At 41.1% G+C, this 67735-nt stretch overlaps 2 protein-coding genes across 6 annotated transcripts; one reads left to right on the top strand and one right to left on the bottom strand.

Moving 5' to 3' along the window:
- Positions 1-28001: 28001 nt before the first annotated feature.
- On the top strand, positions 28002-45691 carry si:dkey-72l14.3 (Glyco_hydro_56 domain-containing protein). 3 transcript variants are annotated; one of them, XM_063465113.1, is made up of 8 exons: positions 28002-28090; positions 28457-28710; positions 38188-38821; positions 40544-40792; positions 41371-41517; positions 41831-41917; positions 42937-43119; positions 44826-45691. In XM_063465113.1, exons 3-8 carry the CDS (start codon positions 38246-38248, stop codon positions 45213-45215), a joined length of 1632 nt encoding a protein of 543 aa, XP_063321183.1. In that variant the 5' UTR covers positions 28002-28090; positions 28457-28710; positions 38188-38245; the 3' UTR covers positions 45216-45691. The 3 variants fall into 3 exon arrangements, with proteins under 3 accessions (XP_063321183.1, XP_063321184.1, XP_063321182.1); XM_063465114.1 differs by lacking the exon at positions 28002-28090 and having other exon boundaries at positions 28270-28723; XM_063465112.1 differs by lacking the exon at positions 28002-28090 and having other exon boundaries at positions 28270-28710.
- A 1527-nt stretch (positions 45692-47218) lies between these two features.
- On the bottom strand, positions 47219-57475 carry borcs6 (BLOC-1 related complex subunit 6). 3 transcript variants are annotated; one of them, XM_063464091.2, is made up of 7 exons: positions 56747-57394; positions 55114-55742; positions 54534-54720; positions 54147-54329; positions 51385-51548; positions 50737-50820; positions 47219-50338 (listed from the first exon to the last, which is right to left on the bottom strand). In XM_063464091.2, exons 2-7 carry the CDS (start codon positions 55729-55731, stop codon positions 50213-50215), a joined length of 1362 nt encoding a protein of 453 aa, XP_063320161.1. In that variant the 5' UTR covers positions 55732-55742; positions 56747-57394; the 3' UTR covers positions 47219-50212. The 3 variants fall into 3 exon arrangements, with proteins under 3 accessions (XP_063320161.1, XP_063320164.1, XP_063320162.1); XM_063464094.1 differs by lacking the exon at positions 56747-57394 and adding an exon at positions 57427-57475 and having other exon boundaries at positions 47220-50338; positions 55114-55739; XM_063464092.1 differs by lacking the exon at positions 56747-57394 and adding an exon at positions 57427-57475 and having other exon boundaries at positions 47220-50338.
- Positions 57476-67735: the final 10260 nt, after the last annotated feature.

Below are 67735 nucleotides of genomic sequence, written 5' to 3' on the forward strand. Positions count from 1 at the left end.
CCAGATGAGGGGTCACTCAGCAGCCGCGGAGCAGAAGCCAGGGGGGGTTGCAGTGACGTGCCCGTGAGCTCCGCCGGCAGCCAGCTGTGCCTGAGTGGCCGAGCCCCGGGCCGTGAGGCCGAGGGCACCCCATCCCCAAGGTGGCCCGAGCGAGCCCCAGGCTCCAGGCCCCAATAAGCAGCCGCCAAGGAGTGAGCCGGTGGGTACCTGGGCGCCCACCCCCGGAGACAGAGAACCACCAACGCACCGATGTCTGAGGGCGTCCGCCACCGGCAGGGGAAGTGGTGGGGGGAGATGGGCCTCCAAACCTTGGAGGGCCTGAGATGTCCTCAGAGAGGTGGCGTCTGATACCCAACCTGACATATAGACACAGACAAACAGGCACACACAGATACAAACATCTATTCCCACCCTCATGCTCTCATATACAATTGCTCAACACTCACCCAACGTGGAGACAGACATAGAGAGACGCTGTACACACAATCACACTCCCCAAGCGTACTCTAAGCCCCGAGTCTAGGTACCCTTGCCCCTGGAGGGGGAAACTGCACCCAGACTCAGGTGGTGTAACCCTTTTCCCTGCGGTGGGGAGAAGCAGACCGCCCCGACTCCGCAGCAGCAGGGAGGCCCCATACACCAGACCCCAGTCGGACGGCCAACTCCTCCTCCTAGCCCCCCTGCTCCAGCAGGCCGCAGAGAACGGGGGTGTAGGAAGACTCCAAACCTCCCTCCACCCGCTCATATGTACTGTTGATGTATGTGTGTTCTAAGGTGCATTTAAAACCCAGGAGGGCATGGAGCCACCTGCCAGAGCAGCAGGTAAGCATATAGCCCCTCCTGCTAGCCCTCAATGTCTACATGTATTTAAAATTGAGAGGTGGGCAACGACGCCAGGGGTGAGGTGTACACCCTGATGGTAGTTTGGAATCCGTGTAGCGTGCCCACCTCCAAGATCCTATATGTATGTGTAATGAGAGTGTGAGTAATGTGAATGTCTAAGTTGTGGGATAAAATTGAGGCAGAGGCAGCCAGAAGGGGACAGAGGGGGGGGATGTCTCCTCTGCACCCTGGTGACACACCCCTACCCCAAGGCCCTGCATGTGTGGGTGATTGTGGTGGAGCGGGAAGAGGGAGGCCGCTGGAGATGGGGAGGGAAGGAAGGGAGGGGCAAGTGACCCCTCCCTGGGGCCAGCTCCCCCGCTGACCCCAGTAGGCACCCCCATGCTGTGCAACCCGCCAGGGAAAGGGGGCCCAGGCCCATCCGGACCGGGGCCCAGTGCAGCAGCGCCCCCCGGCCCCACAGAGCCCGGGACAATTCACCTGACCCCACCACAGAGAAAACTGCACCCACCCCATCATCCACTCATCTTCCAGACTACACAAGACAATAGACGCCCAGGCTGAGATCTTCCTCCACCACTCCTGTATCTCCCCCTCCTGCAGAGAGAGTTCCTGAAGAGAGGAAAGCTCCTGCAAGATGTGACAACCTCCCCCACCAGTTGAAGAGCCCCCCAGGTGGCTCGATGCACCGGCGGCACCCCGCGCCAGGGCCGGGCCCCCATACACCCACCCGCCCACAACCTCGGCAACACACCAACCAGGACCCAAGCCCCTGAGGCCCGGCCAGGGCCCCAGCCCAGAGACGGAGCGCCCCCAGAACCTCACGCCCATCCCGGACCCAGGCGACCTTCTTAACTTCTTATCACGTGTACGCCTCTTTTCTCTCTGTCTTTTCCCTGACTTCTTTGAAGCCCTACATCTCGACTGCTTGCTGAGTCTTCTGTTTTCACACGTGCTCTGAAAAAATGATTTGATTGGCAAAGTACAGTCACATGGGATGAATTACAATGCAATGAGTGTTTCCTGTGGTCTGGGTCCGGATCCAGACCATGATCTGATGACTGAGGATCTACAGCAGGGATGTTTGCTTAAATGGAATAGACACGAATAAATAAAATTAGAAGTAACATTTTGGCACAATGATTACAAAATGTGACAAATATCTGCTGTTACTGCCTATTTTGTCAGAAATCTAATGTTTATTTGGTCCTGTAGATAATGGATAACAATTAGTTTTACACTATTTAGCGTTCCATACTCTTTAACATATAGTAACTTGACTTAGGAATGCATGTACTCTGTGCATAATTTTGATTTTTTGGAGAAGAAAAAATGTAACAAAGTAAGTCAGCTGGAATTACATATGCTGCGTTGACGTGGCAGTGGCCGAGTCTTTGACACATTCCTTTCACACCATCGTGAAGGTGTGAAGAATATGCCAATACCAGCAGATATCAACACGTGTTTGCAAAAGCTGAAGAGCCCAGGCAAAATGGATATTCATCTTTATTAGGGAGCATAAATCCTCTGTGGTTCAGATCTGGCTTCTGTTAACGGCAGCATTTTATACAAAAACATAAACAACAGGAAGTTTAGTGCTGATTAGTTTGTCTGCCTTCAGAGGAAAAAAGGGTTTCCTGCTATAAAACGTACAATTTGAGATTTTTCTGGATTTTCTTCGATCCAGAGGTTTTTCTTTTTTATGTGGTGTTTTATAGGAGGCAAGTTTTCTGACCCGGAGGCCTGCAAAATCCATTCAGTATCCTTAATAAGATTTCAAAGATCCATGGTCATCAATCTTAAAATGAGCCTGCCTTTATAAATTTTAGAAAAATTGACTTTTTGAAAGTGCAGCGAACAGCAGGTGAAGAGAGAAGGTGTTCACCTCTGCAGACACACAAAGGAGTGGTTCATCACTCTTCTTGCAGATTCAATTTAGAGGACAGCTGAGGAAAGACTTCTCTTACTTCCCATTTATTTAACATTTGCTGAGGACGATTTCTGCTGATAACTATATGATTATGAGCCACTCCTGACAGTCTGGCCTGTCTGCGCAGTAACAGACCTCCAGGACATCCTGTCTGAAGGTACTGAGTGAAGGTCACATATTACAACCCACAAAACTCGGCTCAGTCACATTAATGTGTTGAAGCCAGGAAGTAGTGACTCAAGAAGTGGTGACAGCTGTGTGGGCGGAAGAGCTGTGTACGAGCTCAGGCAAAATAGTAACATAAATCCCCAAAATGCCCTTTAGCAGCGTGTCTGATATTTGCCGCTGACATCGAGTTAATGTTTACAGTGTTGTTTGCCTGTCAGTTATAAGGACATCTCAAAAACTTGTTTATAGATTACTGCTGGGAACTCTGGGAATGTGCCACACAACAGTTTGTTAAGATGAAGGAATAGTTGAAGGGATTTTGTTGAGTTTTCTCATTATCTCACGAACAGCTGGATTACACAAAAATGAGCCTGTTCCTAAATAATAAAAACAAATATTGTAAAATTAGTCGTGTTACTTTAACCTCCTAAGACCCGAACTCTACCACGGCATGCATTTTTATTTTCTCTTTGATATTTGGGCTGATTGGGACCTGATGAATGTAAAAACAAAGAATTACCAGATTTTTTTTTTTACCTTATTTTTGTTTTTAAGAAAAATAAGAGCCACATATGAGGATATTCATTTAAAATTCCGATCGAACAGTAGCAGACCCTTGTAGAGCAAAGGGTCTGATATCCCTTTGGGTTATTTGATCTAAATAACCCAAATTGTGATGTCCACATATGTGGACGCCAGGTCCTAGGAGGTTAAGTAGCAGATTAAGCTCATTAAGCACCCTTGGAAGTGGTTCGGGTTAACTTTCAAATCCATTTTAACATCCAGTAACTATTTTTCAACTACTGCTAATCGCTTCATCTGCTACAGCAGTTTATCTACTATTTCTCAAACATCCTCACTGCCTTGTCTAGCTTCAAGTCCCACGTACAAGGTGAAGTACAAAACAGGTCTGTTATTGTGCCTTTAAAATGAAAAACTGATTTAAATGTGCCCCCTATTGAGATTATATCCATAGGTCTTGGTCACAGGGGCCTAGAGACCAGTTGGTGAGTGCCTGGCAACCAGCAGTCACGGCAGAAAAATGAGCTTTCCCAAATCAATGTCAAGCAGTTTTTAGTGGTTGTTGGCAGCTGTTAAATCAGTTATTAAAGCCCCAATCACACAGGCCTCGAGACGGGTCTGTGAGCTGCTAGTAACCACCAGTCACTAGGGAAAAATGTCTTTCCCACCTGGTTGGCAAGCGGTTGTGGCAGGTTTTTTGCTGTCTCTTGCTGAAGGTGGTTGCAAAGATGAGGATAAAGCAGCACCAAAATCTTCCGTGAGATGATGCCCATGCTTTGGTTGCTCATAGTTGTAAGACCCAGCTAGTCTACAAACACTTTCTAAGTGGTGGAGAAACTGTTTAAACTGCAAATAGAGACTGGTCGCCTCTGAAGTAAAAGCCCCATAGTTTGAATCGCACTGTTTTCAGTGGTAAAGGCTTTTACTTCAAAGGTAAATGTTTTTCATTTTTGGTTTGTGTTGCATGTTTTCAACATTCAGATGACTCTGTGGTTAGCTAGTGAGTGTTTGCACGCAACTTGGCATCTTCCATGCAAACTACCGCCGCACCCGGCAACTCCCTCCTTAAGACTTTTACCTAGCGACAGTCAGCAACTGTCTTCAACCCGCAGGGTAGTATACATTTTTCCCTGGTGACCAAGGGTTGCCAGGTGGTCACCAGCTGATTTCTACACCTGTGTGCTATAACGCTTTGTGGCTCCTGCTATGTTTGGATCACTCCCAGTGGATCTCCGATCCTTTCCTTCAACTTGAGCTACATTTTTAGGGACGACAACAAAGTCACGAGGCAATGAGCAGCGTTTATGTTAGTGTGGACAAAAAACACAGAAACCTTTCTATGTTGTCAGTGTGCTTTGATAGTGTGCACAGCAGCATGTGCCACAGTTGTTATTTGCGCAAGATACCTTTCCTCAGATATCTGAAGATTGTGTTACTTGGGAGGAGGTGGTATTAAAATATGTAACCCAGCCTTTAATGCTGTCCTCTTATTAGTCAGTCAGTTTATCCCACTCTGTAGAGAAAATTGTTTCTGCAGTCCATTGCAGCCGGTGCGGCTACTTGCAAGCCATGATTTTTTAAAAAAATCTTTCTTTGGTATTTTTTTACACTTCTTCTACTTTGCGATGAACTCCAAAGTGGTTCAGTTTCCCATTCAAGCCAACTTTTAAGCCAATCAGCTTATTGTACGTGAAGGATTCTCTGTCACCTCCACACTGTTTGAATGCCTATAATCCTTCAGCATAGCCAAAGAGCAACAGGACCAGAAAAAAATGCATAAGCATGAATTCGACTTATTCTGGAGAAAAAACTCGTCATGTAAAGCCCAGTAAATGTCTCACAAAAAAATAAAAACATGATGAGCATGCTTCTGATCAGTTTGTGCCTCCTCCACATTGCAACGGTACACACATTTCACTGCCTGTATCAAGAACTGCAGCTGCAAAACAGAACAGCCTGCTCACATTAATTGTCATTAAGAAGCTGTAATCTAAATGCCGTCTATGATCGGTAGCGGCGAAATGTGTTGACTCACATAAAGTGACAAAGCAGTGTTCTTAACGAAAAAGGAAGCTGCACTCATGTCAGTCTCTTTCCTTAAAGGGAGTCCCTTTGTTTCCTTTATAGCAAAGAATCGCAGACCAGCCACACAGATTAACATCAAGGTGTTGTTGTGGTTTAAAAATGTCACCTCCAGCTGTTATCTAATGCTGCCCTTTGGCGCTGCCAATGCTCAGAACCCACTTTAAATTTGAACAAACTATGCAGACCTCTTCCACTCATTAAAGTTCGCCAGTTTTTTCGATAACAGTGAGAAACCTGGTGGTGTGGGTGGGACTAAGATAGATCATCTTTTCCTGTAATGACAAAACACAGCACCTATTTCCGCTGTGCATTTTTAGCAATTTACCTTTTGCTAGGTGGATGAATTAATTTTAGGTGGAAGTCGGATCCCTGAAAACAAACTATTATAGTCTCAGAGTGAACTAAGCACACAAGACTCAAAGAAAAGAAGTGGAGGGACGCAGATAGGAAGCAGAATGGAAGAGAGACAGAGGAAGAGAAGAAGAAAGGAGGAGAAGTGAGTGAAAGTGAGTGCTGCACAGTGTTAAAGAGCACACCTGGTTTGTGTTTTGGTGATCGACTCGTATCATTGGTGTGTGGGAACAGAAAAAAAATGAGGAAGGAGAGCACGTCGGGGTGGGGGTGTAGGGACCGAGGGTGGAGGGGGGGAAGCAAGGGAGGAGGGCGAGTAAAGGGAGTAACGGTCGTCTCCATGGTGAAGTACTGGTCACCATGGTTACCCACAGAGCCCGGGTCAGCGGCTCCAGGAATGTGCATGCTGTTTGCACACACACACACACACACACACACACACACACACACACACACACACACACACACACACACACACACCATTATTTTCTCCCCTTATGTCTTCTGTGTGACTTATATGTTTGCGCGTGTTTGTGTGTGTGTGCATTAGTGTGTGTGTGTGTGTGTGTGATGACGGATGAGTCCTGTTGTCAGAGTCACAGAGGGGTGTGAATGTCTACACTTCAGGGGGTAGGAGAGGAGGTGTGTGTTTTCAGTGTGTGCTAAAATGAGACAGGGGCGCCGAGTGTGTGTGATATTTTATCTGTTTAGCTTCCTGTTGGGGATACTGATACATGTTTGCATCTTATGTGTTGTCGTGCGTGTGGTTTGTTTGTGTAGGTGTGTGTGGCTGGGTCAGATAAGTTCATAGCAAGGAGGGGTGACGAGACATCTTTGACTCAACTGATGCTGCCACATGCAGATGCCTGGCTATGTGTGTGTGTGTATCACAGCAAGGAGCGTGAGTTAACCAACGTGCACTGCTGGGCTGCCATTTCTGTATCAAAAAACATCCCCATCTTCTTGCAAGCAGAGGTTTAGCACACACAGAAACACACACATACACACACGCACAAATGTTTCCGCCTCCAGACACGCTCACCCGAGCACAAAATCAGAAGTTCAAGCAAGAAATTCACTCACTATTTTCCCAGCGTCCTTCCACTACATTTAGGCAATGCACGTGGTTACCACGACACGCAGGCATGCCACAAACATGCTCTTACATGCTTTAATGTATTTAGATGCATGGGGCTGTTTCTGTGTCTCCTATTGGAACCAGTGTGCCACCAGTTTTAGGAAAACTAAAATATCTTCCAGCAGACTGAGTATTTGTACCTTACTTGTGGCTGCTAGCTCACTTGTTCTTAGGTAGGCTAGCAGCCAATGTAGCAGAAGAGCTAAACAAATGGACCTCTTTCTTCTCAGTTACAGTATTTTAATGTGAGCTTGCTTGGGTTTGAGATCAAATCTTTTGATTTTCCACATTTTCTTCTTCTCTTGTTTTAGAACATGCTGCTTTTACTTCTTTTACATATAGCATGAATGATACTTTTAGGATTCATTACACAGAGTCTTTCAAAAATGCTGAGTTTTAGTTTGAAAACTGCAGGATTGTGTTTAAATTTGGAGAGACAGAAACTGAGACTTTCATGCACAGTGATGTATCAGCCTTTTGTGATTTTTCTATCTCGTTATGTAGTTATTCCCTTCCCATTGCCATGGTTTTCTTTTGTCAGTTCCCCTATAGATTAATATATTGCTGCTTTTTCTTTGTGACAACCTTGAACTCCTTTGTGGTACTGTCTTGCTGTTTGCCATTGTTCTTTTTGTAGTACTGTTGCAAGCAACATCTTCCTCTTTGTTATGGCACATTCATGAATCTGTTTACCAGCGTGTTGGCGGCCTATAGATGGAGATTATTTCTGAAAATGTGCTAAAACACTTGTCTCTTGCAATGACAACAATCTTGCGAAATTGTTTTCATCTTGGATGTGACATTAGGTAAGAACATGGCCTTTCCTCTAACACTCAGGCCAAACCATTTTAATGATCTATAAGACTAAATTTACCATCCATGCAGCTGTTTTGTATTGTAAGTAAGGTTCATTTATAAGGTGCTATTCAGAGACATACAGCTACAAAGCGCTGTACAAGCAAAATAACAAAAGCCAGGAATAATTTCAAGGAAATATCTGTATTTGTACTGATTTATTGTGTCCTAAAAGCCGATGCAAGTTATCTGTGGCTAGAAGTTCTATGTATCACCCTGTTGTACAAATAAATAAAATACAATATAACAGATAATTAAGATATCGTTAATAGCGTTACAAAACCCAGTTAAAACACATAAAAATAGAATAAAATAAAACATAATTGTTTATCCTCCTGAAAACTGAGGGGGGAAAGGATTTTTTCAGTTTAACTTTTTTTGTCTGGGACACAATGAATAGTTTCAGGAGGATATAATAGTAATTGTATAATTAGCTAGCCAAGAGCTAACAATTTTAGACCATTAGTCTTAGTTTTATATGACTGTCATGGTGGCAAATTAGCAGCAGTTGATAATTTTTGTAATTTCCACTCATTACATTGAATGTTTAGCATGCATTGAGAATTAATTGCTCAGCTTAAGCATGTATGGTAAAGGATTATCAGTTGAGTGGTCAATGGACAATAGAACCGCTGGTGGAGACCCAGGGGAATCAATCAAATGATTGCAGTGTGATGTTTTTCATGGGAACATCACTGGAACCACATTTTCTGGACAACAGTGTCCATTAAGATTTTTTTTTTTTGATGTGAGCATTGAAAGGAAATATTTCTTTATAAAAAGTTTTGTATTTCCATAATCTGTTTCTGTGGCCTGAATATAACCTGCTAGCTGTGGAGTTTTCTCCGTCACTGCTGTTGCTGATTGAATTCTGTCTGAATTCAGTTTGAATGAATCAGCACACTGTGTGGATTTCTCTATCAGCTGACACAGAGGTCACACAGAGTTGACTTTGGATAACAAACGGATAACACTTCTGCTTCACTTGCTGGATGGCCAGTGGAATACTTTAACTAACTACTGGTTCAGCTCTGCTGCCACGAGGACAAATACAGGAAATCTTTCCTTCCTCGTGTGAGAATGCTTGTATTTATATGAGATTTTCACTTATTAATCGCCTCTAAACATTCTGTCTTTCCACCCTACTTCAGTGAAACTATTTTGTTTTAGGTCCTAACTTTCAGAATGAGTACATCGCATCTTTAGCAGTTTTTAAACAATGTAAAGGCACATGGTGCTCATGTGGTGTTAAAATTCACCATATGAAGGTAAAAAGTTGCATTTTGTAGGTCTGAAAAGAAGCAATGATAAGCAGTAGGACGTAGTAAGCATGCAAAAATGTTACAAAGACATCCACCCAGCTGAAGAGTGCCTGATGAGCACTTTACTGCCTCACAGAGGAGACTGTCCCTTTAATAAATGATCTTGCTATGTTCTGTCCATGCACTGAAAACTAACAAGTTTCATGACCTGGGGGGAAAGCAGACCTATTGAAAACGCTCTTTAAAAGGTCATACATTTACAAACATCAGCAGAGGGAGTGGGGCAGGTTCCCTAGTTCTGCAATAGTCTTATGTGGGTCTGAGGTATTTTGAAGGTCATTGACAATGCACAGCATGCCTCGTTGAGCCAGCCAGAGTAGTACGAGTTCTCAACCCGCTACCCTTTACCACTCTGACAGAAGATTCAGGAGGGATTTCGACTCCAGTAAGTGTTGCATTGTTCAGGCACTTTCACCCCCATTTTCACACATCAAAACCTCAGATTTATTTGAGCACTAAAAATGTTTCAAAAGAAACCAAAGATAGAAAACAAATGTGTTCCCGGTGAACAATTTAACTCCCGTTGCTTGTTTGAGGAAGATTTTTTTTCTGTTCCTGTATCTTTTCCACTTTATGTGTAGTAATAACTCTGGCTTCCATTTTGCCATTTTATTATTCAATTCATATGTTAGCTTTTCACTGTGTAAAGTCCTATATGCAGGTACCACATTGCAGAAAGGCACAGAAAACAAGAAATTGTGGACAAAAAATAGGTGGACTTAGATTCTTCAAATTACATTTAAGCCCATAATTATTCATACCCCTGGCAAATTTTGACTTAAAGTTACTTTTATTCAATCAGCAAGTTGTTGTTTTTTTTTGACTGGAAATGACATAAGTGCTATAGGTGTCTCATAAAAGATAATAAGATGATGTACAAGAGACATTATTGTTATTATTGGCATTATTCACATTTGAGCAAAAACTGTCACGTCCAGAATTATTCATACCCTTCACAAACTGTCACAATCTCTGGGAAAATCCAAAGTTCTATATCATTCCAAATAGTCCAAGCTTTTCTAAAGCATCCTAATTACCCTGATTAATTGGGAAAAGCTGTTTTAATCAACTCAACAGGTGAAAAACAGCAGCTCTCTGCAGTTGGTTTGTGGACAGTCATGGCTAAGACAAAGGAGCTCAGTGAGGACCTGCGGCTGCACGTTGTGGCTGCTCACAAGACAGGAAAGGCCCTATGTAAATGTTTTCAAGTTCCAGTGGCTACAGTGCAAAGTATTATTCAAAAATACAAGATGTTCTGCACTGTGGAAAATCTCAGAGGACGTGGTCGAAAGCCAAAAGTGACACCTGTGCTGGCCAGGAGGATAGTGAGAGAGGTGAAAAAGAATCCAAGGATCACCACCAAGGCCATCCTGGTGAATCAATGTCTCAAGGCAGACAGTCCAATGGACACTGCACACTGCTGGGTTCCACGGATGCAGACCAAGGAGGATGCCACTTCTCGAGATAAGGCACACAAAAGCTCGCTTGGCCTTTGCAAATGCTCATCTGGACAAAGAAGAAGACTTCTGGTCCTCTGTGTTATGGTCAGATGAAACAAAAATTGAATTGTTTGGTCACAATGACGTTTCCTTCATTTGGCGTTTAAAAAAAAGGAGAAGCCTTCAACCCAAAGAACACCATCCCCACTGTCAAACACGGTGGTGGGAACCTAATGCTTTGGGGGTGTTTTTCAGCCAATGGACCAGGGAATCTAATCACAGTAAATGGCACCATGAAAAAAGAGCAACACATGAAGATTCTCAACACCAACATCAGGCAGTCTGCAGAGAAACTTGGCCTTGTGCACCAGTGGACATTTCAGCACGACAATGAGCCAAAACACACAGCAAAAGTGGTGAAGAAATGGTTAGCAGACAAAAACATTAGCATTTTGCAGTGGCCCAGCCAGAGTACTGACTTGAATCCAATTCAGAATCTGTGGAGGGAGCTAAAGATCAGGGTGATGGCAAGAAGATCCTCCAACCTGAAAGATTTGGAGCTCATTGCTAAAGATGAATGGGCAAAAATGCCCGTGGAGACATGCAAAAAGCTCTTCTCCAATTATAGGAAGCTTTGACTGCTGTAATAGCCAATAGAGGCTTTTCTATTGATTATGGAGAAGGGTATGAATATCTCTGGACATGACACTTTTTGCTCAAATGTACATAAAAGCTGAGAAATATTTTTTTTCCACAATGATGCCTCTTTGGGGAGATGCCTGTGTCATTTCCAGTCAAAAAAAACTTGCTGGTTGAATAAAAATAACTTTAAGTCAAAATTTTTCACTCGAATTCTTAGATCTGTTATTGTTTTATACTTAAAAAAAATTATATTTGACAAAATAGTTTGATCAGTTGAAAGTCAGTAAGTCCCATGAGCTACCTCAATTAATGTTGACCACAGCTCCATTAAAACATCTGAATCCTTGATTGGAAAGTTAGTGTAACTTCAGATGAGATCAATATTTGTTCGGGTTTTTATGGAAATATACAGGGTGTACAAAAAAGAAATGTTTGATTTCAAAAGGCTATATATTTCTAAAGTAGAAGGTTGTGGTAAATTTTAAAATACGTGACTGAATATGGGTTTTTACATACAAAACTTACAATTTTCACAAGTGCTCGTTGTGTCCTCCTCTGGATGCATGGCGTATGTACATACCATAGACAAAATCATCCCATACTTCTGTGAGTATTTCTGGAGTCACTGCAGCCACGGCTTTTGTTATGCTACCTACTGGCAACCAAGTGAAACTCAGAAATTAGCTCTTTCTAACTGCATGTGTTTCGATCATAAACGGCTGCAGAATTAAAGCACATTTAATCACATCATCCTTTTTGACACACCCTTTATTTCACATTTACCTGAAATTGCTCAATCCTATTTCTGTTTATGTATTAAATGCATTATTAGGTACTCTGACAGCAATGCACATGGCACACTTTACCTCGCTGATTATCATTTCAAACAGTAAATCTGCATCTAATTAGTTACTGTTCAGATTTACAGCACAGGGTTGCTGCTACACAAAAAAATTTAACCCCCCCCAGCTTGTCTTGATCTTGACCTTGGCCCAGCTGTGACACGCGACTCTGTGGCCCTGCGAATGACCTTTGACCTTTTTGACATCATTCATTATAAGACTCTACCCGTTGTGCGTTTTGTGAAAGGCCTTTGAAAAGGATCTGAATGGACCTCCTACTTCACCTTTATTGTCACTCTATTCAGTCTTGATGTGGGCTCTCAATGGTGCATCGGGCGCCATCTGTGAATACAGTAGCTCACTCTGCGTGATAGACACTGGAAAGCGTTAAATACATCAACGTGGACAACAACAGTATTCCCGAAAAAGCTTCGGTGAGGGTACAATGCCACTTGAGGCCCCTTCAATTAAATCTCAGACAAGAAACTGAAATATAATGTCTCTTGTGGCGCCAAGATGGCCCCTCTGTCAGTATTTTTTTGTTCGTGTGTGCGTGTGGGGGGGTCACATTGCCTGCCTTTAACGACAGATCGTGTAAAGTGTTCAACAAAATTCTTTAATACCACAGAAAAGTCAGGAATTTAAGTAGCATTTCACTGATGGCCATTACCTTTTCTCAAAGAAAGAAAGAAAAAATCTCACGATTAGTTTCAGTCGATCAAAAGTTTTAACATTTACGCCGCTCGAGGTGTCACCGTCATCTGGATTGTTTGCCTTCATGGGGGTGACGCTTTTAGCTGTATGCACAGTGGTACAAAAGAGCAAAATGGCCGTGTTAATTTAGTCTATTTATTCTCACGGTGTTTGGCTGAGCTGATGATGACAACGCTGAGTGCCCAGAGTTAGCTCTTTTCTGTTTCTGTCACACTTGGTTTGCCTTTGTTTTGACTGTAAAAAGCTGGTACAGAGTGATATATTTGATCAATGAGATTGCTTTACTTCAGCGTGTCTCACCTTTCTAAAAAAATTATACTTCAGACGAAAGAGTGTGTATTTTGATCTTTTTTTCCCCTGTGCAGCAGCCTGCTGTGTTTGAGGTAAACAACATTCCAGTCCATTTTCAGCCCTGGGAGGAGGGCATGAACCATTAGCTTCCAGAAGCCAGCCCGTTCCCTACTGTCTGTTGTCCTGAGAGGAGAGAGCTGGCTGGCAGGCAGGCAGGCAGGATAGCTGGCTTCCTGGTTCATTGGCTGGATGGCTGGCTGTTACACTCTGATGGGCAAAGATGCCAAAAAAGTGGGCATGAAAAAGCCTGCAGGGGCTTGAGAATAACAGATCATACAAAACAGATACAAAAAAAGAGAGAGAGAGAGACTACTAATTTAGATGCAATTGTGAGTTTTAGGTTTTGTGTGAAATTTAAAGCTGCATACATAAACAAGACAGAGTGAAGAGTGTCTTCAGGAAGCAATGACTCATGAATCTGAGCTCCACAAATCAACCCAAGATGCAAAGACGGTCTGAAAGCTGTGATATATGCTTTGAAAATAGCAGTGTCATTTGTATCTGCGCCTTAATGAAAACAAGATTGCGCTGTATTACAAGGCCATTTTGTTTTCTTTTTGTCACACATCACTTGTCCTTGGCTGCATTAATGTAGAGTCTCATAAATTGCACTTTTTAAACAACTGGCAGAGGAAGCTTAAGATTTCAAGGTAATGCGTTAGAGAGAGGTGGGGATGAGCTGAATTTAAGCAGGCAAAGCAAGCATGATTTTGGAGCCCGTTTATCACAGATCCGAACGTTTCATCTTGGTTTTAATTCCAATCAGAATCTTTTTCTATATATTTTGACATTCAGCTCTACTGTTTGTTTCCCTGCTAACACAGTCACACTTTGTGAGTCGGTGATCTAATTTTTTTGGTCTCTTATTTGGAGGAATCGTGCCAGAGCACCTCTGATATTTCCAATACAACTGCAAGAGCCATTTCAGCTAAAGTACCGGGAGAATTACACCGTAGCGGAAGCACAGAGACCAATTAGCCCCTTGACCACACACAACAAACACACACTTCTGGAGTCAGCCAGGTCTGATGCAGCGTCCTCTCTGGACCCCGCTAGGTTTGGCTGCAGACACGCAGTATTTTGCTCCTTACTGTCTCCATTGTGTTGTTCCAGCCAGCTGGCACTGAGACGCAAGTTACCGAGCAACATGCGGGGCATAACTCGGGAGCTAAAATGGCTGCAGTGTAATGCTATAAAGGCCAAAGTGTGGGTAAATGAGTGCCACTCTGCATTCTGGCATGAAACTGCTCTGTTTGTAATTACAGAATTGTGGGACTTTGTGTGCTCTGGTCTAACCAGTAAAGAGCAACAAAGCATTTGAACACTGCCAAAGTCCCAGGCAGACGTTTGCTGCTTGTGCACCCCAGTGGAACTGACTCTTCTTCATGTCTGCAGTTTTTATGTTTACGTGCCAATTAAACCCATTCCAGCTGAATACGACTCCATATCTTTCCAAGTTGTTCATAAAGGGTTCTGTTTCTTAAACTTAACATTAAAATTGCCTCTCTGATATTACAAGCATCCCCTCGCTCCTGTTAAACAGCTCTGACCTGTCAGCATGGGGACACGGGACCTGTGTGGTTGAGGAGATCTAATGCGAGTTGTTCCTGTGGATGCTTGATTAGACTGGAATACGGTTAGTTTGATGTGACATATCACATCAAGGATATGTAAGGATTTAATGTTTTGTAAGATGTTTCTAAGTAGTTTTTGCTGTGTGGCACGGCACATACTGTCTTTTCCCATGGGAGGCTGCAGCTGCCGGGGAGTGAAGTTCTACATCGATGTTAAATTCTCTGTTACACATGCCATGTGTGTGAATGCCTGGACTCAAGGTTTCCCAGCAAAATGTTGCATTACAGCATGTTGATCAGTTATGCGCTTAATCTGTGATTTTTAATATTGTGGCTGGCTGTCCACGACGGGTGAGAGTGCATCCAGGATGTATCAGTGATTTTTGGAATAACTGCAGCAGGTGATAGTACAAAACGCTTCCCTTGTGTGACCTATTGGGTACTTTAAACCGAATAAAACACTGTTGTATTGTTCACAGATAAGTGCTTCCTGTCTGACAACAGAGATGGGCACTGTGGCCAAAATAGCAGATAGCAGCAGGGTAAGGTAAAGTGGCCAAACAGGCACTTTGGAGTTGAGTGCTGCTCGGGCTTACTACTCACTGTAAGTGGAGCTTAAGATTGTTTATTCCACTGCAGAGGGAAAGACTTTCTGCTGAATATGATTACCTGCTCAAAATCACAAATTTACTGAGGCTGCCTTTAATGAAAACTCTTATCTTTAAGTTATAAGACCTACAGGAATCCACCATGCTACTTGGTATTCCTTATTATAAATTAGCTAGCAAGACAGAGAGACACAGACAGTCCCCGCTACCTTTCTTTTTAAATTTGTCATCCACTCAGCATACATCAGTGTAAGAACACTTCAGCAAATTACTTAAAACTGCTGCCAGCACGCAGCATCTGTCAGAAAGTTGCGTCGTGTCTGGTTTCAGTGTGCTGCTGCTGAGCCTTCTCCATCAAACACACAGATGGGGCATCACTCGCCTCCTTCTTCAAGTGCTGCTTTCTCAAAAGCTGAACTGCCTCTCTAAAGTCCCAAGGATGAGCTTCTATCGAAACTGATGTTGCTCTCTTCAGAGCGTCTCATCTTCTCTCATCAAATAGCTTTTTGTGTTTGCTGTGAATAAATGACTAAGCACGGTTAATCTCACCCCAAAGTATAGATTGGACCTGCGACGTTAACGCGGGATGTTCGATCTAAAAAGTAAAAAAAAAAAAAATAGTTGAAGAGTGGATTTCTTTGTTTTTTGCTCTTCTTGCAGTGCAATCACAACACAGCCAGAGAGTTTGTCTTGTTTGGTCACTACAGCAACGGGTCGGGTTACTTTATTGCATTTGCCTTTGTTTATGCCCAGTTACACAATTACCAGCCAGCCAGTGTGTATTCACTGTGAAAATATTTTTCCAGTGGAGTGCTTTTCCCTCAGTGGTACACACCATTTTGCAGCAGTTTATTTGCTCCCATTCAATGGGAATGTCAAACTAACACAGCCCATGTGAAACCCAAATGAGCAGTGGAGTATGGAAACACTACAAAGTTCCCAGCAGCAACTTAAACACCAGAGACTGACCTCCGCCACCAAATGACGCCATAGGTCACTAATGCAACCTACTACTACAACGTTTTAAGCAACCTCTAGTTGCCTTGTGGATTATATGATCAGTGCTGAACGTGTGTCTGTGTGTTACCTTTAAATAGGCTGACTTGGAAAATGGAGCTTTCTAATGCATTTCTGTGCAAAAATGCTAGACCTATACCCCCATTTCTTTATGTTTTGAAATAGCTGCTGTTATTTACTGAAATGTGCAAACTTACATGCAAGTATATAAGGGAGAAAAAACGAGTTTGTACAATTCTAACCATCTTGAAAGTCAATATGTGGTAGGACCACCTTTATTTTTCATCACGGTCTGAACTCTTATGCAGCTTTCCTGTCGTTTCTTTAAGTAGTCTTCAGGAATAGTTCTCCAGGCTTCTTGAAAGATATTCAAAGCTCTTCTTTGGATGTTTGCTCCTTTTGTTCTGTTCTCTCTTGAGATGATCACATACTGGTTCAATAATGTTGAGGTCCAGGCTCTGGGGAGGCCAATCCATGACTGATAGTGCCACAAGTATGCTTTTACTGCATTGGCAGAGTTTGGGATCATTGTCATGCTGAAAAATGAAGCTGTAGTACAATCAATTAGACTTTCTATAGAGTTTTGGATGGTGAACCAAAATCTGATCCTATTTTTCTGCGTTTGGTAATAGTAACGGAAACCATGACCAGTGTTGGGTAACGCGTTACTGTAATTAAATTACTTTTCCACTGAAAAAGTAGAGTAACTGATTACTGTTCATTTTTAGGTATTTTAATTATAGTTACTTACAATGTACTTGCGTTACATTGTAAAATAATTAAACTCGCCGAATATCATTATTTAATTTCAATTATTTATCTTCTAAAGGTAAAAGTAAACTCTGCCGCTTTAACATCGTTGTAGAGCAGCTGCACGTCATTTCGCGCCAGTTTGCTGCATAGTCGTATTCTAAAGCGGAAGATGTCGGAATCAGCTGAAGCGAGTGGCTGTTTAATGAAATGGACATATTCCCGTCTCTTTACTTTTCTGAAACAAGCAGACAAGAACATTACAGTAATATGTAAAAACTATCGGCCGCTGTTAATAGCACGAGTAATTTACTGAAGCGCCTGACACGAGAGCACAGACGAACACTTCTTAGTGATCCTTGTTCATCATCCATGGATAACACCGCGGCAACTCCTGCTAAGCAGGCAAACCTTCTGTTTACTTCAGCACCACAGAAAGCGTCTGAAGGTGAACTTAAAAAAATTATTGCAGGCTACATTGTGGAAGAGATGCTACCGCTGCGTACTGTAGAGTCTCCGTCTTTTTAAAAAAAATTATTTGTTGTTTAAAGAGTTTAATTTCTATTGTTTGTCCACTCAAGGTTTATGGGGATTTTAAGAAGTATTTAGTTAAATTACTTATTGAGTAATTAAGTTACTTTTCAGACACAGTAATTAGATAAGTATTTTAAATACATTATTGATTAAGTAATTAGTAATTAATTACTTTTTTAAAGTAACTTACCCAACACTGACCATGACAAAGCCTCCACTGTGTTTTACAGATGGCTGCAGACACTCACTGTTGTACCACCTTCCTGACCTTCTCTGTACACGTTGGCAACAGTTTGAACCAAAACTTTCCAATTTGGATTCATCACTTCATAAGACCCGTTGTCATTGATTATCAGTCCATTTGTTGTGTAATTTGACTAACCTCAGCCTTTTCTCTTTTCCATACAGAATAACTTATACACAAGATAGATTAAAAAATTGGGTCATTGCTAAGTTGTCTGTTATGTGTAGACACAAGACTGGTTCACTCTTTGAATGATTCCTAGGTCAGTGTAAGCAGAAGTAAGCTGCTTAGAAACAAAATATAAAGAAATTAAACTGCACCATTTGAACACTGAGAGCAAAAAGAAAAAAAAGCCAAAACTTGTTTTGTTTTTTCCTATCAATCCTTACAGCTACACTTTTAACATGATCAGTTTAGGTTGCCATAACGACTGAGCCCCGATGAACTGCTTGGCCCCCTTTATCGCCGTGTGCAGCTATATTTAAATCAATTAGTACTGACTCATAACATGGTGGTGGTTATCAGGCCATATCAAAAAAATAGGTAGGGAAGCATGTCACAGTATTTTATTATCCCTGAAATCAGCACTGGAGTGCATCTGTGGCGGTGACACTTTTCTTATGCTGCCACACAAACCAAAGCGAAATTCAAACAGCATGCGCCGTGCCTGCTTTAATGAAACAAATGATGTAAACAGCCCAAACAAACCACTGCACATTCGCTCGTAACATGCTTGGTGTAACCAGCGTTAATCCTTTTGTACTTGTCCTTCTGTGTGTGTTTGCGTCTCTGTCTGCCACTTTCTCGATTCAATTTCTCAGCTTGAGTCTCCGCGCTGGCACGACTGTTAGCCAGACGAACCACCGCCAGAGTGGTTTACTAAAAGTAACATTTCTTCCAGCATTTTTTCCCCCGTCGCCGTTCCTCCGTCCTGTTTACCCCCTGCCAGCCCCCCACCACCACCCCTCCAAGCCCCCTGCCGTCCCATCTTGAACACAGAGTTGCGTTGCAGGCTCTGTGCTCCTAAAGAGCTGAAACTGTCGACTGGGGAAGCGGTGAAATGGAAAAATTTAATCGCATTAAGAGAAAAACCTTCTCTTTTCATTTGTAAATTCCTCGGACACGCTTTTTTTTTTCCTCCACGCTCCCCCCTTCCCCCTTACAACTACCTCTCTCTCTCTCCCTCTCTCGCTCCCTCTCTCTTTCTGTCCTTAGCCCGACACGGCTGCTGGGCTCAGAAAACATCCGCCTAGACTTCAACACACACACACTTATACATACACAAGTATTCAGTGCATGTAGGAACACACATTCAAACACTCAAGTCCTCACTTTACTTCAGCCGAGGATTTGACAAACTAGGATGGAGGCCTATTGGATGGTTGCACAAACACACACGCACGCACACACACACATTGTAATTCCTTTCCTTTTTCCTCTTAAACGAGACAGAGATCAAAGACCATTTCAATGGCTCCTCCTTTACCCCTCCCTCCATCTCGCTTTCCCTCATTCAAATCATTTAATGTACTTCAGCAGTCTTTCTTTCCTGCCTTCCCTCATTCTTACTTGCTTCTGTGTACTTTTCTTTTCCTCTCCCTCCCTCCTTATTTCTCTCTTCCACTAATCTTCCCTGAATTTTCCCTCTTTTCCTTCCATTCTTCTGCTTCCTTATTTCTTTATGTGGAGCCGTGTTCCGGTTGCATGTCGTGTTCACATCCGCCTTCATTGTCATTCAGCTCCACAGCAGCCCTACCTCTGTGACACACGCACACACACACACACACACACACACACACACACACACACACACACACACACACACACACACACACACACACACACACACACACACACACACACAATCTTCATTCCAACGCTACCCACATTCCCCTCCTCTCCCCTCTCCGATTATTGACCTCTTTCCCCTTAACGCACACAGAAATCCACACACTGCTTCCATGGGGACGAGCCACCTGAAGAGTGCTGAGGATTAACAGACCAGTTCAAACAGTGTCAAGAGCTTTTTCTCTCTCTTAACTCCGCAGAAGAAACCCCATCACCACACAAACGCACACGCACGCACGCATGCACACAAACCACAGACAGCACCTTGGGAGTTTGCTTCCAAAACGAAACACGAACAAAGTGAGGTTTTTCTGTTACCGAATTATCTCCGACGGAAAATTAAACTCATCGGGGATTAAGAGTTGAAAGTGTTTGCCTCTGTGAACTATCACCTTTAAGGCTGCAATCAGGCGTGTTTTTTTCTTCTCCCTCTTGCAATTACAGTTTAATTTAAGTTAAACTGAAAGAAAAGCTTTCTTTCCCCACTCCAAACCATCCTTGAATTAATGAAGATTTTATTTAAAAGCATGGCAGAAGCGCCCTCGAAGCAAAATATATTCAGCAGCGTGTGTCTCGTTCTGAAACGAAGCATGTTTTACGACTATCAATGCACTGGTCATTTTGTCACGTCTTGATTCTTTAGTTCGAGATAATAATACACAACGTGCCCCCCATCCCTCTTTTCTCTCGCTCCCTCTATTTCTCTTTGTACATTAGCTTTAAACTCTGCTGCTGGTGTCCCCGCTGAACTCGATGGTATCTATTGTGTGTTAAAAAGACCAGTTAGCTTCACATTCCTGCTGGATACTGTCACACTAAAAAGCACAATGGAGGTGCTTTCACACTGCAAATCTTTTAGTTAGGAGCCGCAACGTCAGCCAATCTGTAATACCACTCACTCTGATGTGTGTGTATACATGTGTGCACGTGTGTGTCCCTGCTCATCTATTTGCTCCCTCTGCCTTGTTCTCTCTCTCTCTCCCTCTCTCTGTCTCTCTCTCTCTCTCTGGCCATCAGAGGGAGCTCCCAGGCAATAAGATCCACAACAGTCCACCTTCAAGTCATTTCGATAACAGAAATAATCTGTTTACACTTCAAGATGTTTGCCTTTACTGTCAGATGCCTATTATATATATAACATTTGTGGATTTTGATGCTGAAGCAATAGCATTCAAAATGCCACAAATGCCCAGTAATGGCTTCTATTTAATCACGAAAGGACCGTTATGGACAGAGCTGCAGCGTTCACACTGTGTGGCACCTGATGCACAAATGCACAAAAATGCTGACAGTGTTCTGTCCTTGTTCACAGCTTACCTCAACAGTGGTGCCATATATATATATATATATATCTATATATATATCTATATATATATATAGATATATATATATATAAATGGAAGAAGAACGGTAGTAACGGTAGTATACATAGTTTAATGTTTTCCTTGATCATTTTGATGCAATTCACACATTGGGAATGTCACTCTCACTGCTGATAATGAGGTTCTCAAATCATAAAGCCAATCGAACAATACAACAACAAAAGCAGTGTGTACAAACATAATGGCACAGCTTAATGTGGATGGGGAAATGTGTTCCTGATTTGAACTGAACTGCATCAAGAGTGGTGACAAAAACATTCATTTTGTGAGAATTGCATGAAAGTGGCTGAGAAAAACCTAAAACCCCACACCCAACCTGAGTTATGTTAGTGACCATGTCCATCCCTTTACGACCACAGTGCACCCATCTTCTGCTGACTACTTCCAGCAGGATAACAAACCATGTCACATGGCTGAGATCATCTCAAACTGGTGTTGTTGTCTGTACTCGAATGGCCAATAATCACTAGATCTTGTGCCAATATCATGTCAGTATGGACCAAAATTTCTGAGAAATGTTTCCAGCCCCTTGTTGAATCTATGCCATGAAAAATGACTAACAGAATGATGTTATGACTTTTTGAAGGTGGTATTCAGGTACAAAACAATACCCAGAGAGGAGCATCTCCAAATAGGTCTACACAGTGAGAAGAACAGTGAATTTTTTATACATGGAAATGATATATTAAAGTAATATGAAATAACAACACTTGATTTTAAATTTCTTGCTGTTCTTGAGGAAATAAACACCACCTATCAGTCTGTATCATATTTTGCACAATACGAGCAGTAAAAAGCTGCACCAACATCCAATAATGGGCTAGCCGGGGAGGTCTAACAGCTCAATTCATGCCCTGCACGCACCTCTCAACTACAGTCACCACACTTGAAATGTCTGCATGTCATTGAATGCACTCACACAGCTACCACACTGAGTGCCAGTATGGAAGTGAGTGTCTGTAGTGAATAGATGTTTCAAAGAGAATCCCCACTGAGTGAAAATCCCAGTCAAACCATTCAAATTTACAACATAATTCTCAGAGCCTGCCACACAGTACATGCTTTCACTAAAAGATCCAGCCTCTGATTTCTGATGTTTTTTCATATATTGTACTTTCTATGCACTACACTGTTGCCATTTTAAACAGTCTATGCCAGTTTGAATAACCACTGAGATTTTACCAGCTGATCAGGCCCCAGGAGAACTTTGACAAGAGCAAAAAGGAAGGTTCACACATTTCAGAAGACCCTCATTAAGACAGTTTCATGCATCTGATCTTGATATCCCAGGAGCATCACTCTGTGAAATGCACTGAGACACCATTGTCCATTGTTGTTCATTTAAAAAGCAAATCAAATCCTGCACTGACTTCACGCCAGCACTGAGAAGAGAATCGTTTCTGTCTGAGCTGGTACATTCTGGAAATTACCATATTTTGCAAATCTCTAAGTAAAATGTTCCCCCTCAAAGCCATCCATGACCGTGATGGGTGCAGTACTGAACGGCACTGTGGTGCTGTGACAATAAGTATGACAGCCTTGAATGTACTGGAACATAGAAAAATGTTAAATATGTTGGACTTTGGTAAAAGGTGACATGTACTGCAAGGAAGCTACCAAACTAGCAGCTGTCACCTTGTCTTTGTCTTGGTAATGAGGTACACAAATACTGGACTGCACTACAACATTTTTTTAACACGTGTTTTCATGATCAGGACACTGTGGGGTATGTCATGATGTCATCAACTGATTTATGGACATCATCATTTGGCCATCTTTCTTCTTTTTTTTTTTTTAACAAACGTTCATTCTGCATCCCTGAATAAGTCACAAGTTGGAAATTCCGAGTTCCCAGTCAGAAACGTTTGTGGAACGCCCACTCAATTCGGATTTCCCAATTGAAAAGCAGACTAACATGCCCCAAGTTAGCAATCCAAGATGGCGGCACTGAATGTAAACAGTTGACTGTAAACTTAAACCTGTGCTGTCAGTGTTGTGCATCACTAAATAAGCCACCCACAGAGCACTGATCAGGCTCCAAAACAAATCCTGTTTTTCCTCAGTTTTTCTGGAGCATGCTAACTCAGACGTGACATCATTCCTGAGTTCCAACATTCGAGATCAGAGTTATCTGGAAAACAGCATAATTACTGTGGATGCAACATATCTGTATGAGAGGGTGGAAGTCTGAGTAATCACCTAACAGCAGGATTGCGCCAATCCAAATCTTTCTATTTCCTTGACTCTGGGTATCAGCGAGTAGCCTACTACTGTAAGACCAAATCACATTCAACCCATATGAGAAATAAACACTATGCATCCGAGAACAAAACTTTACTGACTTGGGCTTTAATACATTAACTGTATGGGTGTTTTACAGAGAAACAGAAACATATGAATAAAATGCAAAGTCTCTCCTATGTGCAAACCATATTATTTGCATGATAAATGCATTAAAATGCTCCAAATGGCACCCTAACCACAAATACTGAAGAGAGTTTCAGTTATTTCATTTAGACAAAGAGATGAGGAGCAGACATCTAACAGCGCAGAAAGCACCCAGCTGTTAAAAAAACCCCACTCCACAGAGCCTTAACAACAGGTGGATTCACCTTTTTTTTCTTCTAAATTGACTCCTGTCAGGTACAGCTGTTATGAAAGAGGAAATTAGCACCAGAAACAAAAATTATTTTTTTTGCACTCGGCTGTAAATGTGTTTATTTCTGCTCCATTCCTGTTCTGGGCTTCATTTTTCAGATGTTATTGCTTGCATAAAACCCTTCTAACACAATTTCCATCCCATGATTCAACATGTCTTTACAGGACCCAACCCAGCATCCCTCTCTGTTATATGGGTAGACGCTTAATGACATAAGTGTTTTATCAATGACTCCCACTGTGCAAACTAGAATTTGGGGTAGCGTCTGCATCCTGGAGATGTTCAAATACCACAGAAAGACACAAAGTGTTTTATATTATTATATATCATTTTTAAAAATCTTTGCATTGACAAGAATCGTGTCCACTGCTTCTGACAGCCGTTGAGCTTGGGATCTTAGGGTTCTTCCAGCTGTCAAATCCCAATTTAACCCCAGCGTGCTCAGCAGTTTGAGAAACACTGGTTTAACCTTAAGGTATTGCTGGTGAACTGCACATAAGCTGTGTCCTCCGAATGCTCCATCTGCTTCACTTTAGAGAGGGCCGAAGAACTCGTCACGGCAGCATAATACATAGTACAACACGCTGTACGTGTAAACACGTCTATGTGCGATATACATGAAACCAGACGAGCAATGAAAGGAATCAAAAGAAGCACTGGCATAATATAATAGAGTCTAAAAACTTTATTTAAAAAACCCACAGGTGTGTTATGGCCGCAGGCATGCATACTGTACATATAAATTCACACCTACAGTTTAACGTCCGCACACGCAGTATCACATAAGTAGAGCTGCACCTATGTAGGTTGCTGCTAAAGTTTCCTTATTTCCCCCCACATGTTCATCGCAGTTGGATCACTGTTTTACATCAAATACATGAAAGCTTTATCAAAACACTTCATATGTAACTAATTCAACTATAGGTATATGTGGTTTTTAGAATACTTAATGTGTACCTGAGAGACATTAGTAGCTTTGACAGCCACCGAACAAGGATGGGCTCACTGATCAATAACGGAACTCATCAACTATGACAGCATGCAAAATATAATGAATAGATAAGTAGATATAAACTATAATTAATGATTTGTAAACATTATTAATGAGGAATAAAGTTTCATTAAATATAAAGTTACTATTTATTAAATGTAGCTTATAAAGTTTTGGAATTTATTTATGATCAGTCACAAATTTAATACCAACATTTTTTGACAAAATCCCCACATACTGAACTCAAGAAGCTGAACTCAGGATCACATGGTTCCCCCACCTTCCCATTCAACCTCAGAATCAATTTCCTAAAAAACACAAAGAGTGATTTTTGAAGAGTTAAAATTAAGTGCTAATTTTGCTCAAGTTGGCCACCCCTGATTCTCAAATATGAATATTTTCACATCAGTGCAGGGTGGTGCAACGAAAACAGTAATTAATTTACTCTTAGGCTCTCATATAAAGAATCATATTTTTGGTTAGCCTTTTGGTTGGAGGTAAGGCCACTTTTCATTTTAATGTCCCCCAGCAGAGCACTGAAGACTGGCTTTGAAACAATCACCACTTATTTGTTCATGCAGCTGCAGACTAAAACAATATTTCAGGCTCCCACGTCACTCTGTCACACAAACCATACTATCAGAATTCACTACACAGAAAATGAGTCAGTGAAATACTTCCCACTTCCTGTATCAGTACTGGTATGTTGATTCAACGAGTACCCAACTACTGTACTTATTTGTTCATAGACTTTTTAAAATTAAAATTAAGAAAAAAGTGCTACTGACCAACAAGTCGGGCTGAATAATGATTTTTCAACTTACACTAAGGCTATGGGTACTTAAGTAAAAGCTTAATATTATCAGCACATGAAAAGAATGACATACACAAAACAATTAGCCTAAGTTTTCTCATCCAGGTGATCCAAATAATTATCTTTAATTAATTAATCCTTAATTATCTCTGAAAAGCTGCAAGAATGTAAACAGGCTAAGTATGTAGTATTGCTATTTTATTTTTCTGATATGTTCACTGGTGTGGTCCCTGACTGTCAAGTCTTTCAGCTTTAAGCAGTGTTTCTCTTTTCATTTTCGTCTGACAGTGAATTTTACCATAAAATTAAAATACTATTGGCGGAGAAGTAAGGAGATGCTGCATGTCTTGCCGAGATAGAGATTGCGTGAATGCAGTTTGCGCCTTTGGCACACACCCTGCAGCGAAAGAAGATGATCCATTTGAATCAGCAGGTAAAAATGACCCTCAGGCCACTGGTTCTCTGTTACACAGTGAAAGTCAGAGGAGCACAAGTTTATGTTTTAAAATATATAAAAAATCTTCAGTTTTTCAGGTGTATTTTTAACATTAATTTATTATTCCTTCTCAAATGAGGAAGTGACTTATTTTGAGCTAAGTAGTGTGTGCAAAAAGAGGCAGGCTACTGAAATTCACGAAAGGTATGATGAATATAGCACAGATATTAGGTAACTGACATGCTGCTATCATAGCTACCATTTCCCAGCATGCATTTAGCTTTGGGGTCATTACCTCATGTGTTATAATAATTTTTTTTAATTAAAAAAAGGATAGATGTGAGTATGTATGTGTAATTTTTCAAGTGTTTTATGCAGGTTATTAATTAAAAAAAAGCATTGACAACAGCATCCCTATGAGCACAGAGATTTATGTGATCTATCAGGACTGGAATGGAACAAAACATCAGAAGCATGCAGAAGAGATACAGCAACCGGAGAACTGAGAAAGTCAGAAGCACGTGACACAGATACAGCGCAGATACTGAGATAAAGATACACAGCATGGCATGTGGTGGATGCTTTTATCCTTAGCTCCCGACAGCGCGATGCGGGAATTTTTAGTGCAGAAGGCCTCAGTGGGAATTAGCAAAAGAGGTTATAAGATGTAGGAGCAGCTATGTATCAGATACTGTAAGCAATGCACTGAACTCCACAAAAGTACGCCTTCACAATCAAGATGCAGAATGAACACTCATACATAAAAGATTATTCGATATATGGTGTTTTCAGAGTTGTAACTCAGTGGTAAATTATTGATATGTTTAGAATGTGTTCATCATAAATGGGGTTGCATTTAAATTGTATGAATTATATAAAAATAACAACTAAAAAACATTTAAATGGTTGAAGAATTCCCTACTAATCCAGTAATTTTATAGTTGAATTTCTCAGATTGGCTTACACAGCAAAACTAAGACCTAATACTTAAGGGCTACCAATTCCTATCCTATACAAATAAACAAAGAGAGAGGTAAACTAGGAGCGGGGGAGGATGAAATTAAGCCACTACCAGTATTGCAAAAGGAAGCTTCAAATATTCTTAGAACGCTTCGTGCAGCATGAACAGAAACAGAGCCTGGGACTACACAAATCTATAGACCAACAGCAAGAAGAAAGGGCAATTTACAGAAGGAGTACGAGAGAACAGGTGGTATTCTTTGACCAGGTTATTAGCTATTATGTGCAGTGACAGCCCTAATGGAAAAAAATGACAGGTAGCTAAAAAGAGAGAGATGGGATGTGAAAGGTATGGCACCTAAATAAAGGGTTGGGATAGAAACATATAAGCGATAAAATGGAAAAAGAAAAAAGACAAAGGCAATGAAGAAAAAGATGATGGAGAGAGGACTAAACAAAGGAACGAGTGTGGAAAATTGGAGGATATAAATGCACATTTTTTTTCATGTAAGTGTAATCAGCCTCAAATACAAGACGGGCCAGTCCACTGATGCATGATTTATCCCAAGTTAGATTAAAAGTGGCTTTTCATATGTGTTCATATAATCACGTTGTTACTATCAGTCGAGGATTAGTGTTGTTGACAGGGTCTGTACATACCTGCCCACCTTGGGTACTTGAATGATGTTTATCTACTTTCTGCTCACTGTTTCACACGTGAGCACAGGAAGAAACATAGAGAAAGAGGATACAGTAGTTTATTTCTGCATCACACCAAGCCAGACAAAGCTGGTGTCTCCCTGTGAACCCTAGATAAACAGGGATCAACAGAGGTAAGCGTAGAACAACAGAGTCAAACGTGGAAGAATCAAGATTAGGGAGAGAGGGATTTTGGTGGGAGGGAGCGAGCTGGAGCAGAGGGATTGCTGAAGGAGGAGAGGGGAAGTTAAAAGGAAGTTAAACAAAAAAAATCGTGTTTAGGGTAGGTTAGAGGGCGAAAGGTGACTGAGGGGAAGAGGAAGAGGAGAAGATAGGAAGGATGAAGAGGGAGGACGAAAAGACGGAAGACAGGTGTGATCCTCCACAGCTCGGGTGTTTATTCAGCCAAGAGCAGCAGCGGTAGAGCGGGGGATTATGGGATTACAGTCGGTGTCACTGGTCATGTGAGTCGACATGGACGCCATTGACCCCGCTTACTTTTAGTAAGGAAGCTTAAGTTGGCTGTGAAGGCGAGGTCAAACATGCACGCACACACGCGCGCACACACACACACATTCACACACACACTCCTGCCCACGCATCTTTCTATCTGGCGAACGCACCGTCAATGTCTAGCCTCTCTCTCTTTTTTAAACACTTTTATTTTCTTTTTTCCTTTCTGTTAGATTTTCCAACCCTCTATTTCCTCATCCTGATACATATTTCCTCTCTTTTCAGATGTGCTGTGAAAGTTTGTAATTTTGCTCCCTTCCTCGCTCTCTCCCTTCTGGATGTCAGACTTTTTTGCTGCATGTTATACATGCACAGCTCATCCATGCCATCGCAAATCCAGTGGGATTCCATGTTTTTTCTCTATGGGACGTTAAGGAGTAAAACTGAAGACAGAGGAATCAAACATTTTAGTGCAGGAAGAAGAAACTCTCACATTGTCCAGTGTGTGAGGACTAAACACGGGAACAATGTTGGTCTTGGTAAGTTTGTTTGGTAAGTTTATTTATTTAACATAAAAAAAAAAAAAGAATGATTTAAACCAAAATGCAAATACAATTAGCAAAAGCTTGTATTTGAGGTGCGGGCAACAATGTCTTAGCCTCAAGTTACCATATCAACAAGTTGATGGTATCAGGTAAAAAGTTACGTGTAGTTTAGCAGTAGTTGGTTTCACCGCAGTAGTGTCTGTGTAGAAATTTTTTACATTTTTTTTAAACAAAATCTGCAGACCTGAGTTACATGCCATTCACTTAGAGAATCCACGATAATGTGCATAATATTTTGTCATTTTACACACTAGAACTTTGAATAAATGTAGAGTAGCCATCACTGTTACATTAAGAAAAACTTCTGTGATGTAGTTTAAAAGTCCTTCAACAAATATAACAAATATGTAAGCACAAAAAATGTTTTAAAAGTTTATAACACTGTAAATAGTCAGGAGCAGATTAGGGCATTTATTAACGTATTTGAAATTCAAAAGTTTTATTTAGAGACCCATAATTGAATGCTGCGTATCAGTAGTCACGCTGGTAAATATTGATACAATTTAACGATGTACAAGGTCGTCACTGGGGAACTTTCAATTGTTACAGAGTATTTTAACAATAAATATCTTGATAGCTGATTAATAACTATGTTAAAGTTTTCATTAATCTTATATTTTCTTATATCCAATGTGTGTGATTCATGTGTGTGCTTTGTTATTGTATATAACAAACATATATATATATATGACTCTATACATTACTATTTGATATTGTGCCCCTGTAGTGCATGTCTACAAATTCAGAACTGCATTAGACAGTTTGCATTTCAATAACTATAATAAGAAGGGCCACGGATGTGTAATATGAAATCTCGTTTTTTTTTTCTATGAAAATATATAGATATTGCTATAATATAAAAAAGGTGTTTTGAGGAACATTAAGCGCATAACAATCTTTTCTAAAATCTTTTTCTTATTTTGAGTGTTGTATTGCAATAATAAGTAGCATGACTCCTGAACAAAAGCCTTCTCAGTCGATTGCTAGTCATTAGTTCAGGCAATTCTTGACTAGCTGTTAAACCTTTTAAAAATGTATTAATTAAAAGGTTTTTGTTTGTTTGTTTTTAGTGCATAATAAAGCACCTTGAGCTCCGAGCGAATACATGTTATAAGTAACAGAGGTAAACCTGAGTAAACACAAAAGAACACCAACTATAATTAACAGACTGCTGTTTGTTTATGTGAGTTTTGTCTTTTGGGGGTTTGGACACCAGGAATGCCAATGCATCTTTGGATCACCTTCTGCTGTTTTAAATGTGCTATGTAAATAAAAGTGACTTGACCTTTAGAATAAAAATTTTATTTTTTGTACGCACAAACAAGCTGCCTCTCAATGACACCAACAAAAGCGGCAATCATTCTGAATGTTTTGCGTTTACCAGGAAGGACTCACATTAGATTGAGTCCCCACACTAAGTGGCTACCGTTAGGCAACATCCGTGGTTAATAATAAGTGGGGAAAATGCTCACCTTCAGAGATTGCGTGTCACCTTCTTGAGGTCGTTTCCTACTCTCTAACCTCTCATGTGGAAGGCCGGATCCATAAGCTTAGAAAGAGACCAAATTAGTATTGAGCAGAATTGAGTTCAGCTTATTAGTGCGGCTTTCCACAACATGACAACCTGTGCCCCCCCTACCAGGGGCCTCAGGTTGTCATGTGCCCCCATGGGGAAATATATTGCCCACCCCTGCTCTAACCCTTTAGATTTCCTGCCCAACGTGTGTCATTACTATCATCATATAAATAATTGAGTGCTTCATATGAATGGGTTTTTTAATTGTTACTGTGGTTTTGGCTGATTTCCTGTCCGTATTGAACACTGTCAGTATTTGTCTAAATTGAGCAAAAGTGCATCAGGACAGACTGGACAGTGCAACCATAAAAGATGAAAAGGAACTAGTTCCTAAATATGTACAAAAAAATATGTCCAATATTTTATTGTTATTGAAGTATTCAGCCACTGCACGGCTGAATGAGATTTGGTTGCATTAGCTCACGATGGTGAAACTGTAAAACTGTTTCAACTACAGTGCAACAACAGAAGAACTGAACCACAAATACAGCAATAGAAATAATGCACATATGGCCTAACTATTTTTTTTGCACAGCTACAGTATTCTTATTTCAGTAGCATATTGGACTTATGGGCAATAGAAAACTAATTACAGCTGCAGTGGGGTCATTGTAAGTGCAGCATGCAAGAAAATAAAACTGTTTGCACCATTAAAGGTAAAAAGGACAGCGAGTTTCTAATATGCAGACAGTCTGTTGTACTGAACTGTAGCCAACTTGAAGTAGTCAGTACCAAAGATAGATAACAAGTTACAGTTGCCAGGCTTTTAAATGAAATCTAAATTTAATATTTTACGCTGTTATGTCTTGCTCTAATGGACTTTTTATTAATTAAGTGCATTTTTTAATTGTATTTTTTTTTTACCTATTTGATGATGACAAGATCAAATCTGAGTCTCAGCAGGTAAAAATAACAGATTTCCTTGTGTGATTGGCACAGCATGATAGCTTTCATGGGACACGAGCAGACAAATGAAGTGTGAGATCAAAAAAATCTCAAGAAACACATCAGAAAATCACTGAAAATGATGGATTTATAATAAATTCATTAACTCCATTGTGGCTGAAAGACCCAGTAAAGAAAGGAAACATTTTATGAATAAAACAGCAGTGTAAGTAAACTATAACAATCAACTAAAAGGAAATCAACCTCCCATACACACAAAGCATTAATTTTCTTTTTTTTTTCTGTGCAAATCTTTTGTGTAATATAAAGCTGACACATTGGGGGCAAACAGGAAATGTAACCCTTACAGCTGCAGTGCCCTTTACTTGCTTGTAGAGGTGGAGGGTTCAGGATCCCAGACAGCAGAAGAGTTAACATAAACAAAGGCTTATTGACGACAGATTAGCTGGATAACACATTTACCACTCACTACTAGCAGACAGACAGGGATTATATAGAGTATTATGGGATTATGGTTATGGTAAAAATAAATAAATAAATTAGAGACCAGCTTTGTAGTACTAAAATACCTTGAAACAATAACGTGTGATTGGGAGTTCATTCTGTAAAATATACATTACATCACTTAATGCAAATGCTTTCAGTTTTTCACCACTGACACACCTTTTGAAAGACCTTTGGTTATATTTTAGAGTGCACCCCACAAATTGTTATGAAAATATTTGGAATATATGAGGTTCTAGCAAATTTTACTAGGTGTCTGCAGTTAGAAGCTAAGATGCATCAAAACAAGATTTCAGAGAACAATAACAGTTACTGCTTATTGTCTTCACTGCAGGGCACTGCACCATGTAACCTTTGACCTCCTTGGAATTATGCATTGATATCTTATAGCTTGTTTAGCATTTGTAGTGTATATTTTATAGATCTTATTTACACTGGCAGGCCAAAAAAGGGTCACACATTCCAATATTTTGCTGGACCATCTATGGTTTGATGACTTTGATGGCAGCCATTCATTTGGCATTGTTTTTAAAAATGAATGCTGTGTCACATTCATGTCTGTACGGAGCTGCGTTAATTTTGCTTCAAGATCTTGTCTTGATAATGGGAGAGTCGTACCACTGAGTAAAGTCTTCTCCAGTACATCCCAAAGATTTTTAATGGGATTAAGATCTGGATTCTGTGGTGGCCAGGCCATGATGATTCATGCTCCTAAAGCACTCTTTCGCAATTTGAGACCAATGAATTCAGCTATTGTCATCTTGGATCATGCAGGAGCCATCAGGAGAGCAAAAATCCACTGATGGACACACCTGTAGAATCGGTATTCAGAGTCAGCCAACTTACTTTTTGAGCATATATTGTTGCTGAAGCTAGACTGGAACAGGAAAAATCTGGACTCCTCAGATCACATCACCTTTTCCCGCTGCACCCCATCAAATTCAGATTAGGCTGACTGATAAGTGGTTTTCTTAAGGCAACACAGCTGTTAAGGTCCAATCCCTTGATATGTTTTCCAACATCATTCTTGCTTACTGCATCACTTAGGGTTAAATGATCTGTAGCCAGCGGAAACTTATTCATCTCAAATCCAAGTGGTGATTTCTATTTTTTTATTTTTTGGGCACGCAGTTTAGTTTACATTAAATCAATGAAATCACTTGAATACCTTGTACTAAAGCAGGAATAGGATGAATTAATATAAATGATTCATTCTGTCTGAAGTTAACCAAGCCTTCTGCTCGGCCGTAACGATTTCTGTGAAACTGTCCAAACCTTGGATCATAAAAAGGGAAATCAAAGATGGTTTAACAAAAAATATTTTAAAAATTCGGTGGTTCAAGATGGAATGACCATCTTGAAAGTTGAATGAAAATGACATTTTCTTCTTTTTTGTCACAACAAATTCTATAAGCTTTATTTTACAGTATTGTGTAATTTCTTTATATATCATTAGAAGTTCGTCACAATTGCAACTTTAATTATGTACGCTCAAGTACTGTATGTGATTTTCCATGAGTGCTGGATTTTTTTTTAAATTTTAATCAGGCAGGCTTTTTCTGATTCATTTTGATGGTAAGAAAGATAGCTGAAATGTTCAGGCTTTTACCTTTAACACATTTTTGAGATGTTCACATTCACTCTCCGATTTCAATGCGCAGAGAAAAGCTTGAATCTTTAAAATAATTTGATATGAATCTAAAATTCCACAGCAATCTTTATAAATGTTAACATTTATCAACATTACATTTTTATGCAAATCTGAGATAGTTAAGCAGGAAATGTTCTCAAAATTGGCTCATCTGAGATGGGATAAGATGTTAAGTTGCTGTTTAAAAATACATTGGTGAACTACTGGAGTCTGTTTTCTATGTTTTTCACAAATGCATATAGTGTAGCTTTCTATCATAGCTGTGCAAACACTGTACTTTGAGTTATTTGTTCAAACGGGGGTGTGTGCAGACATTACTTGACGGACAGCCGTACCTCACGCTCCAGTTTTGTTATGTTAATTTCACGTTTCTTATTGGCTAAGTCGGTCAAATGTATCGACAATTAAAACCACCAGATGTATAGAAATATTGAGGGCAGTGGACGCTGTGACATCCTTATGCATGTATTTGCAAGCAGCATATTAAATGTTGCGGGAAGCTGGTGGCATTTAAAATTCTACTTAGTCCCCAGCAGGCACTCAAATAGTGGGACATTTCCCTTTTTAATGGCTTGTTAGAGAGTATGCAGCTATCTGTGCTCCCGAGAAGAGTTGCCACTGCTAACAAGCAATTGTTAGAACATTTTTCACCAAAATGTGACAAGCACCTGGTGAACAAAAAAAAAGAAAGAAAACGTCTGGAAAGCACAAGAATGCAGCAAGCCCTTGTTAACACAGAGGAATTGGACACAATTTGATAAAGTGAAGTAAAACTGACAAACTTCCTTTAAGTTATTGCAGATTTCTCTCGTTAATTTAGATTTAAACTGTAAAAGGATGGCACTCGTTTCAAGAGGATTACCTCTTACAAAAGGCCTAACATCCAGCTAAATGACACGCTTACCTTTGTTATACATACTAATAGGCTCCTGAAGGCTTTTATGTTTGTTTAAGAGCCGTCGTACTCTTAAGATTAGAAAGATTAGCCCTTTTCGTTATTATTTATGTGCACACAGTCTGTCAGGTTGCTTTGCAGTTTTTAACTGTACAGCCGCCAGAACATGTGACTGTGTACCAGTACAATTCACTGCTCCTAAAGACCAAACAATATTTTTCTTTTATTCCAAAAGCTCCACTGGATAAATGGTTTTCTCCCTACCTTGACCACAACCTCTGGCAGAAGAGGTACCGTATCTCAGTAGGATCAGCATAAATGCATAAAAAGAAAACAATTCTGCAGAGACATGCACTAAATGGACAAAAGGTACTGGGCCACATGTCCTAATTCTTGAATTCACGTGCTTTCAGTCTCATGGCAACAGGTTTATAAAAATCATCTAGCCATGCAGTCTGTCTTTACGAACATTTGTGTAGTAATGGTTCGTTCCTAAGTGCTACTAGATATTCCATAATCAACTATAAGTGGTATTATTGCAAATTAGAGGCATTTAGGAATTACAGTAAGTCACCCACAAAGTGAGGGTCCATGTAAAGTTACAGCGTGGGGGTCACTGAGTGCTGAGGTGCATAATGCATAAAAGTCACGAGTGCTCTGCTGACTCAATAACTGCATCGCTCAAGATGTCCTTTGGCATTAACATCAGTACAAAAACTTTATAGCATGGGTTTCCACAGACAAACAGTTCCAGTATTGGAAATCCCAAGTTCCCAGTATCCATGCCCGATGCTCTGTATATATGCACTGTATATAAAAGATGAACACTGCTTCTTGGTGTGATGAGTGTGCTAATGTGCTAATGTGTAAGAAACCCCTGGCTCCAAGAAATCTATGAGGAAAAAATGACTCCACTTCTTAATTTATTTAATACTGTAACAGCCTCAAGTCTTGTTGAACACAGCATTATTTTAATTTAGTAAATTATACTCCAATTTATGGTAAAATTGACCATAAAGCAGGGTATGCTTTAGGGTATGGCTACCTTGTGTGAAGTCTCTACCTACTGAGTGCACATAGATTCACAGACAAATCCACCGCTGGCATGTCGGTCCTGGTCCAAGACGAGGGTTTGGAGGCAAAAATTTGATGATTTAAAATGTCAACAAACCCAACGTGTAATATATCCACTCCTTATGCCAGGGCACAGATGCAGTGATGTTGTCTAAAGTCACATATCTCTGCATGCTACCAATTTAATAGACAGTTTGCCTGGCATCTTTACCCCCATTAAAAATTTATATTTTGTATTTATATCGTGAGCAGATCTTGGTGCATATCTGTGTCAGTTCACACAGATAATGATGCTATGGTGTCACGGCAGAAGTATTCCTCTGCCACTTTTAGCAATGCAGAGTCTCCCTCCATTATCAGTTTTTCTGCCTACACAAAAAAGCAACACAAGTGCTGTTTTCAGTTCTTATTAGCTCATATCTTGCGCTGCCTGCTGAACAAGAACACTCCTTCAGAGTACGACAACAGTGTCTCTCCCTCCCAATTGGACAAATGTTTCCATGGACAGTTCTCTATTTTCCAGTTTGTGTGTGTTTTGTTTTTGTTTTAACAAGAAGCTGCAAGAGATCTTGCTCTCCCCTCCTTTTCTACAGAAATGTAAAAGGATACCCGGGCATTCATAGTTCATTATTCCTGAGCAAGCCACTCACCCACACCAGTTTAGACTTTTAATCACTATGTTCTTATAGCAACTACTCAAACAATTCAAAACTTCATGCACATTCACTGGCAGGAAGCAAAAGTAGCACCCCTTGTGCCGCTTTGAATTGTGTTAATCTAAAACAATAAAGCCTCCTACAATAAAACAAGTGAATCTTTAATGGCTGGGGTTCAAACGTATGCTTACATGTGGTCCTACACTAACTAGACTTGAATTTTCTCCTATTTCCCCCCTCGGTTTTCTCTAGCTATCTGAACTGACAGGATAATTTGGTGCATATATTAGCACTTCATTATGATCCAAATTAGCCGAGTGAGTCACACAGTGGTCACACTGAATAGAAATTAAAATGTGACTCATAAAGTTACTTTAAGGAAAAGAGTGTTAAAAATGAAAAAAAAAAAAAAAGTATTTTACTCCATGTTAAAGATAGCAAAACTATTTAAAAGTGTTTATAGCATCAATGAATTTAAGGGTGAAATAAATACTTGAAACTTCTTATCTACTCTCTCAGAACCAAACGCTCTTGTAACCTAACAAGATTCTCAACTACTCAGCGTAAACCACTGGTGCCATGTGTGTTTGTGTGTTGTGTACCTTCAGGATTTCAGGGGGTTAATCAGATCAATCAAAAAGAGCTGTATTAAGCTTGCAGTAGAAATATCAAAAGATGCTACGGGTTTGATTGTGGTCTCTTTCTGAGAGCAACAGTGAGTTACAGATGTGACCTGTTGGTCTCAGGATCTTGTGCCTGCTTATTGCAATGGTTTTTGAGGGCTCCAGCAAGCCGTGACCTCCAGCTTGCACTGGGGTGGTTTGCAGCTGAGCATGAAGCAGCTGAGATGAGAATTAGCACTTCCAAGTCGGAGGCCATGGTTCTCAGCCAGAAAAAGGTGGAGTCCCCCCTCTGGGTTGATTGAGTTGCTGGCCCGAGTGGAAGAGTAGTACCTTGGGGTGTTGTTCACAAGGGAGTAAAGAAGGTTGTGGGAGACTGATAACAGATTGGTGCGACGTCTGCAGTAGTGCTGTACTGGAAAGAACTGAATGTGAAGCGAAGTTATCCATTTACTGGTTAACCTTTACGTTCCTTTCCACACCAATGAACAACAGCTCTGGGTAGTGACCAAAATAATACAGACACAACAGGTGAAAACGAGGTTCTTCCTGGGTCTCTCTTGGAGGTAGGGTGAGAAGCTCAGTCATTCAGGAGAACTCAACTGGTCCAGACATCTGATTAAGATGCTTCCTGAGCACCTCCTTAGTGTGTGTTTTTTTGGGAATCCTACTGGCAGGAATCCCCAAGGCAGAGCCGGGAGACATGATTATGCAAACTCCTCATTGTCGTTCCAGTCAAAATGGAGTAGGTGGCAAAGGAGAGGGACATCTAGACATCTCTACTTAGACTGCTTGAAACCCTGCAACCCAGAAAATGTATCTATGAAACAATGTATTTTACTGTGCTGTTAGTCATTGGGCATTTTGTCAGTGTAAAAGAAGAAGAGCGGGTTTGGTACAATGTGACTGATACATGAAGACTGAATTTTACCATTTAGACCTTAAAAAAGCCTTTTCAGCATTTCTGACTGATCATAATCAATACTGGTTATTAAGTGCAGTCAGCAAAGCTTATGTATTAACAAATAAGATCGAAGTTTCCCATGCTAACTGTTGCAACAAAATGAACACAACTGCGAAAAAAGATGGCCAATAAAGCCAGTTACAGTCCTGAGAAGATGCAGTGTCAGTGAGCACATCTGGTCATGGGTGGTGGGTTTCTTTCCTTCTGGACTTTCCTTGTAAAAAAGAAGTTATATCAATGTTTAGTGTCTCTCACCAACATGTGGTGAGTATTCTTGAGCTCAAGCAAATGTGTAAAGTGCACCATGAGGGCATCATCAAACAAGTGGAAAGCCAATTAAAACTTTTACACACATGTTTAAGATCCACAGATATCTGGGACAGGTTATTCCACAGTGACGATTCTTAATGTTTTAAGTAGCTCTAATGAGCGCAAATTACCAACAACAACTAACTGACAACAAATAACTTGTTCATCACTTGCTGCACACAACTTGATGGCGACTTTGTTTAGCAACTGCATCTCTTTACAGACTAAAGTTTAACTCCTGCTTTGTGTTTTCCAGGAACATGATTGGCTGTGAGGGGCTCAAGGAGACAAGAACCTGAGAGGGAACTGCTTCAATGGCGTGGACCGAGCCACGGTCTCATCAAGACCCACAGCCAAAACCAAAACTGAAACTTTACCATCTCAGAACTCACTCTGCTTCTTCATCAGCTCTCTTTTTCCTCATGATTGCTGCCTTTGCTGGCATCTGTACAGCCGCTCCACCCCGGCCAGCCTTCCCCCCTCTCCTGTCTGGACAGCCTTTTATTATCTTCTGGGGTATCCCTGATTCTTCCTGCTCTGGTCGGCCAGATCCCGGCTCTTTTGGGATGGAACGGGACGGCCGTGTAGCTGTCTTTTATGAAGATACATTGGGGAACTACCCTTACTTTGTAGATATAGACACGCCAATAAATGGGGGACTACCACAGCACACACGGCTGGATACTCACCTCCAGAAGATGAAGCAGGACTTAGAGGAAGCTTTACCTGCCCCAAGGTACCTTGGTCTGGGGGTACTGCGTTGGGCTGAGTGGGTCCCTCAGTGGTCGAGGAGTCGAGAGAAGCAAGCGTTATATGTGGAGGCATCAAAGAAACTGCTTAAGGGTTTTTTCCCTAACTGGACCCCTGCAGAAGTGGAGAAGTGGTCAAAGGTAAGGAAAATCCAAGGTGGTAGAAGTAAAGAGCCACTATGGCAAGAAGAAAAGCTGGTGAAAAGGTAAAAATGCTAAGATGAGTTCATTTTAAAGTTCAGGGCAAACTGGGAAGAAGCCAACCTTGTTTTAAGAAAAAATGGTTGATGAAAAATGCAAAAGAAATGCTGCTACTAACAGCCCCACTATGGTCTATTTTGCTTTTGGTTATCACACCAAAGTTGCATCATTAAGCTGGCAAGGTTTTAAAGTAGCAGTGTAATAAACTATAAAGAGAAAGATGATGAGGAATTGTGAGGAAGGAAAATGTAGAAGAAAGTCAGACTGAAAATTTTGTGGTTATCTCGTGAGTGTATTTTATGTGATGACTCACTTGGACAAAGTGATCCTTGGCATCATTTTGTAGCAGAGAGATTATCATTTAAACCTCAGCGTGGCCTTAGAAAATACACGACTTGCATTAATTTAGACAATTTGTGTAAACATAAATATGTGTAAATAAGATATTTATGTAAATATCTTTCATAAACAAAGCATACTATTATTATTATTATTATTTTGCAATTTGTTTTTTTAACCACATATTCACACTTAGCAACTCTAAGCAGTTGTATTTATGTAATAAAACTGCTAAAGTGATTTCAGATGTATTTGGTGTACTATCAAGGCCAGAATGGTAAGAGGCATTTTAGTAAAGGCAGAGAATATTGCTAATAAAATGTCAATCAAATTATAGTTTATCAACTATTTGTAGTAAACTCTTAATAAATTATTTTAAGGTAATGTATTTTTTTTAAAAAAATATTGCTTTTGATCTGTTGTAGGTCTCTTCCTGTAACATTATAGTTCTACTGGGTAAACAGTGGCTGGAGACTGCAGCACAACCAAAACTACAATGTACATACAAAGAAATTCATATTAAACAGTAATTTACATTAACTACTTGCATTCAGTCCAGACAGAACCTCATAGATTTGAAACAGAAATTCAGAAATTCATAGTTGCTGCAGGAAAGTAATTTAAATTGCAAAATTGCAGAGGCGCTCGGTGACCAAGCTTTTACACAGGAATATAAGCAACCAGCTGTGTCGAATCCCCTATTGCAAAGAAATGTGTCACAGATGAGTTGTGTTTATCATTGGCCTCTTCTGGGGAGGCTAGTCTATCACCTATAGTGTTCCATTGTGTGCTTTTCTATCCAGCCAAGCTTTTACTGTATTGGCATTGTGTTTGGAATCATTATCACACTCAAAAATAAACCTGGTGCCAATTAGATGCTGTCTAGATGATACTGTGTGGCTAAAAAAACAAACAAAAAACAAATCCTCAAATTTGTTAAGGACACACTGCACACCAGGCTAACATATACCAAGTTTTATTCCAATAACAGTTTAAGAATCACCTTGTTGGTGCAAAAATACAACTTCATGTCTCTCAAACTGTGTTATATTTGGCATTTTTCATAAATACAACTAAGAAAATGGAAATAAATTATGTGTTTTTGTAACAGACAGCTAGTAACAAAGTGCCAAATAAAATACTGTGGATACTGCCAAGAAGTCCTGTTCATTGATCTGATAAGACCTGCTTGTACATTTCTGTCATCTTGTGGTGTATTTTGCTGTTTATCATCAAATAAATGATGGCGTGCCCAAAGTTTTTTTAGACCACAAAACAGAAATTTCCTCTTAAAGACATAAAGATATGCTCATGTTTTCACAGGTGGACTTCGAGGCAGCAGCCCAGTCAGTAATGATGGAGACTCTACGGGAGGTCAAAAGGTTAAGACCCAAAGCATTATGGGGCTTTTCCCCTTACCCTAGCTGCTACAATAGCGACCCAACTCAAACCATGTTAGCCAATTACACCGGCCAGTGCCCCCCTGCAGAGATGGCTCTTAATGACGAGCTTTCATGGCTATGGAAACGAAGCTCTGCCCTCTACCCTCTCCTCACCCTGGAGAAGCTGCAGGTCAGTAACTTTTCCACGTGTATGTTTTAGGCAGTTTTATTTGCTTGTAATTGCTATTATGTATTGCTATTATGGCCCACCTTTATTTGTATGATAAAACTATGATAACAGAAAACATTGTGTTTAGGGAGCACTGAAAACCTAATCACTGTCATGTGTACTTCAGCTTGTCTGGCAGACAAGCAGAGGGAAAACTAGGGAGAAGAGAACAAGTCCCAAAAACTGTTCTCCAGCTCAGTCTCACTTCTTGGGCTGTCAAAATCTACCCGACTGTAGAAAGGCAGCTCCTAGTGTAAAACCAAAAAAAGAAGAAGGTCATGTCTGGTTTGAAACCTTTTACCTGTCAGAGTTAATGTATGCCAACATCTCTGTGAGCGCAGAGATACAGTACCGAGAAGAGCCAAAAAAACCTGAGAGTTTTCGTATTTGACAAAGACCAACCAGCTTCAATTCGAAAACGCTGCGCCGTAAACACATGTCCATGTCAAGAAGAAAACTGGAAAAGGAGCTTTGATCACCACAAGATGACACAGTTTATTTCTGTTAAAAGTGTGTGCATTATGTTTGCCTTTTTATAGAGTGGGACACCTGGAGCCAGGCTTTTTTTATCCAGTCAAATAAAGGAAGCACTACGGATATCTTCTGCGAGCGGGGCAGAGTTTGACCTTCCAGTATTTCCTCTTGTTAAGAGTGTTTATGCCTCAACTAACACTTTTTTATCACAGGTAAGACATAAGATACAATGCTATACACTTGTAGTGCACAGCAAACGTATTTTACTTAAATATTCAAGCAAAACATAAACAGATGAAGTGCAGAAGTTAATTCCAGTAACATATTCCAGTTTAAAATGTAATCTCGGAAAATGTGTTTTTCTGTTGCTCCACAGCTTCCTTATGGGATTATGATTCATGGTGTAATAAACAGATGCTTCCACTGTAATATACACTGTATATTACAAAGCTGGGAAGGGGGGGGCATTGTATTGACCTTTCATGGCTTAATTTATTGCACATTTTCTTCTTCTTTTTGTTACAGGCTGATCTGGTCAGCAGCATAGGAGAAAGTGCTGCCATGGGAACAGCAGGAGTTGTCATGTGGGAGAGAAGTGAGACTAAAACAGAGGTACACACTGTGCATAAAGACCACAGCATGCTCTGCACCCTTATTACTTCTGAAAAATGTGGGACACTGTGTGAAATATAAATAAACTTCAAATAAATAAATTTCATAAACCCATATTTTACTTACAGTAGAACGTAAAAATATGTCAAACTGTGGAAATTTAAGAAAAATATTGGCTCAATTTAAATGTGATGGCAGGGGTGAGGGCAGCAAACGTCTAGAAAAGGGAAACATTAGATTAATTAGGTAAACTGGCCACAGGTCAGTAACGTGATTGGGTATAAAAAGAGCATCTTAGAGAAGCGGAAAAACATTCCACGGCGTAAAACTGTGAAGACTTTTAGTATCGAATCATCTAAAGTACATAATATCATCAAAAAGAGTCCAAAAATTTTGAAAAATGTGTGGGTGCAAGGGACAAGACCAAACATCAGTACTGGATGGTCATAATATTTGGGCCCTCACACAATCCTGAATTACAAACAGGCTCGATTCTGTCATGGAAATCAGCGCATGGGCTCAAGAACACTTCCAGAAATCATCGTCCGTGAACACAGCTCACCCTGCCATCTACAAATCCAGGTTAAAGAGATATGTGAGCACAATCCGCATGTCCTCTCCGGGCCAAAGCTCATTTAAAATGGACTGAGGGAAAGTGAAAAACTCTTCTGTGGTCAGAGGAATCGAAATTTGAAAATCTGTGTGGAAGAAATGGCTCCGTGTCCTCGGGACTGAAAAGAAGCAGAACAATTCAGCTTGTGATCAGCACTCAGTTCAAAAGCCTGCATCCCTGATGGTATGGGGGTGCATTAGTGATGGGAGCTACAACCCTAAATCAGACATGAATAGGACAACATTCCTCTCTCAAAAGTCCGGCAACTGGTCTCCTCACCTCCCATATATTTTTTATTTTGCATTTCAACTTTTGTGGTCTGCTACACCGCTTAACTTCATAAAGGAAACTTTCAGAGAGTTTCGTCCATTTTCCTGTTTACATCAAACTGCCTCTCTTTTCCCAGAGAGAGTGCCAGGAACTGGCTGAGTTTGTCCGTAAGGTCCTGGGACCCTACTCCATCAACGTTACCACAGCAGCTCGACTCTGCTCAGCCTCCCTTTGTCAAGGAAGAGGTAGATGTGTCCGTCAAAATCCAGAAAGCTCTGCCTATCTCCATCTCCCACCTCCATCCACAGTGGCTGAAAAGGTGAGAAAATACTATTTAAAGCCATTTAAACTTCAGCTTCCTGCATGTCAGGAATGAACTATGTAGTAGTCGCAGTGAAATCATGCTTGTGAAACAGCTGACAAACACATTGTGGTACCGGAGGCTATATAATAAAACCTAGATTTCTACAACTGATTCACAAAGTCTGCTTACTGTAGTTTACAGGGACGCAGTGATGCACACTCCTAACCTGCTGCATGTTTGAAAAGTTGGAAACATAAAAGTTAATTTTGAAGAAAAAAAAGTGAAAGAAAACCAGGTATGCTTTATCAGGGGGAATATAAACTTATCTCAGAGGGAACAAAAACAGCAGGGAGTTTGACCGCTTGAGGATATTTTGTGTTCAACAGACAAGAAGACGGCAGCTAAGATGCAAAAGAGGTGGATGCAGTGGAGTCTGATCCTCCACAGCAGGAACACCGTGTTATTTCTCTGTAAATGACTAGATCAGGATTTCACAACACTCAGTACACACAGTTAGGTGCATACACCTAATGGCAATGATGCTTTTTTTGTAGTTTTGCCTCTGCTCACCATAACATTGGATTTTAAATCAAACAATCAACATGTGATTGAAGTGTAGACTTTCAGCTTTAGTTCAAGGGTTTTCGAAAAATTTTGCATTAACTATGTATGAAGCACAGTTGTTTTTATGAATAGCCCCCATTTTAGAGGCTCTACTATGAAAAAGGCAGACTAATGTAATTTTAAATATTATATTAATGATTGTTTTTAACACTTGGATGAAAATCAGTTGGAGTCTGAATACAAAAATCCACGTACATTACCCAGCGCTGGGATTCCTCCCTTGAGATGCTCTGTTATCTTTTTACTGCAGTCATCTTCCGCTGCTGCTTATTTGAGTCTTTCTGTATTCAGTTTATTTCTCCGTCGCTGAAAATCATGTTCTGTTGGCTTGAGATCAGTTGACTGACTTGTTGCTTAAAGAATGTCCCATTTCTTTGCCTTGAGAAACTCTTGGGTTGATTTTGCAGGACGCTATGGGTCATTGTCTATTTGCACTATGAAGCGCTGTCTGATCAGTTTCTCTCCTTCTCCACACTTTTCTCTTTCCATCATTGGGAAGAGAAAAGTGTGGAGAAGGTGTCAAGGTTGGTTAGCTTCATCTGAGTCTGCATGCTTCTGGGGGGAAAAAAAGAAGTAGGCAAACCCTGGCAAAGTCTGACCTGAGCCTTCTGGTCTTGAGTGCAACCAGTGGTTTGTGCACCACCTGTGCACATTTACATTCATGAAGGTGTCTCTTGGGCCTTCACAATGATGTATCTACCTCCTCAAGAGTGTCCCTTACTTCATTAGATATTGTGAAGGAGTCTTACTTAACCTGGGAAGTAATTCTGGCATCATCTTTTTCAGTTGGCTTCATGATTTTTAAGGTGTTGCTGAGCTGGCCTGGGCATGGGCTTCTTTTTAAAAATGTAGCAAATTGTTGATTTGGTCACTGCTTAAATATTTGTTAGCTCTCCTTTGTTTGTCTCATATTGACAGTTTCAGTCAAAAGCTATCAAGTAAAAGGTCAAGACTTGGAAATGCCTTCAAATCTATTGTCTGATCTATTGAGTAGTTCTTAAAGTCCAGAAAACTTTAGACTAATACTCCAAAAAAACTTTCCTGTGAGAGTAAATACAGTAGTGTTTGTTACTGATATCATAATTTTCTGCCATCAGTCTCAGGTGGAGGCAGCGAAAGCCACGGATCTGCCAGACACAGACACTAAGACAGCTGAACCGGATCCAGCTGAAACCTGGAAGAAAGACTTCCAGTGCCAGTGGTATAAGACAGAAGACCAGGATGTCTTAGACCTGCAGTCTCCCAAAGATGGAGTGTCTCTTGGAGGAACACTGGAAGCAAACGCTGGAGGTGTAACAGAGACTACAACAACTGCCACAACAAAACGTGCCTCTGTGACAGAATTTAGTGGGAGTAGCACAGCTGGTACTGGAATTCCAGCAACTTCACTGGAAGCATCGGCAGATAAGGGTACCAATCCCCCGAGTGCCCCAAACATCACCGTTTTGCTGTTGCTGGTGGTTGGAAGCCTAAGCCTGGAACCTTAAATTTTGAACTGAACAGCCTTCCTCTTGGAGGACTGCATCAAAACCACACGTGTGAGCCCTTCTGAAGTGCCCTTGAGCAAAACATCCAAACCCTGCCAGGTGCAGATGATTAACCAAGTGTGTGATCTGAATGGTGCATCATTAAGAAAAGGACAAACTATGACCAGAGCTGAGGGTGAAGACCTACCACTGGTTGTGCCAACAGATTCAGGTTACACTGACTGGTTGGATTTAAAGAGAAATGACTAATAAGCCAGAAAGTCATCCAACCTCGCCACGCACTGGTAACGTTTGTAAAACTGCTTTGAGGTTTGTCCGTGCATGTGTGTATGACCAGAGAAGGCCCCAAATACTCTGGCTCCCCTTGTATTTCAAGAAATGCGTCATGTTAAAGGGCCGGTTCAAAAAGAAATGTTTTATTTTATCATGAAATAAAAGAACAGAAGAAACCACACAAGCAAAAATGTCAGTGACTGATTTCATATGCATCTAACGAAGGCTGCTGTTAGTTACGAGTGTAGATGATCCATGGTAAGGGTGCCTGGGCAATAAAACCAAAACTATTCACATCCCTGAATCATGGTCCAGGTAAGTGAAATGTCACGTTCTTTTCTTATTTTGTGAAGCTCAACTTTGAATCTGCTTTTAACAGGGAGTTTATTTAAAGCTTCGCATGAAGAATTTAAATGCAAATTTCCTACACAATGAATGTGTGTCATCCTTGGGCTACATATTTACCATATTAACACACACACACACAAAACTCACTTAAGCTTTACATATCATAAATGTTAATACTGCTGAGATGCAGCACATATTTTCTGAGTGCTCTGGCCTCCTCTGCCTGAGTTCTGCAGGAACTACACCCCTCCACACTGGGAAACCGTCACTGTAGGAAAAGCTCAGCTGTAAACAAAATGAGTGAAGGCACAATTCTGGTTTGCTATTTCACTTTCAGGGTCACTGCATTTCAAATCTGGGCTCAATGCCACATTTTCAAAGAAAGCAGTAAACGCAGTACTCCAGACAAGCTGCAAATTCATATATAGACTTATGAATAAGACTGTGCTGTCCTGTGAAACTGAAGTACAACCATCTTTACATAATCTAAAGAAATAATTGTTTATGTGTGACCCTCACATTGTTGCAGAGGAATTTTGTCCCACTCTTCAATACAACCTCGCTTCAGTTCACCAATGGTTTGGTTTTATGCACAGCTCTCTCAAGGTCCTGCCAAAGCATTTTGAAATCTGCGACGCTCTCATCAATGGATAGCCGAGTTTTCCTCTTTCAGTATTTCTTTCACAGGTTTGTTGCTGTGCTTCACATCATTGTCCGTGCATGACCCAATTCTGCCATTTGACTCTAGAATACTTTGGTATAGATGGTGGACTCCGTGTCTGCAAAACACGCCCAAATCACCGTCCCTCCACCACCGTGCTTGGCAGTAGGTATGGGTATGCTGTGGTTGGATTTCACCAAACGTGGTGCTGTGCAATATAGCCAAACATGTCCACTTCGATCTGGTCTATCCAAAGGACATTGTTCCTGAAGTCTGATGAGTCTTTTTCTAACTGTGGGGTCATGAACTTGAAAAATTAAGATGTTAACTAAGGCCTGTAGAGTCTGAGTCAGAACATATCACACAGTTACTTTGGGTGAATCTGCTGGGATGTCCATTCGTGGGAAGGTGAATAATCTTTCTCACTGTAGAATGATGGACTTTAAATTGTTTGCAAGTGGCTTTTTAACCCTTTGCAGACTGATGGGCAGCAACAATTGCTTCTTTTCTTTACTTCACTGCTGATGTCTTTCCTCCTTCTCATTATATCATGTTTATTCATGACCATGCGTGTTTGCTTAGCAGCACATGACTGCTACTTACAGTCCTCTGGCAGCAGTAAAGATTCATTTTTAATCACAGGACTGTTTTAAACAGGACTGTAACAGAATACTGGAGGTGGTATTCTATTAAAAAAAAGCTTCAAATGTTTGGGTTTTTTGCAGCTTCTGTAAATTTATTTTTCAATAAAATATACAGTCAAGACAAAGGGTATCTAAATCATTTTAGTTACAGAAAGAGATCATATGTACACAGGTGCCTCTGATTGTAAAACTGAATTTAAAAAACAAAACAAGAAAATGACATTTCCTCTCTTACATCACAGCTCTATGATGTTTCTCTTGCCTCAAATATCTATCAAGTCTTCCAGTAACATTTTTTTTTTTTACACTCTCCTACAAAACAGCATTTACATCTTTACACACATGTACTGGTATATGTCAGTATAACTGAGGGAACCTGGATGAATATTAACTTTACTATATATCTTGAAATTTTAATAACATTTCCTGGCTAAAACCCTTTCCAACGAGGTTCGAGGGACGTAATTAAGAAACCAAAGAGCAGTTTTACACAAACAGCCATCATAACCAATTGAATGTATTTTTTGGCTTGATCTTTACCGCACTGATGAAAACAAGTGCAGAGCGGCATAGAGGGGCACGTTTTGCAGAGTTAATGCGCTGTTCTGAGCTCCACATCCACATATGACACTTCGTAAAGACGTTTAAAAGTGATTTAATGGCTGAATTAAGCTTCAATATTATGTTCAAGATTAAAATGTATACTTACCTTGCTTACAGTATTGCTCAGACAACATTTTAGATTAAAAATGACCTCAGTATTTGGTTTGGATCAATCTTGAAACGCTACTGACAGAAATGTATGCAGAGTCCAGTGTAAGACAACCAAAACAAGACTCCTCATTCCAAATGACATCTATAATAAGGTTTCTTAGAATGAAGATCTTCAACACATACTCTGATCTAGATTAATCCTACAAGTGCAATTACAGCAGACTTTTCATTAAATTAAGAAAGGCTGGGAACAACAGCAGGGCGACGCTGCACTCACTGGCTTTATCATTGGGTAAATTAATAAATGCTTAAGTAAACCACCTTAGCTCACATCCACAGGCCGTAGCTCTTTTTTGTTGTAACACTGTGTCCACTATGCTGACATTATAAAAAGTTGCACAACAGCTTATCTGCTGTCTGAGTAATTTCTCTCCAACCCTTCGGTGCAATCAAAAGTCAGAACTGTGAATCAAAATTCATTTTTAGCATTTGATTTTCCATGTTTCAAACACATTTATTAAATGCAAAAGTACCCATCTTCACCAAAGTAAAACAGAAAGCTACAAAACCTCCAACTTGAGTCATTCACCACGTTTAGCAGCTGATTTAAGTCCATAGCTGGCAAAGCCCTCACAATCATTCTTCAAGAGCAGTTTAATGGATTTAAAATGTGTTTTTGAATGGAGCTATTCTAATGCATAAATCATTTCTTTAAATTGGGTGAACAGGAACCTAACCAAACACGATACAATTAATGACACTGAGCAGTGTTTTTGTAGTTACTCGCCTGGAAATAAAAAGACTTTCAACAGCTTCAGATTTCACTGGAAATCAATCTTTGCTTTTTGTTTTTTCTCGTTATTCTCAGTTTTGTGTGGCTGCAGTGGTTAATTTTTCTAAGTGGTTTCAGTCAGAGCTGCATAGAGTGTAAAGTGTTTAAACCTTGGAAATCGAGTTTTCACAATGTGCACATGAATCTTGTTTTATAAAATCACAGCCACATTGAGTCACGACTATAATCATGAGGGAGACAGACTGAAAAAAAGAAGACTGCACACTGATCTGAGCCCTTGGTTTGTGTTTGATGACAAGATGAGATGTTATCTCTAGCTACAAGTTATGGAGGCATGTAAGTCATGAATTTACTTAATCCAGTCAGTCTCTTGGGTTGCTAATGTAAGCTAGCCAGCTGTCTTCAGATATCAGGCTGATGCCGTCTCAGCACAAACAGTGCTAACGAGAATGAGATCAGACATTCAGCCCTGCATGTGCTCAAAGTTACAATGCTTTTATTTTTAAGTTACGCACAATAATGCTGCCCCTTGATTGTGTTTTACAATTTAGCCTATCAGATGCACTTTACTTAGTTTTACAGTTTTATAGGATGTAAGAATTTAGGTTCTCAAGATCTGATGCAGCTGAATAATGAAGAATTAAAATCAGGAGATGAACGTCAGTATCCAGCCTTATAAATGGCATCTAAAAGTCAAAGGAAATTAAATACCTGAAGCTGTTAATCTTACACGTAATATTTAAAGCCACTGCGAAGGCTGCACAACATATTTTTCCAGTTATGTACTCAACATCATCTTGGACTGCACTGACAGAGTACGGACTGTACTGGTTCCCAGTGGCACAAAGTTTCAGTGTTTTTGAACAAGCACGCATGCTAAGGAAACTGAAAACACACAAAACACGTAAGGACAAACAGACATGACACAACTGTAATTTCGCTTGCAGTGAAAGAATCTGATCCTTGTTGCATAAGATTAAAAAATAGACTTTCTGTTCCTGTGCAAAAGTCACCGCCTTCTGAGCAGTTTATTATTGCCTCTCCAGTGGCAGAGAGACGGAGAACGAAACATCACCTCCATGTGGGGAACAGAGGTTAGTGCAATCTGAACCAAGCAGGCTGGACGGAGACCAACTCACTCCTTTTAGATGGTGAAGTGAAAAAACAAAACACAAAAAAAAGAGCCCATTATCCCACCTTCTTTAAGGATCTGTCCATGTGCATGTGTCCACGGTACAAGTGTCTCTAAAATTGGTTAATTTGTGAGATTTTGTTTCTTGACAACTTGGACAGCGTAAATGTTGTGAAAAGGAAAAAGCTCAGCCTGAAGAGCGAAATAAGCACAGTTCATCTGAGATCTCACAACACAAACATGAGGAACGTGTAAGCCAGTCCAGAGGAACTAGGAGTGCCAATAATCCAACATGCCGAGCAGCAACAGTTCCCGGACTCCACGGGTGTCTTCGCTGCAGTATGTGTGTGTGTGCTACCTGCACATGGGTGGGTGGGTTGCACACATGCGCCTGATGCTAGACCTTTGCATCTGGGATGTTTGTTTATGGTGTTACTTGCAAATTGCCTCCAGAGTGTCAAGGGTGCGCTTGATATCGCGTATCTGCGTAGCCAGGTTGTGTATGGGCTGCATGGAACGATCCAACTCCTCGCAGCGAGCCATTAGTGTATACATGCCCTGTGGAGGCAAAAACATGGACGACAGAATTTATCAGAAAAGGAATAATTTGTACTTAAAAAAATAATGTGAGGGGGTTTCCCACTGTGGTCCTGATTTAAGGTTTTTCCTCATTAACAGTTTCTTTTCAGGTTCACAAGTTAGGAATGCCTTCTGTTAAATCAAAATTCTGTAAAGTGGCGTATCATGTAGCGACTGCAATACAACATCCAACCCATAAATGCAACTCGTGTCCAAGGAAAATCCAGCAAAATGACATAAGCTCGGCTATCACTATTATTTAGCTAATTAGGTAGTAAAGGTTTATAATGCATGCTCTGGTGGACCCAGCAAACAGCAATCTTTACTTGTCACATTATGTGAAAGGAACAGACACAAAAACACAAATTACATGTCACCTTTATACTCATATCTACAGACTCTCCCAGGCTGTCCACTGAGTCTCTGTAGGTCTGGATATATCCCACACTCAGAGCTGTCATCTGCATAAAAGAGAGGGTTAAGAGAGAGATTAAACAATAGCACAAAAACAAAAGGGGAGAAATAAAATAGTAACATAAAACATGAAGACCCTGTAATATATCTACATACACCCTCAGCAGTGCTATTACAGGGTTAGACCCCTTTTTGCCTTAAGAGCTGCCTTAACTCTTAATGGCATAGATTCAACAAGGTGCTGGGAACATTCATGTCAACATGAAAGCATCACAAAGTCGCTGCAGATTTGTTGGCTGCACATCCATGATGTGAAAGATGCTCTTTGGATTGATATCTGGTGACTACAGTGAACTTGTGATCTGAGGTGTTGATGGAAGGCAGGAAGCTTTCATGTTGTTTATGCCAAATTCTGACCCTACCATCTGAATCCAAAGCAGAAATCGAGACTCATCACCAGGCAATGCTGTTCTCAGCTGACATCTGTGACACCCATACACACCTTAAACTACTACGTAATACACAGACTTCAACGACGTGTACGTGTTACACTTCTGACTCAGAAGACAGCATAAACAGGGTGATTTGAAGAAAGAACTACTAAGACTCACATTTTGGATGGTTCCATTGAGGCTCCGCATCATCACCTCCACACTGTGTGCCACTTCCTGGGTGTGTCTCTGAAGGTCCAAAAGGACGGTGGGATCAATGGGTGGAATATCGGCTGGTCGCCGTGTCAACCCTCGACTTCGGTAAATAGGACCCGAACAGTCCGCTAGTGAGAGTCATCATAAATTAGATATACAATATAGAACAGCTAATATAGCTAATATAGAATATACTTTTTTAGATAAGCCATTAGCAGAATTATCTATAAAGTGTAAAATTATGGACACTGGTGGAGGAGATAAGCTTATGCCTTCTGGCTGAAATGCAGTGAACCAAATTCTAGTCGGACCTGTGGGGTGCAAAATTAAACTATAACTACAGTGAAGAAGGAAAAAAAAAGAAACACTGAATAAAATGAAACATTCGTATTTGGCTGTTTCTCAGAAATTGAAACAAATGATACACTTAGCCAAGAGTGCCATGAGTAATTAAACCTTGGATTAAACAAACCCCAGTCAATAAATTGGAATTTAAAAACAAAAACAGTTTCAACCTCTGAAAAGTTTCTGTTGGGCTGTGGTAGGACCTTTAACAAATCCCTTCAGTCTAAACAAGGTCTGTGCGTCATCAATCTTAATTGAATCAGCAGGTAGAGAGAATGAGCTGCCACAGAGGACATATTGACTGTGGCCTGTGTTTAAATTGAGAGGCCAGTTTAGCTGACACTCTCATCCAGGGGGGTTTCTGAGTGAAGGGCAGGGGCTCTGTGTCTTACTCCAGCAAAATCTGACAAGACGGATGGCTGCTAATGCACAAGCTCTGCCAGGTCGACCTGCTGAACCTACATAGATGATTTAATTTCTGAGACAGCAGCACATGTGTGGGATTTTGAGGAAAAAGAAACAAAAAACTTTCTCCTGGGGTTGGGTCTCCATCGTCTCCCCACAGCTCAGACTTAGGCTAATTTAATCACACAGGAAAACGGGAAGATGAGGAGAGGGGAAGAACAAAATCACCTTTTAATTATTACGCTTATAAAATCTTATGCAGAGAGGACTCTGAAGGGAAACAAGCACTGGTGGAGGGTTTCACTAACCAAAAGTGTAACTTTTAGAGATTTCCCACACTATTCTCAATGATATGAGCATAAAGCTTAATGCAGAAACATTTCCTGAGCACATAAGAGAATCACTAAGACAGGATAAACCTGATAGTGTTCATACACAGTGTATAGTATCTACCTGTTAGAATGGCTTGTTGCTTCATGTTAGCACCATCACTGACATTATTCATGTTTTTAGCTTTGCTGTATTTCATTATTTGCTGCAGCAAGTGATGTTTCAACACTTAACTACTCTTCACCTGTAACAATCTGTATATATGGTGCACTTCCTAACTGAATAAACACATCATCTTTCCTTGAGTCAGTCACATGATTTTTCACTCAATCTACTGAGACAGAAAGTAAAATAAATAACTTCAAAAAAATAGCAACTACATGAATCGCTTAGCTTGTACCGCATTAACATTGTGTGATAACAGCAAACCAGTCAACTGCAGCTACTGCACGCTCGGAGGAAAAATTATACATTTATTAGAGATGCACCGATCGATAGGCCAGGGACCAGAAAAGGATGATTTTTTTAGTCTTCTCTGCTCTGACAAGTTCCAGCTGGTGAGACTCGGGAATGTCCCATGCACGAGCCGGTCTGGTTTATGCATGGGCAACACATGCACAGCGACACACACGAAAAGTCGTGCGCACATTGACAGCCATATGCTACCATGTTGTGAAGTGTGGAGGCTCTTCACTGTGAGTGAAGACACAAAGTTTGCTAAAGTAAACTGTAAAGGGGGGGGGGGGCGAAATCAACCACACCCAGCTGAACATGGGCATTATAAAGTAGCTAAGAAAGGAAAAGACACCAAAGCTCAAACTATTCAGAGCTCTGACCCAGCAACCTTGACGTGAGCAACGGCCCAAACCAGTAAAACCTGTAAAAAAGATAAAATGGAATTTGTCTGACAGTTATTCTTGTTACATAAATCTGTTGCACCTGCCTTTGTTTGCCTTAGGTAAAATCTACTATCAGAGATCTAACAGCCAAATATTGTAGTGAAATCAAGCAATCATCATTATATGTAAACTTGTCTCTGTAGGTCTGAATGTAGCCCACACACAGAGCTGTAAACTATACAGCTTAGAGTCCACATTCTTTTCTCAAGCAAATCTGAGTTGCAAAGATCAGATTGTATGCATTTGATCAACTGACATTGAATGACCCCACAGGCCATTAAGGGATTCAAGTAAGCCAGTTCATAATAGGATAACCAACCATGGCAATTAATTTGCTTAAATTAGTACCTCAATTCCAATTTACTTATTATGGTCTAAGCTATGCATTAATGATGACTAGTCGCTGACTGGGCGTGTTTGCCTCTGCAAGGAGGAGCAGGCTGTGAATCTTAAAGAAGACAACTGTCACTGCAGTTCAGTCCCACTAGCTATACAAATACCAATAACCTGTTGAAATGCCACATTCTACAGCGGGAGAGTACAAGCAGTCATGAAAGAGCTCTATCTACATGTCCTCTACACCAGCACAAACTGTATACAGTCCACACATACAGTATGCATGTTTCTTCTGTTTGCACTTAGAATAAAAAACTAATACAGAAATACAAAATGTTTTCATAATTTACAAAAAAAGGGGGAAAAACTGTGTTTGAATAATGTCAATTATTCCTCTGACTCTTTACTCACAGTCACTGCAGTCCAGACTAGGCTTGGAGCTCATTTTGATCTTCTGCTCGAGGTTTTTTGTGATGAAGTTAGTCAGGTCTCCATCATGACTGACTGTACCCTCTAGTTCCAAAGCCGAGGAGATGGTGGCCCTTCGGCCCTCTGACTGGCCACTTCTGCCCCCTCCTCGAGCCCCTGAACCACCTGCAATCAATATCAACAACTTGTGGTTACAAAACACTGTCGATAGTCAGTAACACAGTTCAACGTGGAAAAAAAGCTAAACAATGTCACAAATTCCACTTCTTTTTACTCCACTCTGGTGCTTTACAGAAAAAGATTTTATACATTTCTCAGTTTAGAAAAGACACGAAGAAAAAGCCAGACCACGGGAAGATGCACATCTACCTCCACACGCTTGACTAATTTCATCCAGGCTCTTGCTGTCCTGCATTCCCCGCACATTGCGAACCCAGACCTGGGCCATGATGTGAGGAGGGCAAGGGGTATCATCTGAAGAAAGAAGAGGAGGTGGAGGAGAAGCAGAGGTGGAGGTACTCGGACCAGGGGCTGAAGATGAGTAGCGTTGTGAAGACTGGAAATTTTGGAGAACAAATAAAAAATAAAAAAAGTAGAGAAAATTTACTGAACCATGTGGAGCTACACATATCTCCTGTCGTTTACAGTGGCCACGCTTTTCTTTGATAGACGGCTTCTTTTCTCACTTTTAGGTTTATTAACTCTAAAATAACGACAATCATCTTGTCAATCATTGATAGTCAGCACGCTGCACTTTATTTTAATCCTACTGAAATTTGTCTGAAAGAGGTCATGTTCTGATGACTCAGCTACATTTATTTGCGCTGGCTTTAGTTCTCATTACATCTGCTGACATCATTCTCTCTTCCTCCTTTACCCTCTGCTCTCTTTGGTACACACAATCTAATAAACCTGAAATGTCAGAACAATAATCCTGCACTCCACTCACTTCCACCTTTGTTCTCCTTCCGGCGCGCTGATTCTCCAACTTGTTTTCATTCTTCTCATCCTCCTCCACATCCTGTTTCTCTGTCTCTCCATCTACATCCTCCTCTTGGCTGCTGGAGCCTCCATCCACAGTCTCTGCTTCTGTCTGCTGCCTTTCTGTGGTGACTGGGTGTCCTTGCTGAAACGAGTCTTTGGACTGCCTGTGCAATGCTGAGTCCCACAGAAGAACTGCATCAGCAGGGTCCACAATCTTAGAGGCTTCATCAGGAATGTCTTTGTCTTTGGATCCTAGTTCTGTTTCTCCTGTGCCTGTCACTGTGGGGAGGGAGGGGTTTGCCTCTTCAGGGCTCTGTAATGATAAGCTAGAGGTTCTCTCATTCATGTCCATCTCTGTGTCCAAGTGGCCTTTCCCATGGTGAACTAGGTTTTCCATATTAGCATCAGCATGGTTCTCTGTGTGCATGTGGGACTCATACACAGATGCCTCCCCGGTACCTGGTACTCTACTTGAACATTTCACTGAGACCGGAGCTTGAGGGCCATTCTCCAGTGCAACAGGTGTCGCTACCCCGTTTGCCGTTTCTGGCACTTCTGTGCCAATCACAGGGGAGAGACTCATCCCTCCGCCTGCTGATTACAAAGAAAGAACATTACTGGAAACCTGGAAGTGACTCTGCCTTTTAAATCTATAATTAAATTAACTGGTTCTACCATGAGCTAAAAGGGTTTTCCCACATACCAAAATAACATTTTTCATACAAACCATTTTTTAAAAACATCAACAGATCTCATCCCCTTATCCTTCCTTAATCATCAGCGCTAAACACTAAAGTACATTAGAAAGGATTCCTCACCTAGATTTTTGAGCACATGGGATGCAGCAGAAAGGCATAGCAAACAAAAGTTTGCATACAATCATAATGGACATGAACGTTAATTTTGGGCTTTTAATGATCTCCTTGAACTGGTCTTTTACCAGAGTGGAATGATTACACAACAAACATCTTTAATAACTTCAAAATAGAAAAATCGATGTAAAAATGTTAATTTCTTTGTGATTTCTGACCACAACTGCACATTATCAAATGTAAGTAAGAATATAGTAACTACATTTTGCGATGTAGCTGAACAATGGCAGCTGTTTACGGTTTGTCTTGATCACTTCAATGCATCAGGAACATCGTTCTCACCACTCCTAAAGCAGTTCTCAAAACAGTTAAGGCATTTCTCATAACACTGACTGAACTGTGCAAAAGACTAAAACAATCAAAGGTTTTTCACGTCAAACCAAGCAAAATCAGTCGATAACATCCAATCTGTGACCAATGAATATTGTAGGGCGACTATTACTGTGTGTGTAACTGGCCTTGCTCTTCCCTTTATAGTTGAAAAAGCTTTAAAACTGATATGATTTAAAACACTAAATCAATACCAGACAGCATTAAGGTAAGTGATATCTGAAAATCTGACTGCCAAAAGTGTTAAAAACTGGTTTTCATGAATCAGAGTCAAATGAAAAATGCATCAACACAATGAGAAATTGAAGTATGTGTAGAAACAACAGCAGTGTGTAGAAACAACAGCAGTGCGTAGAAACACAATGAGAAATGCTTAATGTGAGTAAGGAGACTTACGTTACTGCTGTAAAGAGAAAACTCTAAAGGCACAACCACAGACAACAGGAGAGGAGTACATCCACTGAATTTACTGACTCCTCTTCAGAAGTAGAATAAGTGAATAATGTGCTTGGTCTCCTGACCTCTCATATGACGTACAAGACAATGGAAACAATTAGACTGTGAGAAGAAGGGGACTGCTGTGAGAATTTTCCAGAGATTTAAACACGTCGGTGTTAGCTGACACACTTATGGATCATAACAATTTTCCATAAAGACTGAAATGGCGTCGTACTAAATGGTTTAGCTCAATACTAAGCTACCTTAGTGTTCATATTAGCTTATATTTCCAGATTTTAAGACAGCAACGCCCGAAAACTACGGTGTGACAAACAAAGAGGAACTAAGAAAAAAACCCTGACAAGCATAAGTGTCTGCCAGCGCTGAGGAAGTTGTCGTAGTGCTGTCAGAGTCGCCTTGCTAGCTCCCTTTCAGCTGCCAGTGCAGTTAAATGACGTTAGCGCAGCGCGGCTAACATTAGCAGTCCAGGCCTCCAACTCCCAGAACACTCACAGCTGGCTTTTATTGTTTGACACGGCTACATCAAAACGTACATTTAGTGCTAACCTTCGCAGTTACCTACAAACAGGCTCATACAGCAGCGCTACAGAGCTCCGTTAGACGATAAAAACACTCACCTGAGGAGTTTCTATCCTGACAGATGTAAGCAACAACCGAGTCCGATGAAAATATCCTTCCGCATCAAGTTCCGAAAGAAATGTTCCGGCCTGCAAAAGGCATAATTAAACAAATAAACACACACACACACACACACACACAGATATATATGTATGTATATATATATATATATATATATATATATATATATATATATATATATATATATATATATATATATATATATATATATATGAACGAAAGAAAAAAGTTCTGTCAGCACAACTCTTTGGGTTTAAATGTGAAGAATAATTTATAAAATTTAACTAAAAAATGTCTCAGACTATCCTGTTACAAAACATAAAGGTTCTGTTACTTCTTTGTACTTTGTTTCTATTTAATCTGTTACTTAGTTTCTTTGGTTTAGTATGAATGGCAGTGAGAGAGGTCTTTATCAGCAGGACAAGCTGTAAAATGTATCAAAATACATAAACACATTTTCCACAGATGTACAAATGGACCACAAATGTCTTTGTCAGGCAGATTCTGGCACCCCTGCTTTTAAGAAAAGCTGTTGTGTTCTGAGTGTTCTTATGTTTATCAGTTTATCAGCATCATTTCATTCCTATATGTGCTGAAACTCAGTAAACCGTTTATCCACATGATAATCCTGCATTTCTCTATTTACCCCAACAGATGGAGACAAACACCGCAGGTCTCCAGTCTGCAAAGAAACTTCCTCGACTACAAGCTACCTGTTGGTGATTTTCCTCTGCCAAATACAGATTGAGGTGGACTCTCTTTTACCTGTAGTTATGGCCTATGACCAAACCACCCCAGGGTTGTGGAGCTTTAGCAACTAAGCAAGAAGCAAGTCCACTAAAATAAACTGAACAAAAGCAACAAAAACTGAAATGTTGGTTACCTTGAAGGTGCAACATTTATTGTAATGTTCATGCCACATGAGCCAAGTGTCAGCATGTACTGGTTTGGCTTTGTACTTCTCTTCAGTTACATATCTCCAAATCCAGTGTAAATAGCCAATCATAGAAAAATGTGCACCACTGCTGTATAAGATAAAGGTCTAATCATCTCTTACTTTACTCAGATTGCACGGAGTGTATATTTGTTAATAATTTGAATTATTTTGGATAAGGACAAGTGTAAGATAATGGGTAATTTCAGTTTCTACTTTCTAATTTTGTTTAGCGTAATATTTACAGTTAAATTGTATTTTCTTTCCTTATTTCATTTTTACGTACTGTTCCTTTAATGATAACTGTGCACGGGGGGAGCGTGCACGAGCTAGAGTGTGGAGTAGCGGGGCTCTAACTGGCTGTGGAGTCAAACAGTTTTCTTACCGTGTTTGCAGTGTACATGAACATACAAACGGATTATTGTGTTGCAAGACTGTGGAAATAAATGTTTGCCTGTTTGTTTTTCAACTACAAGCGGACTTTGTGGATTATGTTCAACTGCACAAGGACACGCGTACGGCCTGACTACCAGCTAGTGCTTCCGCGGTAATATTCGTAAGAAAACTGACTCCTCGCGGCCGCAGTCTTTGGATTGGAAATTTAACTGCAACACAGGGACATGAAATACGAGGAGAGGATTCACCAGTCAGCCCTTCAGCACAAAAAGTAAGTGCAGTTACTCGTGGATAAGGAGGAGATTGGGGAGTGAAACGTGACATATTGGCAACACAGTGTTATGCTAATTAGCAGCGAACGACCCGCTAACGACTAGCTAACTACATGTGAACAGCTACCCTTTGCGTGTTTCCTGAGGCTATTGGTGCAGTTAGCTGTATTGAGCTCCCAGCTAAGTGGAACAAGCTAATTGGAGAATCATGGAAGGTTCAGCAACAGTGGAAAAGCGACAGGTGAAGCCTACAGCTAAGGCGATGGAGGATGCATTACAAAGGAAAATAGGCTCAAGAAAGGCTAAGTTGGGTCAGCTAACAGAGAAAAAGAATGAGATGCTGCAGTTAATGGAGGATGATGGCAATGTGGAAATAGTTAAAACCAAGTTGGCTACAGAATTTAATCACATCTTTGGAGAGTTTTGTGAACTGAATACAACTGTAAAGGGGCTATTTCAGCAAGCTGTGTCAAGGGAGGACATGGATAATGATCAGCAGCATTGGTTTGAGCCCAAAGCAGATGCAATGAGAAGCTTTGTTGACAGTGTGGATGCTTGGATAAAGGAAGTCCATCAACGTACAAAGGAAGCAAAAATGGTTGATGAGAGTGTTCAGCCCACTGACAGCATATCAGTAGCAGCATCTAGGAAGTCTAGAATGTCCAAAAGCAGCACTGGTCAATCTTCAGCATCTTCAGCTCGCTTGAAGGCGGAATTGGAGAAGGCTGCACTCTTGGCACAGGCAGCAGCTTTAAAGGAACGGCGAGCTTTGGAGGAGCAAGAAGCTAAACTTAAGGCTGAGAAGGAAGAGCTTGAATTGCGAACTGCTTTAGCAGCAACTGATGCTAAACTTAAGATTTTGCAGAGGTTTGAGGGATCAGATGTGCCACATAGAGATGAAAAGGTATCTTCCATCCAGATGCAGCCAGCTGTGGTACAGACTGATCATCACAGAGCGACTACTGAGGATTGTGGTGGTGAGCAAAACGGGATGCCCATCATCCAGCCTCAGTCAGCTAACTCTGCTCAGGTAAATCAGCCAGCTATCAGAAAGAACAGCCACTGTTCTTCAGGCAACAGTTCTTCTCACTCAGCGGGCGTAGAAGCTTCACAGACGTTGTTAGCTGTTATGCAACGACAGAATGACATTGCAGAAGTCCTTGCAACGCAACAAAGACTTTCTACTCTACCTCCTCAGAACATTTCCATCTTCAGTGGGGATCCATTGGAATATAGACTGTTTATCAGAGCCTTTGAGCATGGAGTAGAGTGTAAAACAGAAAGCAGAAAGGATCGTCTTTACTTCTTGGAGCAATACACTTCTGGACAGCCCAGGGAGCTAATACGCAGTTGTCTGCATATGGATCCAGAAAAAGGCTACTGTGAAGCAAAAAGGCTTCTGAAAGAGCACTTTGGCAACGAATACAGGATTTCTGTGGCATACATAAATAAGGCTCTAGGCTGGCCTCCAATAAAGACAGAAGATGGTGAAGCCCTCAGCGCATTGGCACTATTCCTCACCAGTTGTGGCAATGCAATGTCAGACATGGAGTACATGGAGGAGTTGGATAATGTTGCCAACATGCGTGCCATTGTGAATAAGCTACCGTACAAACTCAGGGGAAGGTGGAGGAGTGTTGCCTTTGAAATAGAGGAGACAGAAGCTCGGCGGCCTAAGTTTATGGACCTTGTCAAGTTTATTAACACGCAGGCTAAGGTAGCATTACACCCAGTGTTTGGAGATATAAAAGACAGCAATAAGGCACCAACCAAGTCTCCACCAAATGTCACTTTAGGGAGGAAGAGTGGCAAGACCATTTTTACAACAACAGCCACACCTGTAAACCACTCAGGCAGCATTGATGCAGAGGCAAAGGGAGGCAAAAAGGGACTCACTAATCCTACCTCTGCATTCAACAAGCCATGTTTGTTTTGCCACAGTGATCATACCATGGCACAATGCAAGAGACTGAGAAAATCTCTACACAAAGAGAAACTAGAATTTCTTCGAGGGAAGGGACTTTGCTTCAGCTGCTTAAAGCAGGGCCATATGAGTAGGTCTTGTGAGGAGAAATTGAACTGTGAGCTCTGTTCACTGACTCATCCAACTGTGTTGCACATCAGGAGCAAGGATAAGCCTGCACCAAAGGAGGAGTCACCAGAACATGATGAGAAGCAGTCTGTGAGCAGTGGGTTTGTAGAGACAGCTAATACACTATGTTCTGGTACTGGGGCCGGAGGCGCAGATAGCATCCTTGCTATTGTTCCAGTCCAAGTTAAGGCAAAGAAAGGCGACAAGGCGGCTATCACATATGCTTTCTTGGACCCAGGCAGCACTGCAACGTTTTGTACCGAAAAGCTAATGAATGAGCTCAATCTCAGTGGAAAGAAAATGGACATACTGTTGACAACCATGGGGCAACAGAAAACGGTCAGCAGCCATCTTGTTACAGGCCTAGAGGTTAGCAGCCTAGAAAAATGCAACTTCATTGAGCTGCAGGAAGTGTTTTCTCAGAAGGCAATCCCAGCTGATAAAAGGAACATTCCACTGCAGGCAGACGTGGACAAATGGCCTTATCTAAAGCAGGTGCGAATACCCTACATCAATGCAGAAATAGGTCTGCTAATCGGAACTAATGTACCAAGGGCTATGGAGCCAGAGGAAGTCATTCACAGCATAGACGACGGACCCTATGCAGTAAAAACAAGCCTTGGCTGGACAGTGAATGGACCGCTGCGGGATGGCAATCGCAGAGCTGCAAGGAGCAGAACAGTAACTATCAGATCAAATCGAATATCCGTAGCCAAACTGGATGACCTGTGGAAACAGCAGCTCAGATATGACTTTCCTGAATGCAACCAGGAAGAGCAATTGGAGATGTCTAGGGAAGATCTCCAATTCATGGACAGTGTAACACTTTCTGCCAGACTGGTTAACGGACATTACTGCATCGGTCTACCTCTTAAGAACAAAGAGATTCAAATGCCCAACAACCGAGTGCTAGCAGAACAGCGTGCCTTGAATTTGAAGAAGAGGCTTCTGAAAAACCCCGCATTTTGCGAGGACTATAGTGCCTTCATGAAGGATCTGATCTCCAAGGGCTATGCCGCGAAGGTTCCTGACAAAGACCTCGAGCGTAGTGATGGAAAGGTTTGGTACATCCCACACCATGGAGTGTACCATCCCAAAAAGCACAAAATGCGTGTTGTATTCGACTGTGGAGCTGCCTATCAGGGGTTCACGTTGAATGGGCAACTTCTTCAAGGGCCGAACCTTACCAGTACTCTGATTGGAGTTCTCACAAGATTTCGCCAAGAACCTGTAGCTGTCATGGCCGATGTGGAAGCCATGTTCCACCAGGTGAAGGTTCCACCAGAAGACACAGACCTCTTAAGGTTCTTATGGTGGCCAAATGGTGACCTTAACCAAGCTCTGGTGGCGTACAGAATGGTTGTGCACCTATTTGGCGCAACGTCATCACCAAGCTGTGCCAGCTATGCTCTGAGACGGTGTGCTGAGGACAACAGGGACCAGTTTGACAGTACAACTATTGAAACTATACTGCAGAACTTTTACGTGGACGACTGCCTGAAGTCAGTTGGCTCTGAGGATGAAGCTGTGTTGCTTTTCCACAATCTGAAAGCAGCCTGTCAAACGGGAGGATTCAGGTTGACGAAATGGATAAGCAACAGCCGTGTGGTGCTGGCATCCATTCCTGACACTGAAAAGGCAAAGGAAGTTAAAGATCTGGACTTGGATCAGGATGTACTGCCCATAGAGAGAGCACTGGGAGTACAGTGGTGTGTCCAGTCGGATAGCTTCAAATTCCGAATTGCCATTCAAGAGAAAAAACCCACAAGGAGGAGCATTCTCTCTACTGCAAGTTCCATCTATGACCCACTGGGCATCTTGGCGCCAGTGGTTCTGCCGGCTAAAAGGATTTTGCAAGAGTGTTGTAGGCTAAAAATTGGCTGGGATAGCGTCATGCCAGAACATCTTGCTCAGCAGTGGAATGAATGGCTTAATGATTTGGAGTTACTCCAGGGGTTTGAGGTTGAGCGATCTTTTAAGCCAGCACATTTTGGAGGCACTTCATTTGCTCAGCTTCATCATTTCTGTGATGCTAGTGAGGAGGCTTATGGTACTGTAACCTATCTAGTGCAGAAAAGCTGGAATGGTCAAGTCCAGTGTTCCTTTGTTATGGGGAAAGGCAAGAGTTGCACCACTCAAACACACCACCATTCCACGTCTGGAATTAACAGCAGCAACTATGGCAGGACGAATGGACAGGATGTTAAGGAAAGAGCTACAAATACAGCTCGCAGAGTTGGTGTTTTGGACTGATAGTACAGCGGTGCTAAAGTACATAAACAACGAGACAACAAGGTTCCGCACCTTTGTCGCCAACCGAGTCTCTCAAATCCTAAAAGTGTCCGTGGCTTCTCAATGGCGACATATCAACTCACATCTCAATCCGGCTGATTGTGTCTCAAGAGGACAGAACGTAGGCCTTTTCCTACAGAACCATGTCTGGATTTCTGGACCAGACTTTCTCACAGGACCAAACACCAGTTGGCCAAAGAATCTTGATCATCTAGAAGCTCTTAACCCAGCAGACCCGGAGATCAAAAAAAATGTGTCCATCAGCACCTTCGCATTAAATAAAGGAACGGATGTACTGCAGCAGTTGATAGAACACTACTCCTCATGGATACGCCTTAAGAAAGCTGTGGCATGGATCCTTAAGGCAAAGAACATCTTGCTGGTTCGAGCCAAAGAACGGCTAGAACAGACTGCTGACACTGCACAAGACATCTGTAAAGCACAGAGACAGCAAAGTCAAAACCTGACAAACATCAGGTTAAGCCACCGCAAAGAAACCCTCACAGTGGATGACTTAAAAGAAGCTGAACTTGAGATTATAGGCCACTGCCAAAGACAAAAATTTCAAGAAGAAATCACTGCCCTACAAAAGGGTGAGCCTGTTAAAAGGAGCAGCCACATATACAAGCTCAATCCGCTTCTCCAGGATGGGATCTTGAGAGTTGGGGGAAGGCTCAGTCGCTCATCCTTGCCAGAAGAGTTCAAACACCCCGTCATTCTGGATAAGAGCTTAAGGGTGTCTGAGCTCATTCTACAAGAAATACACAAGGAGGTGGGTCATAGCGGACGCAACCATGTCCTGTCCAAGCTACGGCAAAGGTTCTGGATTCCCGGAGCAAACGGCGCTATCAGGAAAGTTCTTTCCAAATGCACTGTGTGTCGACGACTGCATGGCATCGTTGGGCAACAACAGATGGCTGACTTGCCACAAAACAGAGTTACACCTGACGAACCGCCATTCACGAGGACAGGAGTAGACTATTTTGGGCCCTTTGAGGTCAAACGTGGAAGAAGCACTGTGAAGAGATATGGTGTAATCTTCACCTGTTTGGCCATTCGAGCTGTACACTTAGAGGTGGCAGCATCTTTGGATACCGACTCTTTCATCAATGCTCTTCGCAGATTTATCGCAAGAAGAGGACAAGTGGTAGAGCTGCGCTCGGATAACGGGACCAATTTTGTCGGTGCAGAACGAGAGCTTACGAAGGCTATTCAAGAGTGGAACACCTGCAAAATAGAAAGCACATTGACGCAAAGGGGCATTAAGTGGATCTTTAACACTCCAGCTGCTTCTCATCATGGAGGGGTATGGGAACGTTTGATTAAATCGGTCAGAAAAATCCTTAGTGCCACCCTTAAAACTCAGAATCTGGATGAGGAGAGCCTTCAGACATTTCTTTGTGAAACCGAAGCAATCCTCAACAGTCGGCCTATTACTACGCCCTCCAATGACCCTAATGACTTGGAAGCACTCACTCCAAATCATCTCCTGCTCTTGAAAGCAAAGCCATCCCTTCCTCCAGGACTGTTCCAGAGGGAGGACATCTATGCCCGCCGAAGATGGAAGCAAGTTCAATATATGGCAGATCTTTTCTGGAAGCGCTGGGTGAGAGAGTATTTGCCTCAGCTTCAGACACGGCAGAAGTGGACACGGGTGTCTAGGAACTTTGTGCCTGGAGACATCGTTTTGCTCGTGGACGAGACCGCACCGAGAAACTCTTGGCTCATTGGTAGGGTCACTCAAGTATTGCCGGATGAACATGGACTTGTTCGCAGGGTTCGTGTGAAGACCAAGACCAGTGAACTGGATAGACCGATCACTAAGGTCTGTCTGTTACTAGAAGCAGTATGAGTCAGTGGTAAAGACTGCACTCCAACGGTATGTCATGTACTGGTGACCTCTGACATCAGAAGAAAGAAGAAATTATGTTCTAAGGACTGAATGCCTATGCTGTTGAACTTGCTCATTGTGCCAAATTGTTAATAATTGTTTATAAGTTTATGGAACAATTAGGGGCCGGGAATGTATAAGATAAAGGTCTAATCATCTCTTACTTTACTCAGATTGCACGGAGTGTATATTTGTTAATAATTTGAATTATTTTGGATAAGGACAAGTGTAAGATAATGGGTAATTTCAGTTTCTACTTTCTAATTTTGTTTAGCGTAATATTTACAGTTAAATTGTATTTTCTTTCCTTATTTCATTTTTACGTACTGTTCCTTTAATGATAACTGTGCACGGGGGGAGCGTGCACGAGCTAGAGTGTGGAGTAGCGGGGCTCTAACTGGCTGTGGAGTCAAACAGTTTTCTTACCGTGTTTGCAGTGTACATGAACATACAAACGGATTATTGTGTTGCAAGACTGTGGAAATAAATGTTTGCCTGTTTGTTTTTCAACTACAAGCGGACTTTGTGGATTATGTTCAACTGCACAAGGACACGCGTACGGCCTGACTACCAGCTAGTGCTTCCGCGGTAATAACTGCGTTTGCTCTAATTCGTTTCAGAAACACTATTCTACTAAAGCCTCATTTAAAAAACAACAACATTGGTTTGTTTGTTTTTTGAGGAATATTGGACATAATTTTAGCGGATGGTGAAATAAAATTAGTAACTGAGGATAAGTACAAAGCCAAAGGGCCCCCAATTTTGCCTGGGTGCCTACACTGGAAGTCAGGACAGTGACTGTGGCTTCTTAAATCTTTAAATGTGGTCAGAAATGACAAACACTACTGCAGAGGAGGAGAGAGGAGTCAAAACCACACAATCACCACATCTGAGGATCTCGTATAATTTCTAATCTAAGCCATCCATCCAGGCCAGCTGCGTCCTGTCTCTTGGTGAAGATTCAGCTGTTTTATCCAATTTTGTTCCTCTCCTGATGTGACAAACATCAAAGCCTGTGGAATTTACCTAAAGACTAAAAGACTTCAGAAATAAGCCAATATTCAAGGATTTCCCAGTAGAGCACTTTGTAGTCACTTTGACTGTTTCCAGGTTTTGTGTTTCTTTTTTTTAAGGCTATTAATGCCAGAGAAGCTATTTTAGCATATTAGGAACTGCCACAAGAAAGGCACCATTTAGGAAAACGAGGCATAAAAAAAAAGCAAATTGAAGGCACATGGCTTCACACACATGTGGTTTTTGCATAATGAAAGCTGGATACTGCATGTTGCACAATTGAAAGTAAAAGCCTGTAAATCATTATCCCACAAGTCACAGATATTAATTACATCCATACTAGAGGGGCAAGACAACTGTGCTCTTCAGATGACTTGAATTAAATCTGCTCTTCTTCATGTGAGGCAATTTCTGCTCACGGCACCCAAAACTGCAGCTGAATTTATTCAGTTTTGTTCAGTTTAGACATAAACTTTAACAGGGTAACACTTTAAAACTGTAGATGAAAATTATAAATCCTCCCATCGCCCCCAACTGTTTTTTCCTTCCAACTGTTGCCAAGTGTTTGCCCCTAGGAGTTCATCTGATTGTTGGCGTTTTCTCTGTATTATTGTAGGGTCTTTACCTCATAATATAAAGTGCCTTGAAGTGACTGTTTTTGTGATTTGACTCTATGCAAATAATTAAATTCATGAATTCATAGTTAATTAAACTTTTTCACAGTTTACAACAGTAAACAGGTTAGCAGTTTAATAATTAATTTGCAAACCAATGCAAACATCTGGTTATCAAGAAGCAAATGGTGCTTATAAAACTTGGTAAACTGTTAACAATAAACATGGCTGGATGGTTGATACACTTGCCATGGACACTTCATTAGGTACACCTGTTAAACTACGTTTTAATGTCTAATGAGCTAATCATATTGCTGCAACTTGTAGAGATGTAGAGACTTTCTCAAGTGACCATCTTGAGGGTTTCCAGAAAAAAAGAGAATATCTGTTCTCTGGCTGAAAATGCCTTGTTGATAACAGGGGTCAGAAGAGAATGTCCAGACTGCTTTGAGCTGATAGGAAGGCACAAAGCTCACACATGATGACCAAGGAATGCAGAAGAACATCTCTGAATGCACAACACATCAAACCTTCAAAAAGATGAGCTACAGCAGCAGAAGACCACAGTGGGTGCCACTCTGTCAGCTAAGAACAGGAAACTGGGGCTACAGTTTGCACTTGCTTACAAAACTTGGGCAATATGAGACTGAAAAAATGTTCCAACGTATGATGAGTCTTAATTTCAGAAACAGCATGAAAGCTTTAATCAGTCCTACCTTGTATCAGTGATGTAGTTTAGAGGTGTGTGGGGGATAGTTTCTTAGTTACCTGAGCAGAGTTTA

Source organism: Pelmatolapia mariae, linkage group LG20 (assembly GCF_036321145.2).
Source record: "Pelmatolapia mariae isolate MD_Pm_ZW linkage group LG20, Pm_UMD_F_2, whole genome shotgun sequence".
Classification (NCBI taxonomy): Eukaryota; Metazoa; Chordata; class Actinopteri; order Cichliformes; family Cichlidae; genus Pelmatolapia; species Pelmatolapia mariae.

What these genes read in the sequence shown, in the direction of transcription:
- si:dkey-72l14.3 (XM_063465113.1), top strand. Translation starts at nt 38,246, where the DNA reads ATGGCGTGGACCGAGCCACGGTCTCATCAAGACCCACAGCCAAAACCA. An exon ending in AAGTGGAGAAGTGGTCAAAG is followed by an intron (nt 38,822 to 40,543) that starts GTAAGGAAAATC and finishes ATGTTTTCACAG; the next exon opens with GTGGACTTCGAGGCAGCAGC. An exon ending in CATCCACAGTGGCTGAAAAG is followed by an intron (nt 43,120 to 44,825) that starts GTGAGAAAATAC and finishes TTCTGCCATCAG; the next exon opens with TCTCAGGTGGAGGCAGCGAA.
- borcs6 (XM_063464091.2), bottom strand. Translation starts at nt 55,731, where the DNA reads ATGAGTCTCTCCCCTGTGATTGGCACAGAAGTGCCAGAAACGGCAAAC. An exon ending in TCAATGGAACCATCCAAAAT is followed by an intron (nt 50,821 to 51,384) that starts GTGAGTCTTAGT and finishes TCTTTTATGCAG; the next exon opens with ATGACAGCTCTGAGTGTGGG. An exon ending in CTGTAGATATGAGTATAAAG is followed by an intron (nt 50,339 to 50,736) that starts GTGACATGTAAT and finishes TTGCCTCCACAG; the next exon opens with GGCATGTATACACTAATGGC.